The 70808-nt window shown below is 36.5% G+C and overlaps 1 protein-coding gene and 1 long non-coding RNA gene across 2 annotated transcripts; one reads left to right on the top strand and one right to left on the bottom strand.

The window, feature by feature from the left end:
• Positions 1-11554: 11554 nt before the first annotated feature.
• On the bottom strand, positions 11555-14148 carry LOC114479805 (uncharacterized). Its single transcript, XR_003676023.1, has 3 exons — positions 14123-14148; positions 13794-14040; positions 11555-11841 (listed from the first exon to the last, which is right to left on the bottom strand). It is a non-coding gene; the product is annotated as an uncharacterized LOC114479805 (long non-coding RNA).
• A 32-nt stretch (positions 14149-14180) lies between these two features.
• Positions 14181-70598, top strand: insra (insulin receptor a). The gene is made up of 21 exons (XM_028473686.1): positions 14181-15078; positions 29817-30365; positions 41171-41507; positions 46865-47004; positions 47836-47980; positions 48151-48365; positions 50736-50862; positions 52918-53171; positions 56223-56390; positions 58850-59048; positions 60138-60424; positions 61923-62062; positions 63318-63477; positions 63642-63741; positions 63840-63907; positions 64089-64318; positions 65030-65140; positions 66469-66628; positions 66749-66878; positions 67733-67867; positions 69114-70598. Exons 1-21 carry the CDS (start codon positions 14985-14987, stop codon positions 69466-69468), a joined length of 4104 nt encoding a protein of 1367 aa, XP_028329487.1. The 5' UTR covers positions 14181-14984; the 3' UTR covers positions 69469-70598.
• The last annotated feature ends 210 nt before the right edge of the window (positions 70599-70808 follow it).

The following is a 70808-nucleotide window of genomic DNA, read 5'->3' as shown; positions in this document are numbered from 1 at the left end:
GTGTAATAGTCTGATGTGTTTAGGTGGTTGTCTTGTGTTTTGAGTCTTTTTTAGTCTATTTTTGGAAACTTTTATGTGTTTTTGTTGTTGCTTTGTGCATTTTTGTTGACACTGTGCATTTTTGTTGTCATTTTGTGTGTTTTCAGAGTTCTTTTGTGTATTATGTTGGGCTTCATTTTACGTCCAATTTCTTGAATTGTAATTTTTGGTGGATGTGTCCTGGAGGCCACACAGAACTAGACCCGCCAGTTGTCTATGTCTATCATAAAGTATTACACTGGTGTTAAACTCAACTCCCGTAATATGGAGAAAAACGTTTGTTTGTTTTCCGTCTTCTAACATTTCATTTATTGTTTTTAGAAACCAAAAAATAACAATCAATTGTTTTAAAAAGTTTTCTTTATTCCTTCTTGACCCTTATGAAGAAAAATGCCTTGAGTTTCAATCTAAATTTTTGAATTTTAACATGAAGAAAATCAAATAACCTCTACTTTATTAATTTTTTTAGTCGTATATTTTGTTTTAATGAAAAAGAAAATGACCAAAATATATACTGGTGGTGCGTTTGTTGTTCATGCAAAAAGTTTAATTCAAGGAATATGGCGAGAATCCATCTTTGCTTCTTGATAAACTCTGAAATTCTACAAAAAATTATATATATATATATATATATATTATTATTATTATTTTTTTTCCTGCTTGAACAATCTTAGACTGGGCCATGAAACAGCACGACATTGTTCAAAGTGTCATGGTTTTAGCTAGGATTGATGAACAAAGACACTGCCAATGCAAAGATGAGTGGAATATTTTTTGTGCTGCCCAGGAACACTTGCTCTCCAGGATAGATGTGTGCGTGTCACGCGGTGACATCAAACCAAACATCAATAGAAAGAACGAGATGTTTGAGAACACGAGGTCAATGGACGGTCTCAGCGAATGGACTGGTGACCCCCTTTATGGTGTCACAGATCACCATGACTTACAGTAAGTTGATGTAACGGTCATTCATAATAGACATAAAACACTATGTAGTGCATACAGTAGTATAATATGTTCATACTTTATTTAATATTTAACCAGGCTTGGTTTAAAAAGCAAATGACCAGTTGGCATTAGATGTAGTTTAAGGTCGCATTTATTCAGGGAATTAGCTTTAATCTACTGACATTTTTTGACTGCCGACTGTCAGTCTTTGTCACAGTCAGGAGATTAAAGTCAATTTCCTGAAAAAAAAGTTGTCTGAATAAATGAATATATTTTAAAATATTTAAAAAAAAATAAGTCAAAACAAACTTACTGGAATTATTAAATTTAGTCGTCTGGTAATCTTTCAGTTAAATTAATTTAATGGCCTAAAGTTGTACAACTTAAGTATTAATGAGTACACGTGTAAAATAAATAAATAATAAGGGTTTCCTAAGTAATGTTGTCTTGTATTTTTCACATGCATTGCAGTCTCTGCTGCCCTCAGCTTCAGAATCTATACGTTATAGCTCTTAAAGCGTACACTGCCTGTATTACTGAGGTTCCAATGATCAACATTTATGTATTTAGAATAATGACCAATCTGTAAAAAAAAATAAAATCATTTTCAAATGTCTTTATAGTGGTTTTGTAGATATTTTTCACTCATTTTGTGTCTTCCGATTTTATGTGTTTTTGAAATCATTTACAGGTAGTTTATTTTTTGTTATTTTGTGTATTTGGAATTGTGTGTTTTTGTTTGTCACTTTGTGCGTTTTTGGAGTCATTTTGTGTGTTTGCTTTTTGGGGTCGTATGTGACCCCCATGTCTGCTCTATAGGCTTCATATAGATTTAACCCTTGTGCACAAGCATTGGTTCTCATCTGTGAATTATAAACAATGTTAGTGTTTTGGTGTCGTGTACCTTCCAATACATAGATTACATCTGATTGGCTCATTTAACGTCATGTCCCACCCCTTTACACAATTGATTGATTGAAAAAATGTAGGTATTATTTATTTTTGTTTAATATTCATAATATTTTAAGTAAAGTAAAGTCAATAAAAAATATTTATTTCTTTTAAATCAAATGAAACAGTGATGTTGGCTACATTACATTTGAATGCAGTTTTTCTTGTTAGTTCAAGCTCACACACACAAGCAAAAACCATCCATCAAATTCTGACTCATCTTCTTAAGAATTGTGTTTTGCGGCAAATGGCAACCGGAAGACATTTTTCTTCAGCGCCCTCTACTTCAACCACGGAGCAAGGCAATGGGAAAAGGAAGCAAGGCCCATTGGGTGGATGTTCCACCTTGGTCCAGACACACCGGGACCGGGGATGTGTCGCACGCTGGCGTCTCGGAAGAGCCTGGGAATGAATCATGTGTGAACTTCATTGTTTCTCAAGTCAAAGCAGTCTAACCTCTGTCACAACCACCTTGCTTTCCCATGTTCTATAAGCAGACCACCGACGCACACTCACATGACTTCCCGGTACTCAAGGTTGGTGATTACATCATGGATACCAGTTGGTCTCTGATCGCAGGCTATTTCCTATCACGCACTTAGCAATTAATAAACAGTAACTAAAAACAGTCACCTTGTGTTTACATAAGCCAGGTGATCTCAACCTTGGGGTCTCTAGACACTGGGAGGGGGTTACCAGATGCCTTCAAGAAACTCAGAATATTTTTTTGAGCCCATTTTTGCTTATTTTTACCCTTTTTATGCAACTACACCAAACTTGCCATATTTTAACCTATTTTCATCACTTTTTCTTATTATTCTTCCTTTTAATGCATTTTTGCTACATTTTTCCCACTTTTAAGATATTTTTGGCACTTATAAACTCTTTCCACCACTTTTCCCACCTAATGTCACATGATGACCCACATTGTCACTTTTAATCTCTTTCCACTTAATTAGGCCCGAGCGCCACGAGCTGGTGAAGGGCCTCTTGCTCTGGTAGTGGCCACACTATGAGGGAAGGGGCGGAGCCTATGCGAACGCAACGTGCCCGTCAGTGACCTGGGACCCTTGTCATGTCGTAGGCGCACTACCGCGCTTTCCGAAAATGTATAGTTCATGGTACTCAAAAAGGGGGAAACATTGGAAACTTTCTTTCTTTCTTTCTTTCTTTCTTTCCCGGTGTCGGAACCAACCCACCTACTTTTCACCCACTGAACCATTATGAAGAGTCTGAAAAGTTCTAACAAAATTAAATCAGAATCAGAATCAGAATCAGAATCATCTTTATTCGCCAAGTGTATGTTGTATACACGAGGAATTTGACTCGGTCAACTGTGCTCTCTCCAATAGTGAAAACAAAAATTTTTCAACAATAAACAATCAGCTAGAAAAGATGAAAATAAGTATAAACATAAGTATAAATATAAACAGTAGTTAGACTAGAATGTGCAAATAACAAGATGATAATAATAATAATAATAATAATAGTATAAAAAAATAATTAAATAGATACAAAATAAAAATAAAAAATAAGATAAAAGAAGGAAAATAATAGAAAAGAAAGATAATAATAAAATATAATAATAATAAAAGGAAATAGTGCAGTAGAGCATTGATAAGTAGTGCAGTAGAACATTTAAATTAAAGGTATGTACATGAACATTCTCAGTGTCAGATTGATCCAGGGTTGTTATGTTTGGTTCCAGGGTTTTTTCACAGAAACAGGACTGACACTCTTTGACTGTTTAGTGTTGATCAGAGTGACAGCCTGGGGGAAGAAACTGTTTTTATGGCGGGTTGTTTTTGTGTACAGTGATCTGTAGCGTCTGCCAGAGGGGAGGAGTTTAAACAGATTGTGTGCAGGGTGTGAGGGGTCTGCAGTGATGCTACCTGCCCGTTTCCTGACCCTGGACAGGTATAAGTCTTGGATGGAGGGCAGATCAACACCAATGATCTTTTCTGCAGTCCTGACTATCCTTTGTAGTCTGTGTCTGTCTAGTTTGGTTGAAGATCCAAACCAGACAGTGATGGAGGTGCACAGAACAGATTGAATGATGGAGGTGTAGAACATGATCAGCAGCTCCTAGGGCAGGTTGAACTTCCTCAGCTGACGCAGGAAGTACATCCTCTGCTGTGCCTTTTTCCTGGTTGAGTCTATGTGGGAGGTCCACTTCAGGTCCTGTGAGATTGTGGATCCCAAGAATCTGAAGGAGTCCACGGTAGCCAATTCCCTATTTAAAATGGTAAGGGGGGGGAGTGGGGGGGGATTTCTTCTGAAGTCCACTGTCATCTCCACGGTCTTGAACGGGTTCAGTTCCAGATGGTTCTGACTGCACCAAAGAGCCAGCTGTTCCACCTCCCGTCTGAAGGCAGACTCGTCCCCGTCCCGGATGAGACCGATGACGGTGGTGTCATCTGCAAACTTCAGGAGTTTCACAGAGGGGTCCCCTGAGGTGCAGTCATTGGTGTAGAGGGAGAATAGCAGTGGGGAGAGAACACACCCCTGGGGGGCGCCAGTGCTGAGTGACCGGGTGCCAGATGTGATGCTTCCCAGCCTTACTTGCTGCTTCCTGTCAGTCAGGAAGTTGGTGATCCACTGACAGGTGGAGGCCGGCACTGTGAGCTGGGTGAGTTTCTGGTGAAGGATGTCCGGGATGATTGCACGCTTCTCTAATTTCTGGCTATTTCCAATTTCAAAAATGCAAAAATGTGACGCGCCAGCACCCCCACGTACAGCAAAAATGCATTACGAGATAGGAATTGCCAAAAAAAATTTAATTAATCGTAGAATCATGAAAATTGATACAGATGTAGACCATGACAAGACAAGTAAAAAATATTATTAAGACCATGCCAAAAAATACATAGGAAGTCCAGAATCTTGAATTTAAAATTGAGTATTGCAAAATTGCTAGTTTCGCTCACGTTGTATTTTAACGCACTTCTCGTAGGGCGTTGCACTGACGGGGTTCAAAATCACTGGAGATCATCTCGAGAAGTGGGACCCTGAAACTGATCCATGGAGTTTTGATAACTTTTGCGATGTTTGCAGGGCGGAGCTGTGAATTTTGGCCTAAAATGACAAAATATGAAATTTTTGGAAAGTGCTCCCATTTGCACATACAAACTCCGATTTGCGTCAAATGTGGATCAGTTGTTAAACTCCCGGCCCTAAACCAGCTCAATGTGGTAAAACGGACATTGACACGTTAGCGCCGCCTACAGAGTGAAAAGATTTTAATATGGGGAAAACATCGTATTTTAACGCACTCCTCCTCGGGCGTTTCACTGACGAGCTCAAAATCGCTGGAGATCATCTTGAGAAGTGGGACACCAAAAGTTAGCTAGAGATTTTTGATGACTTGCATTTTGGCCAAAAAGCTTTGATTTGCGTGAAATGTAAATCAGTGCGTTAGCGCCCCCTACGGAGTGACGACAATTTAATGTGAGGAAAAAAAAAATCAAAAATGTTTGTTATTTTTCACGAACTTCTGTTTTGGCCTCTTGATCAAAAAAGTCAATCAGATGCATGCTTTATTTTTTATTGTGTTATTTTGTATCGAGATACTCTCCATTTTGTGTTAATGGCAGCGCGGCGAAGGCGATGCGGCGAAGGCGATGCGGCGAAGGCGATGCGGCGAAGGCGAGGGCCGTTTATTGCCGCTTGTGGCTATATTATCATGGGCTGAAAATGATGAGAATCACACTGTTTTTTCCTTATCTTTGTGGTTCATTCTTTCATCTCTCTCCACTGTTCACTCTAAACAGGCTTGTTTCATTATTAAAACGGATGCACCTGCACTCTGCGTAGCAACCTCAAGAAGCAAATCATTTAGCTTTGTTAACTGTGAGGCTTTTAACCATGAATTGCTTCTACGATGCATTAGCTATGTTCTACTTTTTGCGGCACATCACCAAACAACTCTAATCAACTAAAACATGCCCATGAACTCACTTCCAGCGTTAAAAGCATCAATAATAATCATTTTATACATTCAGAATAAGGAACGCTTGAAAAACATTGAACAAGTAATTGGGTTAATGGTTGGTGTTAGTATTCTACTCTATGATTTACCACTATATATAATATGGAAGAGCACCAAATGAGTTTCACAGCAACCTGTAAATGATGGCTTTACTTTTTCTCTTGCACAAACAAATATAAATATTTTTTTTGATTAAAATTTTTGACAAAAAAAAAAAAACAATTTTTTTTTTCTGAAGTTAAATGAACTTCATCAGCCAAGTGAGACCCTCTGGCCATGGAACAATTGTAGTGGGTGGACAGTGATGCGTAATCTGATTGACCTGAGAGACTAATGAGTTCCACCATACACACACACAACTTCATCCACACAATTAATAATGAACCACTGCATGACTAAACCACAAGTCACAAACACATTCCTTTTATGTAAAATCACCACTTTTGTTCCTTCGTTTGGATTGTAGCGTCTTTAAAAAAATAAAAAAAAGCTTTAAACTACACATATATTGTTGCACACTGTGTTAATGCCCTTTACAATAAACTCTTAATTTCATAGTTAATTCTAAAAGAACAACAAAACAAAAAAAATACAAGATTAACTAAGGACTAAGACACTGGTCAGTGGACGTCATCGCTAAAGGATAAAGTAGCTAAAAAAAAACCCAAGAGAGGAAAATCCTCTTCTCATTATTATCCAAGAAAAACACTTGAACACAAACACAATCTTTGGCTGACTCAGCTTCTTTTATTCATGAAATAAACTAGTGTTTCATTGTGCAATTTGTGTCTTACATGAAAAATTATTGGTATAATTCAAATGTGCCATTGTATGTATTTTTGTTGCGCTCATGGGAAATATAAATATTGGTTGGTGTTTGCAGCTTCTCCCCAAATACATTCACAGGTTTTCTCTCGGACAGTGTTTCTCAAATGGGGGTACGTGTACCTCTAGGAGTACATGATGACGCTACAAGGGGTACCTGGGAGAGAGATAGAGGAAAATTAACAAAAGAAAGCATTAAAAATAGAGGGTTTTATATCATTTATTTTTAGTTAAAAAAAGATAATCATTATAATGATCTTATAGAAGAAAAATTAGTAGAGATTGTTTTATTTATTTATTTATTCAGTTTATTTCCGACATGGTTACATTCACTTTTTTTTTTTTTTTTTTTGTACATGCCGAAAAAGGAGACGAGAGAAGCAGTTTGCTTATCTGGGTCCCGTCCCCTGTTTTACCATCGCAAATTTACATGGGTTTACATTGTGCAAATGTATTGACATGTTTTCACTAGTTTCTGTATATTTGTAGCATCTGGCAACGTGCTGTAATTGCATTGTATGGGTATTAATCAATAAAGACAAAGAACATCGATACAATCCAAAATATAATGATTGTTGAAATAAGCAGTGACCTCTCAGCGTGCACATTTTCTATACTCTTCATCAAAGTCAGTATCCTTAGCACTTCTTTGATGTTGGTGCCAAACACAAACTTTTGTCCAGGACATCCATGGTTTATCTTTGCCCTCCGGTTCTGAATTCCCAGCAGTGCATGTAGTATGTGAGTGGATGTGTAAATGTCGGATGTTTCCTTGACGGTTTCCACAAATGAAGACTTCCTGCATCAAGTAGGGTCAGGGCACGACTCGACTCTACTGGAAGACACAGGACGGCCAGTGGTTACCAGCGCAACCAGTAAATACAAACTCCCACGGCTGCCTCACAGTCAGAAGGTTGCGAGTTCAAAGCCCAATGGTTACCACCAGGGTTGGGGTCAATTACATTTTTTAATTACAATTATGACTTAAATTATCCATGTTTGATTACAACTAGATTACAATGACCAGCAGTTTTTCCAATTACATTATTATTTTGCCCCTGATAGTCAATTACATGTATGTTCTCAATGACTAAAGTTGCTTTTATCTCCAGCAGACTGGACTATTGTCATGTTCTTCATCAAACAAATACAGCTGCTTTAGAACACAGCAGTTCCAGTCTGAACAAAAGAGGTCAGAGATACATAAGTCCAGTTTGAAAGTCTTTACACCGGCTCCCAGTCAGCCTCAGAATAGACTTTAAAGTTCTGCTGCTGGTGTATAAGTGTGAGAATGGGTTTGGTCCAGAATACATCAGTGAGATGTGTTAGGTTTGAACCCAGCAGGTCTCACTAAGGTCGCCCTGGAGTGCAAAGCACCAATGCAAAAGAGAAAACACACACACAAAAAAAAGAAAACACAAATAAAAAAGACAAAACACAAATGCAAACAAGAAAATACACAGAAAAAAATGAAACCGTGGAGGGAAGTATGGGGGGAGGGGAATAGGGGTGACATGAGACATAGCAGCAGCTACGTTTGGTTCACCGGCGGCAACATTCATGTTTGAAAAAGTCGAATGGCGCCGTTGTCCAATTTCTTCCAGTTCAAAAGCAGAACGACAGCTGCCTCGTCCAATCAGTGATGTCTCATGTCCCAGTTTCTTTTTTCTGTGTTTTCTTTCTTGTGTTCCTTTTTTGTCATTTGTGTTTGTGTTTTCACTTTTGCGTGTGTTCTCTCTTTTTTGCATTCGTGCTTTGCACTTCAGGGCCACTGTATCCATGGACACAGGTCAGATAGTGGAACCCAGAGCTCACAGCAAACATGGTGGCATTGTTTTTAGTTGTTATGCTGCAAAGAAGTGGAGCAAACAGTCAGCATCACATGTGAACATTTTGAAATCGTAAAAGGCTGAAACTTTTCTTTTCTTTTTCTCTACTGCCTATGTGACTGAAAGGGACATTTATAATATATGTATTGTTGATTTAATGCTTTTTTTATTGTCCATTTTAAACTTTGATGAAAGTTTTATTGTTTTTCTTTTTTCTTTTGCACAATCATGTAAAGCACATCAAATTACCTTGTGTAGGAAATGCCCTATAGACAAAAAATGCCCTGTGATGAACTAGTACAATGTCCAGGATGTACCCCTATGACCCTGAACAGAAATAAGCAGGTCAGAAAATAAATAATTTAAACATTTATCTGTTGAAATTAGAAGCCTGGAAAAACAAAATTTTCACCTTCAAAACACACACACAAAAAAAAAAAAAACTACTTGAAATGACCTTTGAGTGTTAACATCTATTTGAAGGTATCAATGTTCACCATAGAGAAGGGTATTATCCACTAAGAAAACAACAGACCCAAATACATACATTGCTACAGTTACATTATGTATATGCAGCTCCACTCCCAGCAGTGTGACCTGAACCCAGAGGTCGGGATTAGGAGGAATAGTCAGAACCGTCACTGCTCAATAACATCCACCATTAGTCCCCCAGCAACAGGCAGTTCATGTGTTTATGAGTCACTTGTTTTTCCTGTTCATCTCCGCTTCAGCCACACATCAATAGTTCTGAACCATAATGACCTAAATGTTTACCAAAACAGCAAAAGCTGGACTTTTTCTGTGCAAATGTTACAGAAATAAAGCCTTCCTCTGTCAGAAAAATGAATTTGTTTTAAAAAGTAGATGCAGTGTAACTGTGTAAATAAACATAATAGAGGTTAAAAAAATAAATAAAAATTATATATATTTTCTAATGCGAAAACCTTTCCAATTCATGTTACACTTTTTTCATGGAACTGGACAGGAATGGGTTCAAAAGTGCTAAACAAACACAGTGGCTGAGCAGTGTATATACAGTACATTTATATATATATATATCCCACAAGTTAATCTTAAAGCTAACACATGTTGTTTGCACTTCTGTCCACCTTCTCTCTTTGCAGGAGATTATGGCTCTTCACGTTCTGGCCAAACGTCTCTTGTTTGACCTAATGTGTGCCGTCTTTTCAGTCCAGTCTATTCTACTTCAAGGAATCATTGTTGGTGCTGATTCATTACAATAGAAAACTACACAGTAAAAAAAAAAGAGTGGGCTCTCAGTGGTAGCCCTTTAGTAGAAATTAATAACATGACAAATACAGTGCACAAAAACCTGCTTTTTGTATTGGGATGGACTGGGACACAATGTAGAAGCCATTATTAGGTCAGTGATGCTCAACATGTGGCTCTTTATGTCGTCATCTTAATTATTATTCCCCAACCTTAAAATGGGGAAGTTTATAACTCCTTTTTACCTGTATTCTTTGGTCATTTTTAAATCTCCTGTGTTCCATTTTCCAAAACTTCTGATACTTTTTTCAGATTTCAGCTACCTTTTGCCAAAAAATATTCCTTTTTTCCAATTTTTGTCCTTTTTTTCATTTGTTTTGTCACTTTTCATCTAAATGCGCTATAAATGCCACTTGTTTCCCTTTTGCCTGTTTTTATTCCACATTTTTGCCCTTTTTCACAATTGTTTGCCACATTTTGCCCATTTAAGTTAGCCATTACATACCCCCTGGTTCCTCTATATTTGCACATTTTTGGTCACTCTTGACTGATTCAATTAACATTTAATGTGCTATAATTACGACAATCTAATCTAAATTTAAATTAGCCTTTAAAGAATAAATATAAAATTATTATATCATGCAATCCCATTAAACATTACTATATTTTTTCAAAATCTTTATGTATCTATATATGTATTGAAAAAGCATTTAAATTTCACTGTTTATTTAGTGTTTTCTTAGTTAATTATAATTTTTAAAATGTGTTTATTTAAAAAAAAAAAAAAAATATTTTAAGATTAAAAAATAAACCTATAGGAACCTATTGTCATATTTATTTACTTTAGATTTATATTGATTGTGGTTAGGGTCTTAATATTCTGGATGTTTGACAACCATTAGTCACTCAATGTACTGATGGTAGAAGAGATGCCACAGAAACATATTCACACTAGTGGAACTAAAAACAACTCTTAAACACAGTATAATGCACTGTTTCTGTGCTTTTTTTTTTAGTGTATCCACAAAGTGCTAAGTTGTTTTAGTTTTTATCTTAGATATTGATGGAATATCATTTGAATGTCAGAGATTAGACAAGAAATTTGCTGTAATCACTACAATTTAACTTAAATGATCACTTATTATTTCTAAATCTAAATTAGACTTTTAAAAATAATAAATATAAAATATTGTTATGATTGTGTTTTTTTAAACAAATCTATATTAGGAACGTATTTGTCATTTACATTAGAATAGATTTATATTGATTGTGGTTAGGTTCTTACATTTCTTTTACATTTTGCTTTTCAATTCAATTCAAATTAATTTTATTTACATGGCACAAATTACAACAATACAGATCTCGAAGTGCTATCACTTTGGCCCATTTTAGTCACTTTACACTTTTTTCTTGCCATGTTTTTGCCAATTTTTGACCATTTTTGGCCAACTGTTACCATGTCTGCCTCCACTCGTTCATCAAAAAAAGCAAACTTGTGGACCGGACCGGCCCATTTCGGGTCAACGGCCCACCAGGATGATGCCCGGCATGCCAGATGCCCAGTCCACCCCTGTTGGGATGGATAAGAAAATCAAGACGATCAACTTCAAGATATCGCGTCAAGGCAAACCTACGCCGCAGTGCCTGATGGTCCGACTATTTTGGTAATAGAAACACAAAAGCATCCTTTTTTTTTTTTTATTAAGCTGAACACATGAACATTAATAATTCCTCCCTAATGGCAACAGATCATTTAGGTAGTCATATGACTGACTCATGACAGACAAAGAGAATAAGTGACAAGGATGAGCTATCAGAGAAAGGCTCAGTGATCTATCCTGGTAACAGAAAAGAAACAGGAAATTGTCTTTTTTGTTGTTGTTGCTCCAAACACGCTCATAGAGGATGTACACAGATTGTGAATTAGCGGCAGAGATGAGAATGTCTTTGTAGCACAAGGACGACATAAAGCACAATGGCAGAGCCTTTGGGAACTCTGGAGCTCGTGAGCACGGCGTCCCATTAGTCCATCTGAGTGTGAGAACATAAGAACATCAAAAGGAGATTCCAGTTCTGATTTTAAACAATAGACAATCTTCACATGGATTTTCCCTTCCTTGTAATTCATCCCTGAAATAGCCTTAATCCTCAACCAGTTGCCTCAGGAGAGAAATCTAGCTTGTAGATTACAGATTGTAAAATGAATGGAAATAACTGATCCAAACTGGGATATTTCATGCATGGTTGATTGACAACAACACCCTCGGAATCAAACCCACAACCTTGTTTCCCATAAAACAAAGTGTTAACAACTAATTCAGTATAAATATATGTGAGAGGAATGTGTGATAAAAAATATCATATTTTTTAAATGTGTAGCAGGTGTTAGTGTGTGAAATTAATTTAATCTTAGTTTTCTTTTTGATGAGAGGGATTTTTTTTTTTACCTCAAAATGAATAATGAATGAAATTACATTTTTTATTCATTAAATTTGTCAGACTTTTGAATTTGTTTTTCCACAAATTAGTCCTTTTTTTTTTTTTAAATAAATACAAGCAGAGGTGAAAGCAATGGATTAGAAGTACTCATATTACTGAAATGAATTTCTTTTACAGGTACTTGTACCTTTTTTGTATTTTTACTTATTGTTTATCCCTGTAAAGCGTCTTTGAGCACTGTAAAAGCGCTATACAAATCAAATGTATTATAATTATTATTATTATATTTTGGAATCAGTCATTTTACTTGTACTTAAGTATGTTTTAAAAGAAGTAAAGTAATTCATTAAATTTCTACTGAGTAATTTATTATTTTTTTGTGATTATTTTTTTTAATTTACATTTCATACATTGAACATAATCCATATGTTCTTAGTTGTGCTATTTCAGATCAACACCCAGCCACTTTCTTTGGTCCAGCTTGGGGTTTCTACTAATGTTGTTGCACACATGGCACGGCACTGTTTTAGAGTTCACACATTTTGCTATGTTTAGAGCCTGAGAATTTTCTTTATTTGTAATTGAATTTATTGGTGTTATTTTTTTTTTTTTTTTTTTTTTTTTAAAAAAGAATTGTATATTTTGACATTTCCCTATGTGGAAAATAAATGAAGTTCCAATTGTGCAAGATTTGGTCTCTTCCTTTTTAAGTTTATACATGAGATGTTCGCTGTATGCAAAAAAAAAAAAAACCGTGGCAACATTTATTACCAAAAATAAACGTGGGGGTGCAATGCAATAATTTTGGTGGTGATTTTACTTCCCAATTGGAGAAATAGTTAATATTTGACAACACTTTACTTGAATTTTTATACAAACGGCTGACATTACGTAGTCATTATCTGTCATTAGCATGAATAAGGTGTCATGAAGGCTGTCATTAAGTGGTGTTTGCTAAATGATGATACCTCTCGCTAAATTATGACACCTTTGGAGCTATGTTGGCATTTTTTGGGGTTAGGTGGAGGGATCTATTGGGGTTTGGGTAACGGAGGGTTACGACACTGAATGACAGCCTTCATGACACCTTATTCATGCTAATGACAGGTGTCATGTCATAATAATGACAGCGTAATGTCAGGGGGAAATTACTTGTGTCACAGAGGCATCAGAAATATTACAAATAAAAAAATAAACACTAAAGAAAGAAAGAAAGAAAAAAAAAGCATACATAATTATGTCAAATTAAATAAGGATTGAATACAAGTGCACGCATTACAGTAAAAATAAAAAATAATAATAATAATAATAGTGTAAAAATATAATACAGATATATACAAGAATCAAAGTTGTCAGGTTAGAGATAAAAATTCTAATTAAATGTTACCTAATGTTTTAAATGATTGAAAATGTTTTATTTTACTAATTCATTTGGACAAACTTAAATTTTAAATGTGTAAATCGATGATAAATCAATTTAGTCGTTGCCTTTGGGCTTTTGTTTGAGCTACTTCTGTATCTCTAGGGGAACATAAAAGACTTACAGCCAGGCCTTCATTTTATTAGTGAGCCCTGGTCCCTGGGTGATCGATACTATTACTTGAAGGAATCGGTTTGATTCTCTTCCCAGCGTCTCCCAGTTGGATCGTTTTTGTGGTGGGAATCCAGTCACGGATCCAGTCCGTGTTTCCTATGGAGCTTGTCTGGATCTCTGGCAGGGTTTGTTTACTGGCGGAGAGGCTGAAGAAGAAGAGGGGCACCCTGGTGGACCTGGGACATCTGAATCTACCTCTGTCAGTGGAGAAAGAAGACGCACCGTTATTCACACAGCCGTGGACTTTCTATTCCTAGGCCTTCCTTTATAAGAGCTGACCTCAGAGCACTTTGTTTGTGGCTGGGTTTTTTTTTTTTTTTTGGGGGGGGGAGAGTTGTATTTTTAATCCAAGAGGGGGAAAGTATGTCGAGCTGTCAGCGGCTTGAAGAGCAGAGGTCTGCCTGAAATCAGTGCACTGAAGCGGGGTCTGAGAGGAGGACAACCTTGTATCGACACAAACTGGGAACTCGGTCCATGTGGTGGATTATTAGGAGCTTGTCCAGTCCCTGTGCAGCCTGTCAGGACCTACAACAACACCCGCTGCGCCACGCATGCCTCAACCACCGCCTCATTTACACCATAAAGTCGCTTTTATGACGTTCCCACGCCTGTTATCTCGCTCCTGTGCAGTGACGGGATCTCCAACTGCGTGTTTTTTTCTCCTGGAAAGACGTTTAATTGGAGAAAAGTAGCGGAGTGCAAACTTCACTTGTGGCCTGGAAGGAAGGGGGGCTAGGCTCATAGCAAAGGCTAGCTTAAGTGTTTAAAACGCACGTTCCACTCGGTTACCAAGTGAAGTTTATTCTTCCCCTGTTTCACCAATACAAGCTAATACAACAGTTTAGCGCTAGTTTCGGTGTTTAACCCCAGCACGGTTCGTCTGTAGCTCCGTGCTGCTTTCTCCAGATGAGGAGGCTAACTTTAGCCGCAGCGCTAGCTTGTGTTTGACTGTGAACACGTTGGACTCGATCCTCCGCCCATCTTCCGGGATGTCTTTTGTTTGTTTTTGTTTATTTGTTGGTCCACGCCGCAAAACAAAAGCAGCTCCCTGAGCCGCGTTTCTCGTCACTCGGACCTCAACTGCTCAGCCAGGATTTAAAACCCGCTCCTTTTGACCCCAGGAGAGGTGGTGGATTTGTGAATGGTGTCAACTATGAGGTCCCGGACTTTGTGTCGGTGTTTGTTTGTGACCGCACTCTGGTTTGTGATGAGCTGTCTGCCAGCGAGTGGAGAAAGTAAGTAACTGTCACATTTAAAAGGCACTGTTGTGATTTAATGCATGTGAGTGTTTAATATGTTGTTATTTTTGCATCGTTTGTTCCCTTTCTCAGCATAATAATACATTTTCAGATTCAGAATGTTTTGTTGTTGAATGTGCTTTGGCTTACAGGTGCTTAAAAAAGGTGCAATAGCAACAATAGAATAGAATAGATTAAATTAATTTAAAATAAAATAAGGCATGCAATAATACGTTCTTGATAATAATATATATACTAAATAAATATAATTTAATAAGAAATATAATAAACATGTAGATTTTTAAGTAAATAAATGATAAACTAAATAAATAAAAACAAAAATCTAAATCTAAATTAGCCTTTAAAAAATACATAGAAAATTATTGTATTATGCAATACCATTAAACACGAATATATTTTTCAAGATCTGTATGTATGTAAATATATATTGAAAATGCATTTAAATTTATTTATTTTGTGTTTTCTTAGTTAATTATACTTTTTAAAATTTGTTTATTTAAAAAAAAAATATTTTAAGATTAAAAATAAACCTATAGGAACCTATTGTCACATTTATTTACTTTAGATTTATATTGATTGTGGTTAGGGTCTTAATATTCTGGACCTATGTTTGACAACCATTAGTTACGCAATGTACTGATGGTAGAAGAGATGCCACAGAAACATATTCACACTAGTGGAACTAAAAACAACTCTTAAACACAGTATAATGCACTGTTTCTGTGCTTTTTGTGTGTGTGCATACACAAAGTGCTAAGTTGTTTTAGTTTTTATCTTAGATATTAATGGAATATCATTTGAATGCCAGAGATTAGACAAGAAATTTGCTGTAATCACTACAATTTAACTTAAATGATCACTTATTATTTCTAAATCTAAATTAGCATTTTAAAATAATAAATATAAAATATTGTTGTGGTTTTTTTTAAACAAATCTATATTAGGAACGTATTGTCATATTTATTTACATTAGAATAGATTTATGTTGATTGTGGTTAGGTTCTTACATTTCTGGACCTATGTTTGCTCCATGTTTGACAACCATTAGTTATGCAATGTACTGATGTCAGGAGAGATGCCTCAGAAACATATTCACACTAGTGGAAGGAACTAAAAACAACTCTTAAACACAGTATTATGCAGTGTTTATGTGCTTTTTTTTGTGTATGCACAAAGTGCTAAGTTGTTTTAGTTGTTGTTCATTAAATTGGAAAGTCAATAATCGCAGAGTGGGAAAGACCAGTATCACCGAAGACCTTTAGATATTTTTTCTATTATTTTGTACAAATATAAATACATTTAAACAACGCCAAGATGGATGCATGCGTCACCTATAGTTTTTTTGTTTTTTCCCAGAACACATGATTATGAAGAGCCCCTTTTCAAAGGTTACACTGTGAGATTTTGCCATCATTTTCTTTTATGCAAAGTTTTCCACAAATTATTGTTTGTTATTATAATAAAATGAATGGAGAAAGAAGAATGCCAACACATGCAGTATTGTAAAGCAGAGATTCTCAACTGGTGGGTCGGGACCCAAAAGTGGGTCGCGGACTTGTACTGGGTGGGTCGCGGACAGCTGGTCAAAAATAAATAAATACTTAATGTCTGTTTCTCATGTTGGACTTGCCTTTTATTTTTGAAAGAAACTTTTCTTTTGACAGGCATGCTGTGAAAAGCATGTTGCACAGGAAAATATATAGATTTATGTTTTTTTTTTTTTTTTAATAAAAAAAAAAGATTGTGTGTGAGTGTTTTCAACAACTACTTTTGAAAAAAGTGGGTCTCGATTTAATGACCGTGGCAAAATGTGGGTCCCAGGGTGAGAACCCCTGTTGTAAATGATGCCACTTTCATTGAACACATGTTCTTTGGAGTGAAGGGTTAAACCTCTGTCTGGTGATCTGATGGACGAGTCATCTGACTGCACCTTGCAGTGTTTCATGTACAGACAACCAGGAGTCATGGTTCAAATCTGAGTTTCAGTTCAATGGTCTGGCCCATTAACTCCAGGTATAAACAATCTGCAGGCCTCAGGATGTTAAGGCGTTTTGAATATTGTTTTTGCTCTCAACTTTGTGATAAAGTGTTTTTTTTTTATGTCTGGACTGAAAAGACAGAAGAAACATGGTTTAAAGTCTTCATCAGAGTCCATAGTATAGCTGCAATGGGTGGGCCAAGTCTAAATGAAACCCTGCAGATAAAAAATTGGATGTACTACATTTTTTTCTTTTTTTGTGTGGTAATAAAATGGTAAACACAAATATAATGGACAATACACACATTGACCATCCTCTTTTTAATTTTACAGAAAAATTAATCCATAAGGTTCTGAAACGAGAGTCAAACAACAAGAATAGTGGAACAGTGTCTCTGACAGATCATAAACGGCAAATAGTAACAATAGAAAAGAGTAAACATAGTAATAACAATGTATATACATACATACACACATATGCATATACATACACAGATACATAAGAAACATTATATATATAAATAAATTAGAAATACATTTACCCAAATTAAGTCTCAAGTACAAGTAACTGTGATCTCTAGTAGATTGAGTTAAATGAATGTGGTAAAGAGACAACAGTGGCATTTGTAATGATAACATGAACAAATAAATAGTACTAATAAAACAATAATAATAACAGTAGAAAAAAAAATGTATGCAAGGACAAGAATCCAAAACTTTAAAGTGTATTATGCAACACATTTTTACTAATGATACTTTCTGTTTATAAATACCCTGTTGCAGTGCTGGCATCCAGAATGTTGCATGTTTTGTTAGTGATGTGTGATTGATAAAAGCCACGCAGGCAGCAGCAGCAGTAGCAATGTAGACGCTCACCGCATTGAAGGGACAAAGGTTAGCACTTATCGGCTGTATGAGTCTGCAGGGACTGCAAACAAAAATGTTTTGTCACCATTAAAGTAAAGTGGCTTGAGAAACTCAAGAGATTTAATCGGTTGTTATTGTAGATGCAAAGCCTCGGCTGTTTGCTGCGGTCTGATGAGGAATGTAACAATAAGCCCACATTACAGCTTCATGACGATCCCTTTATGTTCACCATGACCAGGCGATAAGAATGAATGAATGTAATGACAAAGAACAAGGGACAATTTTCATTTCTCAAACAGCACAGTGGGCCACACACACACACGGTATACACTACAGTATGTCCATCCGTCAAGCAAATATTGACTGTACTTATAACAGAATGTACTCTCGTGAGCTGACGTACGGTATGAATGTGACAGAAGGGTGACTGACACCAACAGAAAAGCAGCTTGATTGATGAATGTGACACAGGTTGCCACACACAGCACGGAAACGCAGTGTTGTTTTTTTTTTGTTTTTTTATCAGTGCAGATGACTCTCATCAGATTATCGGCAGTCGTAGGTGAGATGGTGATAACTTTAGTTGTCCGCAAACAGCTCATCATGTGATTTCCCTGCTGTCCAGCCAGCATTACTCATTGAAATAGTGCTTGGCTTTGCTTTGTTGGAACAGTATGTATCGGTGTGCTGACTATCTGTCATTTATTCCTATGGCCTGAATTATGACCTAAATTCTGATTAAAACCATGTTTTTCATACTATTGGACTAAACTGAAACAGATTACTTAAGAAAACTATGCTTTAAAAACAAAACAAAAAAAGCTACACCATATACAGTAAGGGCCTTGCCTTGCCATTGAACATTTAAATATATTTTTAAAAAGTACTGCGATTCAATTTTCAGAATATCGATGTGAACCGTGATACCTATAAATCGATTTTTAACTGCCTTACGATTAATCGTTACATCCCTACTTTCCATATTAAGTCTCAACCTAACATACAAATTTTTATTATTATTATGAAACACCATTAAACATGACTATTTTTTCAAAACCTTTATCTAAATATATATTTAAAATACATTTAAATTCAATTTGGTGTTTTCTTGGTTAACTTTTAATTTTTTTTGAAAAAATGTTTTACATTGAAGATCTATTGACAGTCTCAGAAATGTAAAGAGTACGGATATATACTACACAAGTAGAAGTATGGTTACTTGATTGAGATTGTAATAAAGTACAAGTACAGTAAGTCAGACATGAAATACTCAACTACAAGTAAAAAGTACCTCAATAAATAATACTCAAAGTAAAAGTTACTAGTTACTTTCACCCCGGTAATAAATCTTGCCGCGGTTCCCTTGCAAACAGTTAGCATCTCATATATAAACTTATAAAGGAAGAGACAAAATCTTGCACATTTGGAATTTAAGTTATTTTCCACAAAGGCATCTGTATAAAATAAAAGGTTTGTCAAAATGTACTTTTTAAAAATAAAATAACACCAATGAATTAAATTCAAAATAACTGCATTAAATGCTGTTTTGGCACAGTGCATTACGTTAAATCTGGTTGGTCGGCTATGATGTGATGCATTTGATTGTCTGGTCATTTCATTTTTAATTTTTTGTAGTTTTACAGTGTCCGTTTATCATTTTAAAACCCCAAAAAACTATTTACTCAGTACCGGTTGAGTGTAGAAATGAAACAAATTACTTTACTTCTTTTAAAATGTACTTAAGTACAAGTAAAATGACTGATTTAGAATGAGTGCCCATAAAAGCAACTGAATTACAGTAACGTGAGTCCTTGTAATCTTTTACTTTCACCTCTGATATTCATGCAAGAGTAGAGTACATGGTGGTGTTGTAGAGCCCAGCAAAGCAGAAAAACATAGGCTTGTTCATCTTTCATCAGATGTTTGGCGAGGGGCAAACGGAGCGATGTCATTGAACCAGTTTGACCGAGAATGTTAAGACATAAATCAAAAGCAAGTTGTGTAATTGCATTGCGGCCCCTTCCTTCCCTCCTCTCACTTCTGACAGAGGCAAGAGCAAAACACGGATGGAGAGAGCGGGTGACGCCTGGACCTCACATTGGAAGATTTCATAAGCCACGCTGACTGTTGTAAAAGTCAGGACATTTTCTGGGCTACTTGTTGGGAACCGTACAGCTCAGCTTGATTGGAAAATGTTACTTAATAATGGGAGCTTATGTTTGGTGGCCTGTGCAAAAGTGATTTAATGCACTCAGCATCAAGTGTTCACAAAGAAAATATTCTGTCCAGTTCATTCATTAGGCCAATAATGTTTCTGTTTTGATTTTCTTCTTCTTTAATATTCTATTGGGAAAAACATGTCATTTAAAAACATCTGCAGGCCTTGAAACCTGACTAAAATAATGCCAGTGACACACAAGGTCTTCTTGTAAAATCCTTGATTAATGTGTGCTTCTTTTTTTTTTTTTTGGCTTTTTTGTCATTGCAGAAATAATGTAACATGGACTTAAGCCATAATTTCAATGTTTTGTTTAGTTTGAAATAGAGATTTAAAACTTTCACTGATGTGGCACAGATCAGTGCATTGGGCCTGGTTTTGTAAGTAGTTGTGGACGATCATTAAATTCAGTGCATGGTTGATTTAAAATTAAAATTTTGGACTTGATCATAATCCTTAGCTTTTTCTATTAAGCAGTATCTTAATATTCATTAGCATCTTACATTTCTTCCACTTGTATCTGGCAGCTTTCTCACTGGTCCTAATCGTGTATTTAACCTTTATTTGGGGTAGAATTTTGTTTCCTTTGTGTCTTTGTTTTGCAGTGGTTCGATTGGTTGAAATCTGTTTATAAAGATGATTCACATAATTAATCAGCGTGGGCTTAAAAGCATCAGAAAATGATCGAAATTGTCTTTGGATTTCACATGTATTAGAAAATTCTCAGCTCGGTGCACAGTGTTGCGTCTGAGACGGCGTCCTGCTTGGTTAACTTTCAAAGCCACAGGTGGTCAGACTGTATGGTGGTGATGTGATATTGCATACATTTCAGTTTCATAAGAAGAAGCCAGCCACCAACTTCCTGCTTGCAAACTGCCGCTCAGAAGTAATGTGGCTTCTTTGATTTACAACTCTTGACACGAAAAGCAATTGTGAAGCAATGAAGCTGTCACAGCAGAGCCCACGTGTATACACACACGTGCGTACAACTCCTTGCCAAAACACAACACAACCTGGCTTTATTGTTGAAAGTGCAGCTGACATGGTTACAATAGCACGGTTTCTGAACCTGTTGCTCTCGACAATGACTGCCTAATCCAACTTGATGACAAGTGCACTGTGGCACACCTCTATCATATTGTCTGCACACGCGTCTAACAAGGAGCCCCTGTTGTGTAATGACCTTACTCTTGACATCCTGCCACGGTTAAAAAGGAACATGTTGTGATCGTCGCACACACTTCAGCTGTAATTGTTACCTCTTAAGTGGTTTAAGTTGAAAGGTTTTCCAATAGCTGTTTACAGACTTCATCCAGTTGTGATCTTGTATGTAAAGTAGCAAAACAAGTTGAGGTTTGTGTTTTATTTATCCTTTTTATAACAGCAGAGAGAACAAATACTCAGTTCTGCTGGTTACCAGTTCAATCACTGAACCAACTTTGGTCTAAAACCGAAATTCACCTCATCAGAGTCCCAAAACAGGACAAAAATATAGAAAAATAACTGTATAGGTATAGAAAATATAAAAAATGCACAAAAATGACCTACAACAGAAATTGACTCCAAAACCACATAAAATGAGAGAAAATCATACAAAACCACAACTAAATGCATAAAATGACTCCAACAATACAAATGACAGCAAAAATACACAAATTGACTCCATAAATACACAACACAACAACAAAAACACAAACCAATAACAAAGAAATGCAAAACAACAAAAATACACAAAATGACCACAAAAACACACAAACCCTTTGTTTTTTTTTTTCTTGTATTAATGATCAGATTGGTCATTATTCTAAATGCTAACATGAACGTTCATTACTTGGCCCCTCGGATTTGACAATCACATTTTTGTGGCCCCGCTGTGATAAAACTTGCCCATCTCTGGCCGACAGCAAAGAGAAAGTGAAGGCGAAAGTTTCTCTGACTTGTAATCCTTGTCATATGAATACATTTTAAATGAAGAAAAATAAAGGAAATGTTAACTGCAAGGGGCTTTTCAATGAAAATATGAAAATCCAGTGCTAAACTTTCATTACTTGAGAGCAAAAGACAATATAGTTACTGTTACTTTGAAGGAACATAATATGTTATGCATATGTTGGTTTCTTTGATCAAAGAAGAAGCTAAAGCTGTGCTAAATGGATATTGCCCACCTTCAGATGAGTTTCAGAAATTACATTTTAAGAAAGAGAGTTGCTATCATTTCATTTTGTGGACCTCTACCTCTAGCTGACAGGGTGAAAATATACCAGATCTGAGAGGGATAGACGGCAGTGTCAGGAGTATATCAGTAATTATTATATGTAACTTTGTGTAACAAAACTTGTATAAAGTTGTAGGAATTGGTTTCTAACTTTTACAGCACACATTAAAATATATGATTAAGTCTTTACAGTGTCTTTCATTGGTATATTAGAAAATGGATTCTGATGACCTTAACTGTTTGTGAACCTTCAGTTTGTTTTTTCAGGCTCAGCCAGGAAAACAACATCAGCAAAACCTTGAAAAGGGAAGTGTTGCAATCATTGTTGGTTTGTGTTTCTGTGCACTCATTAAGGCCTCCGCTCTCTGCTGTGGCCATCATCAATACACATCACTGAATCTGCTGTTATACCTCCTCCTTTGTTCACTTCCTCCTGAAGATAGGAAGACACTGGTACCGCCGGTTGGGTGTCCCTATCCGATATTGATATTGGACATCGGTCCGATATCAGCCAGAAAACGAATATCGGATTTTATCGGACTACATCTAAAACCGCTGATATAATATATATTGTTTTTTGGATTTATTTTTCCAATATCTTCTATTTTATGTTTTAATTTATTACTGGCTACTATATACTATTAGTGTGATAGGGATGATGACCGTTCCAACTAAAGTATTCTTTGAAGTTTCCCAAGACACATTTAAAACCTACAATGACAAAAACTTGAAGCACACTGAGGCTAAATATTTCTGTTGATTTGATACCTTTGAAAGTTCTGAAAGCATTATAAGCGAGAAAGTGATCAAGTAGAATATCAACATGTGGTCATTTGAGCCGTAAAACTTGCGGGCACACATTTCATGCGGACATTTTGGAGATTTTCGGAGACCCGCCATTGTGCTACTGATAAAACTTCCGGTTAACTTCAAAACAAGAGCCCTATTTACAAAAGCGTTAAACAAGAAGAAAAACAAGAAGAGATGCTTTTGTTTTGAAAAGGGGATGTTTGATTTTTAAGCCTAAAGCCGAGCCCAGGACGATTTTACGTTCTGCTCACAATGCATCATGGGGCAGTTGAGTATCACGAGTGTGCCCCTCGTGCACACTTTAAAAATGGCCCAATATAGTATACATCTGAGTATTTCTCACATACTCAATCTTTCTATACTATCTAATGTGAACGCACTACTTAATACTCATTTTGATGTCAGACTTAGTATGAGTAGTACGTTAGTATGACATTTCGAACACAGCCAGAGTATATGAGCTCAGTTGTAAAACTCCTTTGTTCAGGATTTGTTTTTAAATGTATTTTATGGCTATGATGATCACATAATGTTTGTGGACTTGAAGGTGAGGACAGTGAAGTGTTTCTGGTTTGGTATGTGTTCTGGTTTTCTGCATGTCATTGTTATTGTATACACCAATGTGACGATGGAAAGAGCGTAAATAAAGGACATTGTCCTGTGTCAAAACTCGTGAGTCAATCTTCTCCTTCCGTGTTGATCAAGCTTTTGGTAAATTACTTTACGGTTTATTGGAATTGATTTGATCTGGACTATTTTGAACCATAAAACCTCGAATATGAATCATGGGTTGTGCATGCTGTAGTGGGTGGCAATTCATTGAGTGATTGGTTATGGAGATCATGTTCAGAAATTCAATCTTCTACAATTTATATCCTGATTTTTTATTTATATAAAACTGTTCATGACATACACTCTCCCTCTACACTTTGAGCAACACATTTTTATAATTTGAAGGCCCTGAATGGAAAAAACTCCTGCAATTTTTTTGTAACTGTTTTGGTTTTTGAGTCAAAAGTTTCTAGTTATTAATTTAACAGTTTGTTGTTAAATGCGTTTAAAGACTTCTGCAGCGAAAGGTATTTGGCTCAACAAAAAGTTTTCAAACTTTGGACTGAAATCGCTCCTCAAACAAACGCTAAAACCAGCAAATATTAGTATTCAGTCTTTGTTGTTCACCGCTGTAACGATCTATTATCGAACTTTTTTATAGTTGATTTGCTCTCAATTTTGAAAAATAATTTGTTAATTAGCTTTATCACATCACATTCCTAAAGAAGCTTGAAAAAGTTTAAACTGTGTTCATTTTATTGAATAATGCTAAATGTCGATATTTAATTCCAAAAATTGTCTTTTTTGTTACATTTTCCATTTGATTTTTTGAAAGCATTGGATTTATAAAGTCAATACAGTCCTATTTAAAATGTACTATATCGACAACACAGTGTAAAGTATGGTTATGAATGTTTTAAAAAAAGTAAAAAAATAATACAGTTCTTATTGAATAGAGAAGCAGAAAAATCTAATGGCAAACTAAACAAGAAGAGTTGGTCTTTCTTCTGTATATCAACAAGTAAATGTCCCAGGCTTTTAGGATGGTTTTTCTATGCTGATGTTAAAGCAGCCACTGTTGTAGCATTTTTTTCTCCTCTAATGTTACTGCTGCAGTTTGTTTTGTCTGTTTTGTTCCTTTTGCTCAGATTTGACATTTCAGGGCTAAATAATGTGAGTCCAGGACAAAGGCGAAGGTCATATGTAAAAACAAAAGCCATGCGAGGACAATTTTTCAAATCTTATTGACTTTTACCAACTGGTTGTTAGGACCCATTAATTGGTGTCATGTTCAACACTTTTCACAACAAATTTCTGTGCTAAGTACTGTAGGGTTGGGCACGAGAACTAGTTCCAAATAGGAACCGATTCCTAACGTCCGGTTCCAGAACCGTTACAAAGATGTTTGCATTTTGATTCTTTTTTTCGATTACTAAATGCCCGCACTTGTTTGTTTCCGTGGCTTGCTCCGTTTGTTTACGCTGGGTTTGTATAGGGTGCGTTCAGAACGCGACTGTAGCAACTGCTGTGCGTGTGCGTGTGTGTCTGGCTATGTTTTCAGTTTGGACCGCGGAGCGGAAGGGAGATAGGAGCTAATCACCAGTAAAAAGCCCAGTAAAACTTCGGAAAACAATCACCAAGAATAAATAGTTGCTCCCTGGTAAAGGTAGTATCTCTAACAACTGGTAAAATGATAAACTGGTGATATTACAGCCTGTGAATGCAGTACAGGGACGCATTTACTCCGCCTCCGGGTCCTAATGCCTGCCGTCCAGTGAAGCCTGTTCCGTTTACCTGTCTGCATGTTTATGCTTCCATTCATCTCCTCTTTTCATTATATCCATGTCTTTTAAGGCTCTTATTAAATATTCTCCGCTGGAGTTTGGGCCTCCGCCATCTTGGATTATGTCGTCACCAGCGCGTCATCGCAAGTGCAAAACAATCCGAATTACCTGTAAAAAGGTCTTATTTTAGACTATTTTCTTTTTGAAGTGGTGCAATTTTTGTGGCTTTAGACTCCAATTACATTTATGTATATAATAACGTCCCTAGAATATAAACAGGTTCAAATTATAACTATTTTTTATAGTTTCTGTTTCCACTGTATCCAGAATAATAGTTTGAGTTTGTTTTATTTTATTTCACATCTACCTGGGCTGCAGCTCTTTTTTTTTAGACTGCTATCAACTTGTTTGTAGTGTTATTTCAGCAAATTTCACTTTTACAGTTACGGTTGGTGACCTTTGTAATTGAATGCCCTAATTACAGTACAGCAACCAAATTAAACTGTATCAACTAATTGAATTAATAAAAATGGCCTGTGTAAAGGCTTTTTCAAATGAAAAATTATCCTGTGAAATCTGTGACTTGTTTATCTGCACAACTCAAAGAATCAGAATCGAGAAACGTTTAGAACACGAATCAGAATTGAGAATCGGAATCAGAATCGTTAAAATCCAAACGATGCCCAACCCGAGTGCTAAGGTTGTCTCCTTTTTGTGCATAAATGTTTGCTCCCATTCTGAATATAATTAAACAATGTGGTTTGTGGCTACATCGTGAAAATGTCCTGGTGCAACAATGACCTGCTCGCGGTCTAGACATGTGACCCAATGAAAACAGTTGTTTTACTGTGAAAGTACATGAGCAAAGGGAAGTCCTGAATCAAGTGGTGGCTAACGCTTGGTGCAAAACCAGAATAAGACTTAAGGTGCAGTAAAAAAAAAAGCTCAGTCCTCACATACAGTTCCAGTCAGTGTAAGTGTTGACACGTGATGAAGACGACTAGTACTGTCCTTTCTCTGCTTCTCCAAAATTCCTCACTTACACACCAAGGCTGCTATGTTCCAGTTTCTAATGCGAGCCAATATCAGAGTGGCTGGAGTGTATTAGATTCTTTGTCGGGAATGTGCTGCTAAAAATAATGGGCTCGCTTGAAAGTGTACACTGGTGGGAGGAGTGGACTCATTGCTCTGCTATGACTGGCGTTCTGCACTCAACTGGGGTCACTTGGTACTCTCTCTACGGTGTCTGCAGAACCACTGTCCTCACTTATTGTCCATGCCAGCTGTGTTTGCTTTGTTAATGGTGGAGTGGGACAGATTGCAGGGCCCAGTACAGAACCAAGAGGGGCGTCTCATTGGTGATTCACAGCTGGCTGAAAATGTTTCCTCTGATTAGAAATGTTGAAGTTTGAAGCTAAAAGGTGTTGTCGAGGATGGCAGACTGACAGCTTTACATACTTTAGAGGTCAGCAGTGCCCACAAGGAAAGCTGAAGGTCTGCGTGTAGAAAGTAAATAGGCCGCAGATGAAAGCTAAGGTAGCTTTTAGCAAGTGTAAGAAATCCAACAAGTTAATTTTTCCTTCTTTTTTAATTATCTTAAGGTTTTGTTTTTTCAGACAAACTTTTTTCAGCAGCTGTTTTGACCTGACGTGTTTCGACTGACGTCTGCAGTCGTCCTCAGAGGCATCAACTGATCGCTTTGACATGTCCTTATGACAGCTGCTAAGAAAAGTTTGTCTGAAAAAAATCAAACCTTAATTTTTAGGCAGCGGTTTTATCCCAGCTGGTTAAAGGGATTTGTAGTGGAAATGTATATAACAAAAAAAATGTGTTGACTGTATTACCAGTAACAAAATATGTGCAAATCTTTATAAAAAACAAAAACATTTAAAGTACTTTTTAAAAATGTTATACTTGAAATATACAGTTCATGTATGTGGACACGAAGTCAATGATTCAGGTGCAGTGTTTGAAGTTATTCAAAGTTGATAAACCAACAAGATGTATAAAATTTCAGTCCCTATATTCCCAACTAGGGATGTAACGATTAATTGTAAGTCAGTTAAAAATTGATTCATAGGTATCACGATTGACATCGATACTTTGAAAATTGAATCGCAGTACTTTTTTTTTAAACAGCAGGGCGCTATATATTTATCCCTTCTCTTGTCCAGCAGTGTATGCGGCTGGCGGAATCTGCTACTACTTTCTTTCTGGCCGTTTTCTACTCTTAAACATGTTTATAAATGATTTCTTACGCCTTTAGCACCGAAAGAATATCTGTAATATTACGTGAATATCTGTAAAAGTCACGTTTTTCTATTAACTCTGTCTGCTAGCATAGCATCTCTTCTTCACTGCAAGATATCTGCATGCCAACCGACCACTGGGTTACCAGCACCCTCTGCTGGTCCAAACAAATATCTGACGTAAATCAGTGCAATGACTGTTTTTTTTTTTCTTTTTTAAAAGTCCAATTGTTAAGGCACAATATACATTTTCAGTTGCACTTTTAAAAAGAAAAAGAACTATTACGCACTTTTGCATTGTTTACTATAGAACCAGAATTTAAATTAATAGGCTTCTTCTTCAGTTGTATTATTCCTTTATTTATTTCATTCAAGATTTATTTTCAGTTAAATTGCATTGTTTTGAATAGTTTATCAAGGGATTTTTTTTGACAATGAAAAATAAAAGGAAAATAATACAGTATTTTCTAGTTTTTTCCCCCAAAAAAATAAAGAAATATTTTTCAGTCATCATTTGACTACAGTCCCATTTTGTAAAATAAATCGTGTGAGAATTGTATCGTGAACCCAGTAAAGTGAATCGAATCGTATCGGGAGTTGAGTGAATAGTTACATCCCTATTCCCAACCCTATATTTGGCCCTCTGTGAAAAGAGTTTGGACACCCCGACCTAAGGTGCATTTTAATTTATTGATTTTAATTCATCAAAATACACCTTATTTGTTTTTTTGATAAAACAAATGTATTCTTTTGAGCTTTATTTCTTATCTTTGAATTGTGTTGTATGTTTGTCCTCTATTGATTTAAATGCAATCTACACATTTTTAGTAAGTTAAATCCTCCACCATAAATAGGTAGAGAACACCACTTACCCTTGTTCTGGCTCTTTCCTGCTTGGTGGACCAGTTGACCCGATGCTCCTGGATCTACAGTAAACAAGCAGGCCACGTGCCTGCGGTGGCACCACTAACTTGTGAACCAACGACTTGTGAAATTATTACATGAGCAATAAACCGCAGTTCTATTACTGATGTTATGTCAGACTGAACAATTGTCTAGGAGTTTGACTGATGCCCAGAGGAGAGAGTGAGCAAAATCTCACAGTAGGATAGTTTTACATATGAAGTGTTTTCAGGAAGAGTCACGTTTCAGGAAGGAACCACATTAACCTGGTTACAGAGGCATTGGTATTGATCTTAGGTTGTTAAATCAATTCAAGAACTTTTGCTTAAATGTCATGAGTTCCTCTGATGTCTTAATTTTTAAAATAAATATGTCAATACTTATATACAGTAATTTACAGTGTGCAGCGCCCCTCGCTTTTACGAGATGGAGTCACACACACGTGTGGCCCTGAAAACTACAACACATCAGCTCCCAATCATGAGCCAATATCTTAGGTGTTCAAATATGCATTACAATACTTGATTTAGTGTGCAATGCTTATTTTGTTGGCACACCCCTGCTTAAATTATTAAGTAAGTATTTTAAGCTTTGTAAACCATGTGGCCCAAATATTTTTCCACTTCCATGGTCATTATTTTGTGACAGTACTCATCAAACTTTTGTACATGGGCCCACCGTCTCATTTACTTTAAATGAGGTGTGTTGAAACTTTTGCCTGGTAGTGTATAACAAATAATATATAATAAGGTTAAGAAATTGTTACAACCAGCCCTTTCTGAAGACAAAAAAATTTTACTTAGTAAAGTCCCAAAAGAATGAGCATAAAACCTGTTTTCTGTAGATTTGAGTGGTCTGAGATAAAAGGTACAGATTATTAACAATATTACATTTGGGATTTTAAACTTTTTAGTTCTTCAAAAGTGGCCTTACATTGAAGATGCCTCTTTATATAAATGGCAGGTTATCATTAGATGCTTTTTTTTTTTTAAAACGAGAGAGCTGCATTTTAAATGGTGGAGAGAGAACTGAATTAACATGAGACCTCTACTGTTGTACCAAACATTTTCTACACAAAATCAAAAAGATGTTCAGTTTCTAAAGAACCTGCTTTTGTCTTTTTTGTCTGTCTCCTCAGTTTGTCCTAGCAAGGACATCCGCAACAATGTGACCAACCTGCAGTCGCTTGAGAACTGTACTGTGATCGAAGGTCACCTAAAGATCTTACTCATATTCAAGACGAAGCCTGAGGATTTCCGCGGCCTCAGTTACCCCAAGCTAACAGTGATCACCGACTACCTCTTGCTCTTCAGAGTTTATGGCTTGGAGAGCATCGGCAATCTATTCCCCAACCTGACTGTCATCAGAGGAACAAACCTGTTCTTTAACTACGCCCTGGTCATATTTGAGATGCTCCATCTGCGAGAGCTCGGCCTCCATAGCTTGATGAATATCACCAGAGGAGCGGTGAGAATCGAGAAAAACCATGACCTCTGCTATCTCTCCACTCTGGACTGGTCCAAGATCCTCGACTCGGTGGAAGACAATTTCATTGTGGCTAACAAGAACGATAGAGAGTGCGGTGACGTGTGCCCCGGAGTTGCTCTCGGGAAGACCACTTGCCAGACGACCACAATCAATGGCCACTTCAGCGAGCGCTGCTGGACGCAGAACCACTGCCAGAGAAGTAAGCATACTTAATAGTTTTATTAGAGTTTGTCATTGTTCTGTTTTAATTTAATTGTGCTTCATTTTGTCAAATGCATTCTCAGAATGGAGCCTCTGGTTTTCCATTTCAAGATTTCTCGTGTTTCAGAATTTATCCATTTCTGTCTCTCTTCCACATCAGTTTAACAATTTCTGTTTCGGTTCATCATCTTACCTTAGTCAGATGTTGTTACTGCCTATTAAACCTTCTAAAATTACGCCAAACATGTTTGTTCAGGGGCCAAATACGTAGCAGTTTGATCTCTAGTGGGCCACAGGTTTTATGTTGGAAAATGAGTTATTTCACATTATTTTGCCCTAGTTTGCACTTCTAGTATACATAAAATACAAAGTTTGTAAGAAACAGACAATATCTAAGCAAAATATGATAAATATTAGTCCCTACAGGATCTTCACATTAAATTTCCTAGATTTTTTTTACCAATTTCTATTTAATGAAGGGAATTTGTATGTCATAATTTGAGTTTTTTCAACTGTTTAACATTAAAAATGACTGCAATCATGCAATATAAGCACCAGGAAAACTGTGAGCCCCTGCAAATATTCATTTACACAATGATTTATGTCTTCCCTGTCATTTTTACTTTCTCCTGCCGGCCAAGTTAGATGGCATGTGAGTTTGACACATATGTTTTATACGGTTAATTGACTACACTATTGTTATTCATTTCATATTTCTCTGCTGTAAAGGTGCACCAAAATCACACAAGGTTATATTGCTACACTTGACATTAGTCCGCACAACTGCGTAGTTAGCTCCCAATTTCAGTTTTTAATATACACCAAAAAACGTGACGTTTCAGGCTGACCGCCCTTCATCAGACATGAACTTTTGATCCAGCACACTGCCTCAAGTAAAAGGGAAGTGCATGTTTTTTTTTTTATTGTGCTACACTTGACATTAGGCCACCCATTTCATGGTGAAAAATATTCCGTAAATGTGAGATATTTTCCTGAAAAATATAAATGAGGGTTTAGTCCATGTTATATAGCTTTTTCCACTTTCTGAGGTGAGATCTCATAACGTGAGATTTTGTAGCAACATTTTGCGCAAGATTTGAAATTTCCATCTCTTTGCCCACTCATTTTATGGTGAATAAAAATGTGTATCAATGCATTATTATATTATCTCAAAAATGTATGTGATGGTATATTCTCTGTCATATTGCAATTTTTTCTCAATTAACATTAATTAAAAATTAAATAATAATATTGCTGTTTTCATTTCAGGAAGTGAAGACCCTTGTAGAAGAATTGATCTCAATTGTCTTTAATTTAAATTTTGTCATTTTGTAGATTTTGGAACAAGGATTAATCAACACACGTAGATCTCTCACTTTATTACTGTGAGTGTTAAAGCTGAAAAGCTCTCCATATCCAAAACATTTCATTTGAACTTTGAAATGAATTGCTCCATTACCCACACATTTATTTTCCATTGACACAGTATTTTGTAACTCCTCTGCCTCATCCAACTTGACTATGGGGCAACCTTTGACTTCTGCCCTGGTCACACAAAAAGCTCAGTCAATTAAATTGCAGAACTCAACCTGTTTATGTGAGCTCAACGTCAACTGTCAGGCTCATACTAAAGTTTTTTTTATTAGTATTTGCTGTTTGTTTCACTTGCAGCTTGCCCCAATCAGAAGTTTCATTTTGCCATTTAGGTTATAGCTGATGACCCAATCAAAATGTTTCTGTCTAATGTAAATCAAAAAAGGGGCGTTAGAAATTTTCTAATTCGTGGCAAGTAATCAACACAAATTTTGGAAAATAATTTAGTTGCAATTTTTTTCCTCAATATTGCGATTGCGATTTAATATGCAATTATTTTTTCAAGGGCCTCTTGTCATGTATTTTCCAATGAACACAAGCAGTGCATCAATCTGTTTCATAATAAAAAAATTCAGATTTATTTAAACTTTAAATAAATATGAAATGTAAATTTTAAAGCACAGATTACAACAATAAAGCAAATAAATCAGTGGCTTTACCTCTTCAACATATCTAACTAACTTCACGTTTCATAAAACATGTGGACTGCACTTCTTAAACACTCTGAACTTAACAGGACAGTACAAGACAGGACAAGAAAAATAAAGAAAGAAAAAATCGCAGCCTTTGCGATGAAAAAATTTGTTCATTTTGTGTATTTGATGTCTTTCCTGCCCTGACTTAAACCCACATTCCCCAAAAATAATCCAAAACCTTCCTGAGCCACAGATTTTTTTATGTCACCCCACTCCCATCAAACTATAGATCTGTTGCTAAAAAAGTACTGACCACATCACTTTATGTATTACTTTAATATTCTTGAAAATAAATCTGACACCACCAACTTGCAACCCAAAGAAAACATTGCCACAGTTTGAGAGACATTGCTGTAAATGAGCTAAAGTGAGGTCAAACAAGGACCCACTGCAGTTTCCGATCAGTCCAAATTTACTCTTGGCTCATGTCAGAAATATCTGGCAACCTGTCCAGTTTTTTTTTTTCTTTTTTTTTTAGGGTCAATGATCCCTGTGGGTGCGTGAAGTTAGGACCCTAAATATAGTAAATAATCCTCACACGAGGCCTTGGTGTGTGTTCTTGCCGTGGATGGCTATTGTTTATCAGTGCTGCTAGGAAGTGTAATAGTAAATAGTAATGTTGTGCGTTAATTGTAGATATAAACACATTAGTCATTTACTCCGGCCTAATGGGAAGGAAGAACAAGTTCCCGGTCCATTCTTTGGCCAAGGTTGCAGGCCATTACATCAGCAATGACCTGAGATCCTCTCCTTGCCAACCTTGGCGCTGTCAACACCGGCGCCTAAATGCATTTCCACTACAAACAATGCTAGTTGTAGAAATTCCCAGTGTTCCTTCCGATCGTTTCCTGACTTTTCCAGACTTCCTCTCAAAGGTTATAAATTGACATGACACCCACACAGGTGCTTTTATAGGACCAAAATAATAATAATTGCTGACCCGTGAAGGACAGAGAGGTGAGAAGATAGACCAATTTGGTTATGTTTTCCCGGCATTTATCTGTTTATAAATTTTAATATATTTTTATCAAATACGAATTAACTGATTTGGATGAACTAATTACATTTTGGGAACTATCTGCATTGTTATACTGATTATTTTACTTGTTTATTTGCCTGTCTGTGAACAGTTTAACCTCAAATCCAATTTTGATCACATTTTCAGGAAATATCCAAAATGGGAATAAGAGACAAGTGGTTAGATTTTAAGGATGATCCGGATCAATAAACTGATTCTGGATCAGTTTGAAAATTCCGAAAATCCCTATGTTTAGCTCTTTAACTCACTCAGTGCCATTGACGAGATAATTCGTCATTTCAAATCCAAATGCTCAGTGCCATTGACGAGAAAAAATTGCGTTTTATCACTAGAATACACCCTGGCGGAGGTCCCTCATCAATATCTAAGCTGTAGTGTGATGTAGTGACCAACTGGTGCCCTGAAGGTGGCAGAAGTTGCGAGATTCGCCACGGATGCTACCATTAGCCAAGGAGGGAGACGCAGGAACGAGTGAGATTATGGCGCTATGAAGTGATATTGTGAAGTATCCAGCAGCTCACAGCACCATATACTAACACAGAATATGTGTGGACCTGAGTGAATTATCGATAATGTTGCGAATGTGAGATAAAACCATCAACTAACCAAGCCAAATGGGTCATCTCTGCGTGTCAGGAGGAAGAGGATGTTACGTCTGTGTGATTGACAGGAGGAGGAGATACAAAATACATTAAACAAGACATTCAACTGTGAGCCAGATAGCAAAATAATATTCATTTTGCCATCAAAAGCCTTGTCTCATTGTTGTTATTTTTTTTTAGAAGGAAACCAATTTAGTTCTAGTTTTCAATAAGGCAAAAAAAAAAAAATGCTTCAAAGTGACAGACAGATTTGTTTTAGAAAAAGCCTGTTTTCTCAGCTTTTTGCTCTGAAACTGGTGATTTGTGTAAAACTTGCTCTATTGAACTGCTGATTATGGAAGAACTAAACAAGCTACAAACAAAACAAGAGACTTTAATCTTTCAGAATCTGGTGACAGATTTCAGATTGTCATAGTACAAAATATTCTGTGGGTCTTTAAAATTCAGTCAAAATGCTCTAAAACAGCTGGCATTGACAGGGGTAGAAATTCTGAAAATGGCTGGCACTGAATGAGTTAAGCTGGTTCTACAATACCTCCTATTGGTGGTTTTGCACGTGACATGCTCCAGTCATTTCTTCCAAGCCTTTAAAGTTTGAATTATCATGGTACAATGATCAGGATCACTGTAGATAACTGTCAATATCTGATAAAGAGGATATTTGGCGCTTGGCGTAGGTTTGTTGATTTCTGGGAGTTTAGCTTCATCATTAATTTTTGGGAGAGGATAGATGAAAGGTGAACTTTGCATGTTCTCTCTGAGCATGGATTTTCTCTGGGTACATACTGCGGTACTTTAGCAAAGAAAAACCCAAAAATATGTAAATGATTGTAAAATGTAAATGTTGTCAATGGAAAAGTTAGTCTTTCTGTTGTTTACTTACCTCGGTAATTACTTGAATTATCCTAATTGTACTTTCTGCAGTGTAAGTTGAAACAGTTATGATTGTAAAGTTCATAAAAGCCACCTCCTGGGTCTTTGCACAAATGGCTTTTCCCTGTAATGAACATAACTGTGTACCACCAGCTGAAACAAACCTAATTTACTGTTTTCTTTCCAGAGAAAAAAACAGATTAGCTGCCATGACTCCTCAACACAGGCTTCAGTTATTTCATTACAGGCTTGCAAACATCAATGTCACACAGGCCCCAGATAATCCAAACATGCGCTGTATTTACTGTACATGAACATATGGTCAGTGGGTTTATTATGAGCTAACTAATTTAAAGATTTTAATTTTTCTGTTTAGGAGAGGGAACGTCTTCATTTGTTTCTACTGAGTTTCTGACCTATAATTTACTCATCTGTGATTAATATAGGGATAAAATGTTACCTTTGCTGTTAAATACAATTAAGAAGCATTTCAATGTTTTACTTCATCCAGAAAACTTTGAGTGCCTCAGAGCAAGGGCAGTATATCAGAATTTGATTTAAAAATAAAAAAGAATAACATTGATTAAATGGCTTTGATCTAAGATTTTAAAAACACGCCTTTATAGTAACGTGTAGCAGTTGTTGATTGGCCATGGTGGAACTTTTATCACCTTCCAGTTACCATTACCAACTAGTTGTTGAATAATGAAAGAGACCACAGATCTTTAAGAGGCATGCTTTAACATTACATTTACTCATTTTCAATTGCATTACAGACGCACACACACACACACACACACACACACACGCACACACACACACACACACACACACACCAAGAATTTTATTTTTTAGCTGATTTCACTGCTCTGGCACTCAGCCATGCACAGCTGCACCCAGCGAACTTTTGCCGTTGAGTTAGTCGAGCCATTCCCATGGAATCCCAGACATTTCAGGCATTTATTAAAGCTTGGCCGACAGGCGTTTCTTCACCACCATACACACTCGCCCTCGCCTAACTCTTTGTCTTGAAGCTGTTTTGTGGCCTGTTTTAAGTCCTCCGTTTAGCCTACTGTCAGATGTTACACGTCAACTTTTGATCCATATTTTCTTCTTGGGTTTTTCTGATTTTATCGAATGAGTTGCATGACTTTGCCTAACTGTGAAGATGTTGCATTTAATTCTTTTCTACCTGTTCCACATTTTCCTTTTTAATATTTTGGTCCCACTAGGGTTTTTTAATAAGAATATATTATATTGATTATCTGCATTTCTGATTCACAGTTTAATAGTCTGTTGTGCTAAAATATCTATAACCTGTGTGTATTTTACTCTTTGAAATGAAAAGAAAATACTGCCATTAGGATTTTTAAACTTACAAACTGTTAGAGACCTAAAGAGATAACAGTGAAAAAAGAGAAACTACAACACAATGCTGTGTGAAATGTACTTTTAAATTAGGTTTGTAATTCAGAAACACTGATGAAATTGCAACTGTGCTGCTGTGTTTTCACTTTTACAAATACAAAAGGTGAAGGTTGGTCTGGACAAAAGGTGCTGTTATCAGAGATGTAGCCAAAGTCATCCAGAGATAACTTATTATTTCCCCCTGACAGGAGTGCTGGAAGGAAATGAAGATTCAGGGCTGTACTGTGCGTCATTTGCCTCTCAAACAGGCAACGTAATTGCCCATCAATGGAAAAAACAGTGTTTATCATTTCTATTCCTGTTAAAGATGAGCTAGATATCCTGCCTTTAGATGACATTAAAAACAAAAAGTGCATTTCCGTGTTGTTTATGTGTTTTCGTCCTATTAGAGGTGGCAGAGGCCAACTAATGAAATTGTTTACGGCGTCTGTCCCTCCCTGAATCCTTTCAACCCTGAGCCCTTTCTCCTGCCGCTGCTGACTCAGACTAGCTCTTGGTGGTTAGCTGGAAAATAAACGAGACGAATACATTACACTAATCAGCCGCTGCTTTATGGAAAGTCACGTTTTTAGCACTGGTTGTTATTAGCAACACTATTTCAATTATTAGGGATTCTTTTACATGTTTTTATATATATTTTCCATTGGTCATTTTACTTGCATTCTCTTATTTGTATTGTGTAAATTTCACATTTAAAACTTGAGACCTCAATTATTTAAAGCATTGCCACTATTTCATAACAAATAATGTACCCTTGTCATTGAAGTGGAATTTTAATTACCAAACCTGTGCTCCACTACATTCTTGTTTCTGAGACCAAAATGATCTCAAGGAAAAACAACGCAATGTAGTGTTTTTACATCGATATAAAAAAAACACTGTAAAAACACTACATTGCGTTGTTTTTCCTTCACTGCCATAAAAGGATTGTGAAAACCTCACCAAGAATAACAAGAACAGCATTTCCTAAATTTAGAGTGAAGTCCTGCATTTTATGCTGTGGCTCTTTGGCTGTAATTACTACTTAGTGTGTTGGTCAGATAAAGGTGGCCATGTTCTGGCAGATGAACTCGTTTACAAAAGCTACTTTTTCAGTATTTTTTTGTTTCAAATGATTTGAGAAAAGCTCACTTGCTGTGCATGTGAATTGCAGGATTGAAATTTGACCACAAACTTGTAACTATCTGCTATGAGTAAAGTTTTAAGTTTATGTGGTTTGTGAAATAATAACAGAAACCGGTCATTAAGAGCTTGAGCCAGCGTTGTGAGCCAACTTTTCCCCTTACACTATCATCTTCTTCATAGCTCCTCACTAGCTGGCAAGCGGAGAAGGCCCCTGTTCTCATCTGTCATTTCAAGGTTGGCACTATCATGTCAGGGTGCATTTAATTCTGTTACACACGGCCCCTGCAGATCTACTGATTTAAGGTAGTGGTCTGATTTATTTTTTACCTCCCGCTTTGTGTGTGTCAATGTCAAACTCTGCTCACACTTTCAATGAAAAAGTGCAGGAGATCGAGCACCGACAGTGTTCTTGTTTCCTAATTTGTTGGTTGCTCATATGCCAGGTCCCCACAAGGTCACTAGTGCCAAGCTTGATTGATGTCCTCCCTTTCTTTCTGTCTTGCTTTCTTTCTTTCTTTCTTTCAAAAAGCCAGAAGTCGATGACACATGCAACATCATTGGTCATTAATGAAAGAAAAAATATAAAATTAAAATATATTGCAAATAATAATAAATAGATAATGAAATCTGAACATACACAGTTGGAGAAGGGACAGAAAGAAGCAAAAGCTTATTTATTCCTGCACCCTTTTGTTTATTTTATTTTATTTTTTATTTTGCCAGGTTGGTCAATAAGAACCAGTTTTCATTTACAGTAACGACCTGGTCTCCTTACTTTCAGTTAGAGCCGGGAAATATAGCAATCGAGTTTTGCATTTTGGCTATATAGAAAATTACAATGTCGCCTGAATCGATATTTATAATTTTATAGCTTATTTTTTTATCAAAATACCTGTTTTAGGAGTCGATGCTTTCTCTACTTCACAAAATGGCAAGAAAAGCACAGTTAGATGAATTGCTGATTGTGTTCCTCTCCACCCAGATCTACCACTAAACAAGCCACACTACATAATTCACTCACACGTGCTGTCCCTTAGAGGAGAAAAAGCCAAAAGTCACACAAATTATGCAGATGTTTGTTAATAAATGTGACTGTGCGGCATATTCGGTTCAGACTTCCTTTGAAATAAAATTATCGAGATTTATATTGTATATCGCCATTTTGAGAAAAAATATGGAGATATGAATTTTGGTCCATATCGCCTAGCCCTACTTTCAGTGTCTAATTCTTAAGCTGATATGTTTTCTTCATTGGCTATCCCGTTAAAATGAATAACAATAAGTAGCTGTTATAAATTAAATTATAAAGATGAACGAAAAATATTTTGTTTTTAAAGCTTGGATTAAGGAAGTCCTATTTGAGACCTTTTTTCCAGGAGGTCTCAAAGAAAATGTGTTAAATACAATTCACTTGATGTTATAGGGCTACAATCTGAAGAAGTTGCTCTAGTAGTCTTCAAGGAGCAAATTAAATTGGCAAAGAAACTTGATGGATTCATCACAAAGTGTGTTCCTATTTGCACCAAATTGAATCTAAAGTCCTGAAAATGGTCCTTCACGAGGTTAACCCAGACATTTTAATTAAAGCAAGCTGCTGTTGAAAGAAGAGACATCAGATTTTTGGTCTAAATGAGAACACAAGTAGAGCTGATGAAATCTGTAAGAAGTCCTAATGAGTTGTAAACATGAAGCAGCATGTTCAATCACCCGTGGCTTGGAGTTGCTCCACACAGTGCAAAACAACAGGCGCACTCGCTGTTGCCCTAGCATGACTCTATCGCTGTGCTATGCATTGCTTTTAACTGGAATCACTTCTCAAGGATTGTACACAATGTACTGACATCCTCGATAGGTGCAGTTTCTAATGAGAGATACATAATGAGTGGAAAAAAAAAGGTTTCTTGCTTGCTTGGATTCTGCTAAAGTCTGTATCTCTGTTTCACTTTTCTTTTTAACAATTTTCTTTCTTCTGCTCTGAACTCTTATTGTTGCTGCCATGTGGCCTTCTGACAAAAGGGGAAAGGCATTCATAGGGTTAAACTGAGCGCCTCTCTCCTGGAGATGGGAGAGGCCAGTTGAATGGATAGCTTCTACAGCTACTCAACACATTGGTTAAAGCTGAGGGTGGATCTAGTGCTGGGCCTGTGCATTGGAGTGGAGCCTCGCTAGGATCAGGAGTCAGAACACACAGACCGCAGTGCTTTTGTAAAGAATATGCGTGAATGTGACTACGTGCATTTGAGCACAAACCAAAGGGAAAGCACTGTGAACTATACACCAACAATGAAGTGTTGGACAATCTCAGACGTGAATTACAGATTGGTGAGATTAGTTTTGTGGAGTAGACCGACAAGCAGCTGGAGATTTAAAAAAAAAAAAGTGGTTATGTCATTTGTTTTTCTAGCGCTGTGCCCCCCCTTAGCTTCCCTCTCACTCTGCTATTCTCACATATCCTCTACCCTCTGCAAACACACTCTCCTTACACTACAAGAACACACTCCATTGATTGTAAAAGGGCAAGGATCCATCTTGTTTTGTTCGGCCTCTTGACAATAACAATGGGAACCCTTTTTGGACTCATCCTCTTGTACAACCTTAACACAAACTGTTATGGATGTTCAATCTATGGTTTTCTTTTTGTGTGTCTGAAGGAAAAACGCAAACCTTCCCAGTGTTGACCTGCAACCCTCGACTAACCTCATTATCTCCCCTGCTGTTGAAGAGATTTAATTAGGCTGTCGTTGACAAGCAGCTAATCTCAGCATGGCGCTCAGGCCACCTTTCTCCACCTGGAGTAATCCTTCATCTGTACTTTATTCTCACTGTTTACATACCAAAAAAAATAATTACAGACAAACACAAACGCAGGTGCCCCCTCACACCTGCTAGTCCACGCATTGGAATATTACATAAGAAAGCGAGTTACAGGCATGAACGAAAACACGTAAACTGACAACCTGTAGGTTGATCAATCCTCAGTTGAGCAAAGTTTTCGTCGCAAACCGTTTTTTTTTTTTTTTTTTTTTTAATGAGCCTGCTTGTCTACTTTACTTGCAGGAGGCTCATCATTTATATAAATATATAAAATCAATACTCATTTCAACTCAATAAAATATATTTTGTCAAATATAGAACAGTCATCTCTTGGCCCGCAACATACAACAATAGTTTATATATTTGAAGGAAATTATCAACATTTCCAACATGTGCAAACATAGGCAACAATAGAAAGGATAAACTGCTTCGACATATCGATATGAATCTTGATATATTGCCCAGGCCTACAGTACAATTAGTTGTGGAGTTCCACAGGGATCTGTTTTACGACCTACTACTTGCATAATACATACCTTTTTTTGGATTATAAAGAGACTTTTTTGAAAACATTCACTGCTGCACAAGTTGTATGTTAATCCAAAATCCAGTTTTGTCAATACAAGTTGTGTTTTTGTGAGATATTTCAGTACAATGTTTTTTTTTTTAGGATATTAAAGTAGGATCCATATGTAACAAAGGAAGAGAGACTCTGGATGGTAGTAAGCATCTTCTTCGTGTGTAGCCCTCCATGCAGGCATTATCCCATAGGTATCCTGTCTACCTTCATTTTAGCTTTTCCCTTCTTTCATACTGACCCCATCACTTTTTTTTATTCTACTCCCATCTACAGTGTGTCCTGTCCAGTGTAAAAACCGAGCCTGTACAAAAGATAACCAGTGCTGCCATGACCAGTGCCTCGGCGGCTGTCGGCAGCCTCACTCGGCCAATCACTGCATAGCCTGTCGAGGCCTGCAGCATGAAGGTGACTGCGTGGAGCGCTGCCCGAAAAACCACTTCATTTTCAAGGGCTGGCGCTGTGTCTCGTTCAGCTTCTGCCAGGATCTGCACAACAGATGTAAGCGGGAGAAAGAGCGCAGCAAATACTCTGACTGCCACGAGTACGTCATCCACAACGGGGCCTGCATTCCTGAGTGCCCATCTGGCTACACCACGGTCAACTCCTCCTCGTAAGTAGCCACAACAGTGAAAAACTCAAACTGTTATCTGAAAGCATCCCCGGCTTCTTACTCAGCTGTAGTGAGGAGGTGGTTAAAAACAAGGTGAGCGATTATGATTGGCTAAGGCGGCGTCATGTGTCATGGTAGCCAATCAGAGCCAGTGTTTTTACACATGTGCCAGCACACGCGACACACACACACACACACACACACACACGCACACACACACACACACACACACTACAGATTTGATGAAGCAGCAGTGATGGCGAGCGTGGAGCAGTCCGATGAAAAGTTGGCATTTTTAAGATGGCAATACAAACACTACTTTAAATTAATTGTGGTCAAAGGCAAGAACGTGCATGCGAAGTGTACATTATATCCAGGAGTGAAGACTTTGTCGACATCCGTTGTAAGCAACTCAAATTTAATGAAGCACCTCACAACACACACATCTAAAAAATCTGAATTATTCAACATATAGCAACTTTTTTTTTTTTAACAGTAATGCAAATAGTTACTTTCCTTGATAATGAGTTACTTTTATTATCGGGTAATTCAATTACTAACTCAGTTACTTTTTGGAACAAGTAGTGAGTAACTGTAACTAATTACTTTTTTAAAGTAACGTTCCCAACACTGGTAACATTCCCAACTACTATATTTTTGTCAATCATCTCATATTTTTCCTTAGTTTTAACCAAGCCTCCCCCTTTTCAATGCTGCTCTATCTAATTTCTGTTTTACACACTGCTATTCACAAAAATTAGTTAGGGTGACCATTCGTCCGGATTTACCCGGACTAATCCTCTTTTCAATTCTTGTCCACATTTTACAAACTCATTAAAATGTCCGTTTTCCCCAGAGACCCTGAACACAGCTTCAGGAACACGTTGATTTAAATGACCAAAACTTTGCTAATATTTGCTCTATCGGAGAAATTCCAGTGGTTTCTGAAAGCTAGGGAGTTGCTTTTTATCATGTATTTACAGTAATTTCACACACAAGTGCCGGAATCTTTAAAGATACCGCTTTGCTTTGACAAAATCATAACACATGAGGAAAAATAAAGCGAGATTAAAGATTTTTAATCCATATGGACAATAACTTATTTATCTACTACGGTGTATTGTATTTTGCCGTTACAAGCAAGATTCAAGAAAACGTAGAGTAGCCTACTTTGAGTATGCCGAGGTCGGCCCAAGTATACATTTTTTTGAAAGTCAAAACATGGTCGACCTAGGTTAGTCAAAGTGATATATAATATAGCTGAACTAGCAGATATTGCAGTACCTCTAATAGTTCACTCATCATCAGGGAGCCGGGTAGCTTCTAACGGCCTCACGTTCATTGTGTACGATTTTAGTTGCTAAAGATGACACTGCTTTTTTTTCCTTAAAGTAAAGTAGGTCATTCCAAGCCTGAAAGAATCATAAAAACTTGAAGTGGGATTACTGCGTCTATTGGGCCCTTGTCATAATGTTTGGATTACTGAATGAGAAAGGAGCAAAGTCCTGCTAAGCCCCCGAGTCAAACATCTTTATGTGTGTTTTTGTCAGAGAATATAACGGTCAGGTATAACATTGTAATTTACAATGAAAATATTTTTTGTGGAGCTGCTGATTGAAGCATTAGCATTAGTTTCTCTGCCAACATCTTTGCTGATGTTGACAGGTTTGTTGATATGCACTAGGGATGCACCAAATTTGGTGGCCGAATATATTCAAATAATGCAAAAAAAAGCCACTTTCGGCTTTCCGTTTAGTGAGTTAAAAGCAAGGCCGAATAGTAGCTGGAACATTTAAAAAAATGTCAGAATATTCAATAAACATTTACTTTCTTTAAAAAACATGTCTAAAAATGTATTCTAGGCTATTTATGCATTATTAAAAAAAATAGTGCAAAACTTAACAACCTCGTTCGATATTTGGTAATCGGCCAAGCTTTTATATTTTATTTGGCTTCGGCCACAAATTTTCATTTCGGTACATCCCTAATATGCACATCAGGCGACTATGATAAGCCTGCATGGGTTTCAGATAGATTTTTAAGAATCATCGTTACCACACCATCAATTATACTTAATCCGCCATCAGCGACACAGGTAGAGGAGCCAAGGCATCAATGTCTGTTGCTGACAGCGGTGATGACAAGTGCAAATGGTTGCGGCTTTTGTGGCGTCTTGTGTGTATGTAACCCCGATTAACCTGCAGAGGATTTTTCAAAGTACATAATCTCCATGGGAACAACATGCAGCTCTTCGTTTGAGTTAAACGCTGTATTATCTCACCTGCCAGATCAGTGTTAAGAATGAGGTTTTTTGTTTTCTTTTAAAAAAAAAAAAAAAAGAAGCAATTATTTTTCCTTTTACTTCTTTTCTTTTCACTATTACGTATTTAACAGTAACTGTTACTCCTTCCGAGTTCAATCAAGGCTCAACATCGTTCTTGGGTTTTAACAGCCATTTATTAACATGTCTTTATGTCCAATGCTGTCAGAACTAAGAAAATAACATACAAAACTTAAATTAACTCACGAAAACACACTAAATAAATTATCTCATTGCCCGCAGCAACTCCAAGGGAATAAAGCTGAAGTCTTCTTAAATAACAACTTTAGATATTCTTTTATCAACTTCTCTCAGATACTTCAGGCAGACCACCCATCATCTTGTGTTGCTTTAGAGTACCACACCTAAAGTACTTATTACCCACAGCAATGCAATAAAACGGAACAAAAATAAGCCCCCCCCCCCTTTTTTCTCTGTAATGTGAACCAAATAAGTTAATTATACTGTATCTACATCAGTTATTGAATTACTTTTTTTTATTAAACATCTATGTGAAACATGAATTTGTATTTATGAAATATATTCTTCTTTTTAACTGAATATGCAAACTATGAATTGCATTTACGAGAGAATCTCTGACAGCGGCTACAGCTTTTAATTTCTTTCTTTTTTATGCTCATATATGGCCAGTAGAATATTACACAATAAATACACAATTGTTAAATGGTTTGTTTAGAATAACATTAATATTTCGGAGAGATAATTTGATGATGAAAAAGTGGCATATTTGTTTTTTTACCATATTGACTCAAACAACAGCACATATAGATTTTTTCCAATATCGGAGAAAAGTATTTTCCTTAAATAAAGTTACCCTCCTTAGGGCGGGGCTGGCGGTGGTTTAGTTTTGTAGTTTTTGTAAGAAAGATTGCACTACATTTAGTGTCAAAATGCAGACAACGAACGCAGACACATGATGATAAGATTCAACACCTGTTTGAGTCCGTAAGCACTTGACCTGCGATGAACCTGTTTGCGTGCCCAGCTCAGCCTTTTCACTGTGACCCCTCTTCTGTTCCTTATTTTACATCCCCACTGTTCTTTGGCATCCCTGTCTCACCCCTCCCTAGCTCCCAGATAAGCTGTGGAAATGAAAGTTCTTTGAGCATAAGTGCGAGGCGTTATGGATGCCTGAGTGCTGAAAGTAGCACGTGAAGGATGAAAAGGTCAAAGTGGTTCATGGTAGATATCAACATATTTAGGTATTTACTGTATGTAAATAAAAAAATAGTAAAGCATGACTACAGAACAATGTGCTCGTCGATATTAGCCAACTATTCATGTCAATTGATATTGTCACAAATTGGCTAAAGGATCGTAAATAAGATGCCTCTTATTGCTAAACAAAGCAAATCTATTGAATACTATTCTCTCCTCCAGGCTGTTGGCTCACTAAGCCAGAGGAAGCGTTGAGGTTATGTCCTACATCTGCCAGGTTATGAATGTGCATATTGTTTGGGAAAATATCCAGAATACACCTCAATAAAGTGCTTCATCCTTTGATCTGTTATGGTATAAGGTGGTTGTTGTTGTTTAAAGTAATAGAAACAAGCATAAGGCACAGTTATTGGACACTGTGTTCAACAAAGGTGAGTGGTTTCAGGTCACGTCATTTACAGTTAAAACAAAAGATAAAAGGCCACATATTAAAGAGCAAGGTTTTAGGATGTGAGCTTTTCCCCTTCTAAAAATCTTCTTTTAAAGCCATTTAAAACTGCACTTTTGCAGTTAAAGAATATTAAAATTGCACATTATTGTCCTTTTCTTCATTATAAGATTTAAAATGTATATTGGTTTTAGTGGATCCACTCAACTAATGTACTGTATTTAGGTATTCTGCACAAACATGATTAAATGATTCCCCAGGGCCTATGTTCAGGTCAACTTAGTTTTACCTATGGTTAAGAAGACTATTTGGTTATTTCAGGACCAAAACATCTTTACAAGTGTAAAAGATCAATTTAGCAAATAAGTTTTTAAAATAATTAAACTACTCCAGGTCCTGTGTTTAACCCTCACCAACCAAATAACAGTTAACATTACAGTTTTTATATTTTGTAGTTGGTATTTATTTTTTGTTTCTTACCATCTGCTCTTTTTTAATCTTGTTGCTACAACAATTGAATTTCCCCTCTGGGGATCAATAAAGACATATTGTATTCTATTCTAAGAGCAAGTCAGTGAGTCAATAAAGTTAGAAATGCGGTGGCACAATTGGGTCCTTTCTGTGCTTATGTGGGTTTTCTTCACGCACTCCGTCTTCCTCCCACAATCCAAAAACATGACTGTTAGGTTTATTGTAGTCTCTAGATTGCCAGTCCTTGACTTTGTGTATGTTATCCTAACTAGCGCCCTGTCCAGGGTGGGCTCCACACCAGCAGACCCCCGTGACCCGGAAGAAAACCAAGCGGGTCGTAAAATGGATTTAGAAATTTTTTTATGTTGTTCACACACGATGATGCTGGCACTGACTTGATCTGTGTATTGTTGAGTTTGTAGCCACTACTTTTACCAGGTTATGGATGCAACTACTGTATGTTAATAATTAACTAGTCATTGATTATTGATTAGTCGACTATTTGGTTGATTATTCGTACAATTATTTGCTCTTTGTTGCGCCATTCTCTTAAATTTCGCTTGGGATGCGTTTACTCAAAAATATGTCTTTAAATACCATTTTTAATATTTTTAAACCATCCCCTTTGAACCAAAGCACTTATAGTGCAATAGTTTTGGGAACTGTAAACAAGAAAATATTTTAAAAATAGCTTTTCCTTAGCAATAAAAAAATAAAAACTTTTCCTTCCCAATAGAAAGTAACGGTAGGATTTAAGTAACTGTACTTACATCGTAATTGTGTTGGTCCATAGTTCAAACTGAAAATTGTTGTGGTTATTGAGAACTTTGACACAAAGCAGTTACTGTAAATTGTTTATGACCTATCTTTTTTTTTTTTTTTGTGTATGTGTTTTTGTGCATAAGACTCTGTTCTAACCTTACTTTGATATTCTTTTAGGCTCAACTGCAGTCCTTGTGCTGGACTTTGTCCTAAAGTGTGCATGGGTTTGAAAACGGTGGACTCTGTGACTGCTGCACAGGATCTGAGAAGATGCACAGTTCTCAATGGGAGCCTTGTCATCAATCTTCGTGGAGGAAGTGAGTGTTTTCACTGTTGTTTGATTTGTGATGTTAAAATAATATTTCAGATTTGATTTGATTTATTATTTTAAAGCTGCTAGACACAATATTTTTTTAATCATAGTATTGGTCTCATAGATCAAAGTTTGTCTTAAAATATTACCTGTATCACTTATATATATGTATCCTTTATCCTTAATATTTATCATTATTATTTTCTGTTTTTGGTTGTTTTGTTTTTTTGTTCTTTTTCTGTTCTTTGCACCAATTACCAAGTCAAATTCCTTATACTGTTTTTAAACTGTACTTGGTGAATAAAAACCTTTCTGATTCTAATAAAAAAACCTGATTCCGATTAATCTACAAAATAAACACTAGGTTTATTTGTGCATTGTGGGATGTCCTGTAAACAGATGCATAGAAGCCTGATTCTCCACCTTGATTTCTTGTGTTTTTTTGTCAGACAAGGAAGACAGTGATTCAACAGTTTTGTTCTAGTTTGTAATAACAATTCCATTCATCCGTCTTCGCGACGCCACATTGCAATGCATGAAACATTTTCGACAACATCAATAAACAAACATTCAAGAGGCAATACATCTTTTTTTTTTCGAGCTTATAATCTTTGATTTATTGATCTATGAGGCCTAAACTATGTCTTTATCTGATAAGTGTCCAGCAGCTTTAAACTATGACGTGCTGGGATTATAAATAAATGCACTCTAAGAATAAAAAGAACTGCTGATAAATGGTTGTAACTGAAAAAAATCCAAAACTGGCACTTGTTTGCTTTTTTCTTCAACCTGCGGAGTCATCACTCTGATAATGTGATCCTTTGGTTTTCCGTAGACAACATTGCAGCTGAACTGGAGGCGAGTTTAGGCCAGTTGGAGGAGATCACTGGCTACCTGACAGTCCGACGTTCCTACGCCCTTGTGTCCCTCTCGTTTTTCCGCAAGCTACGCGTTATCCGGGGGGAGGAACAGGAAATCGGGTAAGACATGTTTATAAGCCCACCTCATTCCTCTCAGCGTCTTCTCCCATAATGACTAGTTGTAATATGAGAGACTGCCCTTTGCAAAAACATCTATCTGTGGTGACAGTTTTTGAACAAGTCTCTAAATATTACACAAGACTTGGTTCATGCTTGTTTTTTTCCTTCAGGAACTACTCCTTCTACGCTTTGGACAACCAGAACTTACGGCAGCTCTGGGATTGGTCCAAACACAAGCTAACCATCCTGCAGGGACGCATGTTTTTCCATTACAACTCCAAACTCTGCATGTCAGAGATACGCAAGATGGAAGAGGTGACGGGAACCAAGGAGCGGCAGGCCAAGAATTACATCGCTTCAAAGACCAACGGAGACCAAGCCTCATGTAAGAACAATCCTAGTCCACTGACATGTTACCGTGGCAACAGGAACGCAGAGCCTGGGCTTGTATAGGCGCAAACCTGGTGATAGTGATTGTTGTTATGACACAATTTCCTGTCTGTGTCTGCAAAGGTAATTTGAACCTAAAACAACCATAAGAGTACAACAATATGCAATAATTAGATATAGTGTTTTTTTTTCATTTAATTTAATTTCATTACTCAAAATTAATAAATAAATAAAATATTAAACCAATTTAATACAAACAAAAAAGCTTTCAGAGTATGTGTACATACATTGTTCCATTTTTAGCATACATGGCTAATATACATACAGTATATGTATTAACATAAATGCTGTAGATAAACATAAATACACTGCTCGAAAGGGAGTGGGATGAAGTAGTTTTAGAAACATATGTTCTGACATTTTCATCATTACGTACATTATTAATATTAGGGATGTCCCGATATAACTTTTTCACTTCCGATATGATACCGATATTGCAGCCTTGCGTAACGACCGATATTGATATTGATCCAATACGATATCAGCACAAGTCATACATACTTTTATTACTTATTTTGTATAGAGATTCACCAAAATCAAAATTTGTGGCCAAAGCCGAACAAAATATAAACGCTTGGCCGAATATTGGCCTAGAATAGATTTTTAGACATGTTTTTTAAAGTAAGTAAATGTTTATTGAATATTCTGACATTTTTAAATATTCCAGTAGCCTTTGCTTTTCAAAAAAGCACAACAAAGTTTTTAATTTATATTAGCCCTTCAAATAAAAACGAAACATGTATTCCAAAAAAAAAACTAAAGTGCATTAAAGGGGAGGTATGATGAAAAAAATCACTTTATAATGGTTTTGCTACAGTGATATACGTTCTTTTAGCCTCATTCAGAGGGCCAAAGTTGAAAAAGTTCTGTTTCCTCCCTCCCTTGTTACTCCACATTTTGTAAAAAGTCAGCTCCAAACGGGACAGTTGGATTTTGCCCACGTTGGCAGCTGACGTCACCTAACACGCCTCCTAGAATGTGTGCTCCTCCCTCCCCAACTATCTTACAGCTAAAACAAACACTGTGGTTTAATATAGAATATACTGTATATTATACTTTATTGTCATATGTAAATGCAAACTGCACTTTGTGCTAATGCTACACTAGCCTATGCAGCGAGACCCGGTGTAGTGTAAGGAGGAAATGCGATGTTTACAGATTCGTGGCTCACAGCGCTAACAATGGACTCGATGACGGAGAGTGGTAAGCGGAAAGGAGAGAGTCTGGCTGTGTTTGTGTGCGGAAAGGAGGAGCTGTTGTTGCTGCTCCTGCTTCTCTGATTCTGCAGCAACACGCAGACTCCAAATCACAGCACAAATGTGGCTTTTTTTGCAATATTTGGTGCATTCCTAATTTTGTAGCGTGGAATGTTAGAAAAGGCTTGATCCAGTGATGTTACTCAAACAGAGAACAATAGTCAGCAACAGTAAGTATGAGAAAAACTATTATTAACCAATTGGTTCCATAAATTTACAAGTATTCTGCAATTGAATAAAATAAATAAAAAATAAATTATAAGACCACCACCAACATTAAGGTGCATTACCACCACCTACTTTGTTGGAATATGAACCACAGTCACCTATGGATAGAAGTGCTGGAGCAGAAATTTTTTATCGGAGCGCTTATATCGGTGATTTTAGATGCAGTCCAATAAAATCCTTCGATATTCAGTTTATGGCTGATATCGGAACAATATTGGATCGGGACAACCCTAATTAATATTATATACATACACAAGGCTAATATACATGCATACTTCCACAAAATATTTGATGACAATAAACCATGTTAGATCTATTCCTCAGCTCTATACTTTGAGAACATTTTTTGTTTATACATTGATTTAAATATATGAAAACTTTTCCATTGCTTATGTTAAATATAATGTTATCATTTCTCATGTCAGGATTGTAGGACACCAAGAATGGCTAACCATATTTTCTTTTCTGAGACTTGAGGTGCTGTTTATTATTCTTGAAGTGTGTGATAAACATGTGAGAGAACAGCTGCAGAGGCTTGACTCTTGATGACTAGAAAAATGCTCCTAAAGAGTTTATCTAAATACTGTTGTGTGTTCAACTCACAATAGAGATTATTTATTTTACCATGACACATAAAATGCATTACAAAATGTTAACAGTGGAAATGTAACAGTTTTTAGGTTTGTGTAGGTGTTCAGAGAATCCAGAATATAGACAATGACCTTGTGCTTCCTTAAGGTTTTTATTCATTAGCTTTATTTGACAGTAATGGCACATTCTGTTTAAAAACTTAAACAATGTTGTCTCTGTTCTCCTGTTAGGCGAGAACCGCTTGTTGAAGTTCACTCAGATTCGAACAATGAGTGATAAAATAATGGTCAAGTGGGAACCTTTCTGGCCTCCAGACTTCAGAGATCTGCTGGGCTTCATGGTGCTCTACAAGGAAGCGTAAGTCCTGTCATCAGCACCAATCCATACGTTCATTTATTCATCCATCACAGACAAGCATTCAGATGTTAAATACTCAAACTACAAGTCATGACAATAATTAACCAACATGTTGCCCATATACTGTAGGTATATTTGCAGCTTTAATCATGATTATGAATCTCACTTTATATTTACTGTGTAATTGGGCAATCTGCAATATAATTACGCACCTAACACTTTAACACTCTGCACTTTAATCAGCTCTTCGATATCTAATTTTAGCATTTAACACTAGTGAAATATGTATGGTTCCCTGACCCTTGGCCTACATGGTTCACGATCCACTATACTGTTTCATTGTTCTTGCTTTCTTTTTTATTTTCTGTCCTATTGTGTTTTCAAGGACACATTTTCTTTCTCTGTAATTACTCCTCCTGCCCATACTGGCTACGAAGTAGGGATGGGAATCGAAAACCGGTTCTTTCTGAGAACTGGTTCCCAGTAATCCAATTCCTAGGAATCGTTTGTTTGCTTGCCTGTCAATTCCGCTCATCGGTTCCTCTTACGTCGCAAATACGTAACAATAAATTCCTCCAGGTCCTGTATATCCTCCTGTCATGTCGTCCGTGCTGTGTTTGTAGCGTCTCTGTTGCTACGCTACTCAACGCAAAAGTTGCTTCTTGCATGGACTTTTCTTCTGAAAACAACAAACTTCCGCAAGAACACACACCTTGGTGCCAGTTTCTGTCCTCATAACAAGTAATCAGACACTGGAGGCGGACTGGTACTGATCGTTGTCTTTAGTTTGCTCTTTCACACGTTCACACACACGGCTGATGACGTCACATGTAACAACGGGGACGGCGTCTCTGAAGGTCCATTTATAGAAATGTAAACAAAGGCTAAACTAAAGCTTCATCGTTTAAATACATAATAAGTGCAGCTGTACTTTTAGGTAATATGTTATTTTTTTACAGAATAATTATTTGTTTTATGTCTGAATTAGTTTCGGATAAAGTTGTTCAAGTTCAAAAGGAGCACTGTAAATATTCTCAAATGTTTGTAGCCAAAATGTGTCATATGTTGTAATGATAATGATAATTCATTTTGATATAGCACTTTTGTATATAGTATTATTCAGTGAAAACGATTTATACCTGGTGGATTAAAAGAGAGCTGATATTCCTGCAGGAAATTAAAGAGACAAAGAGCAAAAATATCCATTTGTATTATTTAATTCACTCACCCAATGAGAATCGATAAGAGAATCTGTAAGGAATTGAATTGCTAAGCAGTATCGATAATGGAATCGGAATTGCTAAATTCTTATCAATTCCCATCCCTACTATGAAGGCAAACTGTTTTAATTGTTGTTACTGTTGTTTTATTGATTTTATTATTTTATTTTGTTGAAGTCAACCTGCCGAAGGGACTAAAGATTGAAATTAGCCGTTGGCTATAATCTTGCATATTTACATGTATATGTTCATTAATATGTATTGTCCCTGTTTTAAATCAAATAAACTCAAACTCAATTAGTTTCTCATCTCTTGGTTACCTTGTTAGGCTTCCTTATCCATAAAAATATTGGTATTATTATTTTTGGTGTGGACGTCTGAGCCTTTTTTTCTGTCAGTATACCCCTCGATTTCATTTTTATTTTGAAATGATAAAAGGATCCTGAAGAAATCTGACAGGTAGTTGGAAAACTTGATATGAAACATATTTTAATGATGAACTATATATGTGTAAGCCATAGAGTTAACATGGTTCCACCATCTTGCATTTGATTGAATTGTAATTGACAGTTTTTTATACAATTTCCATCCAAATTACAGTAAGTCACTTATGTGAACTAAATTACAATTCAGTTATGATTACAACAGCAAAGGATTTCTTACTTTCCAATGACAGTTATAATTGTCATAATTCTAATTAATTATCAATTAGGTAATTACAATTATAATTGACCCCAACCCTGCTTGCTACAGAGTCTTATGTTAAATATGTTTATGGGAAATTTAATCATGCAACATTGTTAATTGATTAATTTTCACTTTTTCTCTCCCAAAGACCTTTTCAGAATGTGACAGAGTTTGACGGCCAGGATGCCTGTGGCTCCAACAGCTGGGTAATCGCTGACGTGGACCCTCCACGTCGAGCAACAGAAGGGGAAGGAGTGCAGTTGGAACCCGGTCACCTCATCATTCCTCTCAAGCCCTGGACGCAGTACGCCATCATGGTGAAAACCCAGCTTTCAGCCTCTGATGAACACCAGGTCAACGGAGCAAAGAGCGAGATCATCTACGTTCGCACCAACGCCACCAGTAAGCCTGACTCTCAATGTTTGCTCTGCTGCACAGCTACAGTAATGTTCATATTATACCTTTTGTTTGGTAGATTTGGCGACCACAACAAAGACCTCATGGTTTCAGAAATGAACTTGTTTATTTTTTTTATCTATGTTAATCTTTCTTATCCAAAGTCTTTTTTAGAGCTTACCACCAGTAACATTTATTTTACCCTTCTGGATTTTAAACAGTGAAATCAAACACTGGTAGTTTTAACAAAAGACCCATTTAAAAACATTGTTTTGCAGTCAGGTTGACTTTGTGTTATCTGCAGGAAGTTGGAAAAACTGCATTTTAAGATCAGTTGTTTAGTTGAGCTTTTCTTTACAAAATCTCAGAAAAAGGTTTGGGTCTCCGTGGTGTATTTTTCAGTTGTTTTGTGTATATTTGGAGTCATTATAAATATTTATGTTGACATTTTGTACATGTCTGTTGTTTTGTGTATTTCTCTGGTATGTGTATTTCTGGTGTTGTGCGTGTTCTTGTCATTTTGTGTTTGTTTCCTTATGTATTTTTTTACCAGTTTTGTGTATATTTTGGGTCACATTATGTATTTTTGTGTGTTGTTTAGTGTGTTTTTGTAGTAATTTTGTAAATTTTATTTTGTTGTTTTGTGTTTTTGTTGGCTTGTGTATTTTCCCACTGGTTTTGTGTACTTTGGGAATCATTTGAAGTATTTAAATTGTCAATTTTTGTGTTTTTCATTCATTTTGTATTTTTTGTTGTTTTGTGTGTTTTTTTTAGTAATTTTATTTTTTTTTATTTTTTTTGAGCCATTATGTAGTTCTGAGTGTTTTAGTTGTTTTGTGTATTTTGATTTGGGGAACAATTACTTTTATGGACAAAAAAATAGGAAAAAGGTAAGAAGATGACACTATTTATCTGATGTATCATGGCGTAACATTCACATTTAAATCTACTCTTCTACATCTGTGATATTATATGCAAATTCGGTGCTTGTCAAGCTGACTGCCCTTTAGACAGCTGGTTATTTCTATCTGGAGGATTGCATTCAGGATGTTTTTTTCAGGCTCAAAAGAAGCACGTCAGTTTATCACGGCAGAGGTGTTTTTGACCTGCCTGGTTGCCACTCTGGATTCCTGGTTAGTGTTGTATGTAGCCAGCGTATTTAATCAAAGGGGCAGTGCTGTTGTTTCAGATAAGATGTTATGGGTGAAACTCAGTCTGACAATGAAGTCAAACCGGTGTGTTGCATCACAAACGAGATGCAAAAACAACTTAAGTGCACTGTGATGACCAAGTTCAGGTTCCTCTTGCAGCCCTCGACTTGCATAAATGCACAGCTGCCTTTCCATAAAACCAACTTATTTTTTTTTTTTCATGTATTTATGATAGGGACAGTGCATATCAATGTACATTTCTGTAAATGCCATAATTCACCAAAGGGCTACGTTTCATCCGTAGTCCCTGGACAGTTGTGGAGACTGTTTTCTCCACTTAAAATATAAGGTTGACAAGCCCTGCATTATTAATATTGTCAAACGTGCAATATGTGAAGTGTTGCGCACGGATCTGCTTTTTGCTGCACAGATAATGCCGCTCTTTTAATCTCTGTGTTGAGTTGATAAACGCAAAAACTATTGCTATTCCTTATAAGACGTAGTGTTGAAAACAATACGATTTAATACATAAATTATATCAGTAATATAATTTTATTTTATTACCCTTTATTAGGCACCACATGTGATGTGTCTGATGTATTGTGTCTTTTATGGGACTTGGGGGGGGGGTTTGCTATATTTTGATTGTTTATGAAGGGTTTTATTACATGGAGGTGTTACAGCATTATTTTGTCATCCCTTTGTGAGACAGGCACTTTTCTAAAAGTAGGATTTTATGGTATGCTTAGTTTTTTTTTTTTTTTTTTTTTTTTAACTGTGAAGCCCATTGGTTAATTAATATAATTAATGATAAAGAATTGATTAATTGACTGGGTAATTAACTACAAAGTGAAAACTTTTGTTTTGCATGGACATGCACACTACTGTGCCTAAACCGTCTTTACATAATTTGTTAACTGATAACTACACTAGATTATCAAACAGATGACGAGGTGTACAGTTTTCTTGTATTCAAAACAGCCATGTCATAAAGAAATACAGAAAGAATGGTTAGTAATACATAATTACATAATGCAATCATAGATACTATACTGTAGTGGTGTCCCGATCTAATGTTTTCACTTTTGATACGATACCGATATTGGGGCCTTGACTATTAGCCGAAACCGATATTGAGCTGATCCAATATCGGCGCAAATCATTCATACATTTATTGCTTTTTTTGTCATGTGGAATGTTAGAAAAGTCTTGATCAAGTGATGTTTCTCAAACAGAGAACAATAGACAACAGTAGGTATGAGAAAAACTGACCCATTTATTATTAACCAATGGGTTACATGCATTTTAACCTTAAACAGAAGAATATTCTACAATTAAATACAATGAATAAAAATAAATTAGAAGACCCTGAACAATAACATCAATAAATCCAATACCAAAAATATATATATATTTTTAAAGTGCTATAAGTTTAACTTGTACAAAATAATATTCTAAAATAGAAGAGAATACATAAATAGATAGATAGATAAATAAATAAATAAATAAAAATTAGAAGACCCTGAAAAATAACCTGAAAGCCAATCTTTTTAAAGTGCAGTCAGTGTAACTGTCAACTGTTGGATAGAAGTGCTGGAGCAGAGTTTTAGTTGCAGGCCGATTATATCGATCCGTTTTTTTCTGCTGATATCAAACTGATTTCCTATATCAATATTGAATCGGGACGCCCTACTATACTGTAAAGCACAAAGTGTTACAACTATATATGAAAGGTCCCAAATAAATTAGACTATGGCTGTATTTTTATCAATCAGACACTCAGAACTGACAGAATATTTACCATTTTCAAGGTGTATTGTTTGCCACACATTGATGCTTCCTTTGCCTATTGTTGAATATATAGCTTTCTTGTTGAATTTTTTTTTTTTTTGCTGTACCTCCTTAGAACCGTCTGTCCCACTGGAGCCCCTCTCTTCCTCCAACTCATCTGCTCAGATCATCCTGAAGTGGAAACCTCCCACTGATCCCAACGGTAACATCACTCACTACCTGGTCTTCTGCCAGCGCCAGCCCGAGGCCAGTGAGCTCTACAAGTTCGACTACTGCCAGAAAGGTGAGTCACTTCATTTGTGTTGACTACGTTCTGCATATAGGCTGCTCACGTACTGGAAGGGAAAGAGGAAAGACGAGATTTTTTCCATCACTCAAAAACGTGTTACGGTTGACTCTGTTTTAATGCTCTTTGTGCATTGCACCTGAGTCCAATTATAGGCTGTGTAACTTTAATTATACAGAAAATTAGATAGTTATAATCCTCTTGACACACCTCTAAAGGAAAAATAAGGGAAGCATAAACAATTTGTTCTTTGTCTGGATTTTTTTAGATTCTTTCAAACTTGTCACATTCTGTCAGTAAATAGAAAGGTGAGTTGCTCAATATTATAACACAGTTGTGATAATAATAAACACCCATTTATGAACTGTTTTCAGGTTGTGGTGCAATTTGAATGTTTCTGAAATATGACACAAAGGGCAGGTCTGTCAGTCACAGCTTTATTTATACTGTGTATATATATATATATATATACATATATATATATGAACTGCATTGGATTAAGGCCTCATGAGAAAGGAAATTTTAAATGTTCTCCAATCTGTATGTTTTTTAATGGGGTGTAAATCACCAGTTTCATGACAATACAATATGATATTGATTCTTTGGACAGTGATACAATATTTGCTGATATCAAAAAGTTTTGCGATTCAAATTTGATTTGATTCAGGGGCCGATTTAAGACAATGTTATATAACATTTAACACAAAAAGTTACATTTCACCAAAAGCAAGAAAAAAATGCCAGCCAAGCAATTTTAATGTTTTGACAATTTTATTATTGAATTGCTTCAGAAGATTAAATGAAAAAAGTTTCACTGACAATGTTGATCAAGTGTTTGAGTCGATTTGGTCATTACTTAACCAATCAATCAACATCATGGTGCATGCTGATGCTCTTTGTTCACACGTGCATTCCAACCGTGCGATGACAAGCCAGCTTGGTCCCATTCTTTTAGATGCCATAGAAAATAATTAAATATGCAGAAACGTCTTTTCAGTGGTTACAATGCTTTCAATGTGTTGCAATGGTTACTTGATGGCAGTGTGTAATGCCTGCAGTATTTATGTATGCACAGGCATTTTATTGTCATAAAATCTGTTCAGATCAGTGTTTAAACTGACACAATAGGATTTTTTTTTTTATTATTATTTTACAGTTGTTACTGTGCCGTCATTATGTTGTCATGGTTACTTTGAGACTTCTACACAGTAGTTTCAGTGAAAAGAAACTTGTTGCACTTTATTTTATGATGGCAGTGTGTAACACTGAATTTTCTTTTTTTCAGTGAAAATGTGCAAAAATGCTAATAATAAATAATAAATAGGATGTTTTGAAGGAAATTGTTTTGACTCAATTTGTCCTCTGATCCATATCTTCTGATGAACATATACAGCAACTTGATTTTTCATCTCTACGTTTAATTTTGATATTAACTGGGTAGAATATTGCGATACACATCGTATTGCAACATCCTTGCCAATACTCACCCCGATCAACGGCGGGTATAAAATCCTTTATTCAATACAGGAACGTCATGTCGACGCGCTTCAACTCAGAGTCTTCATCAGGACATGACTGAAACAAGTAAAAACAAGTTCTTATTTGCTGTGCAAGAGAGAGCATGTGACAATCATGTGACCAAAAAGCATAAAAAAAAAAAAATACATAGACAGGCAAGCATTGAAAATAGATGTTGATTAGAGCTATTTTTAAGATTGATATATTTCATAATACTAATATATTATATTTTTCATTATAAAAAGATGATATACATTGTAAACCAAGAGCCCATCAAGTAGTTCATATTAATGTATTATATTTATCATTATAACATTTTTATATATATCATTGTAGATTAAGTAGCTCATCAAATAGTTTCTATTAATGTATTATGTTTCTCATTATAAAAAAGATTATACATACCATTGTAGATTTAATAGCTGATATATTATATTTATCATTGTTCCTAGTATATTTTTTCATCTGAAAACAGGCGTGATGTCTGCTCTGTATGCACAAGCTTTCACAGGATCCTTTGTTTCTGCAGCTAAATCTCTCTAAATCCTTAAAGTGAAGTCGTTAACACATCCTTCTCTCTGCAACAAGTTCAGATAAAGTTCAGATGTTTATCTTGGTTTAATTATTACACTTACTGTCTGGCCTACATCAGTTCCCCGCTGTTTTTCCTGCATCTTTATGTGAAATCTAAACTTAACTCTTTTGAAGTCCTTAAACTCCCGCACATACAGACAGATGGAGTCCACGATGAGGTCACGTCGCTCTTAATTATTCACTATTAAAAACAGCTAGGGTCTGGGGATGACATTGAGAGATGCGTGTGTGTGTGTGGGGGAGAGGCCCACATTAATATTTCTGTGGTATGCATCTGTGTTTAGTCCACCTGTCATCCCAAGTCCGTATGCCTAAACTTATCTTTCTTTTTTCCCGTCGCTAAGGCATGAAGTTACCATCACGAGTGCCCACCCAGGTGGACAGTGACGAGGAACAGAAGTGGAACAAGACGGAGGAGCAGGGCCATGGGCAGCGATGCTGCGCCTGCCCAAAGACCGAAAAAGAACTCAAGAAGGAGAAAGAGGACTTGGAATACCGCAAAACCTTTGAAAACTACCTCCACAATGAAGTCTTTGAGATTAGGTAAGACCCCCTGACATCAAGACTGGGTTAAAATCATGTCAAGTGGCCTCGAGGGAATAACCATTTGATTTGTATATGCATAAAATACACCTGGAAAAGGCGAAAACCACGAACACCACACCCTCTGATCAGATTAGCAGAGCTCAGTGAAAAAGTTTAAGCCCAATTTGATTTAAAGTGAGCAAGATTACAAGTAAGAAACCATAAATTACAACAAATTGCCCCTCGTGTGCTAAGTGCAAGTTAAACAAGTTGCTTTTAAACAAGAGATTCAATGTCCTACTAATTCACAAACCTTTCATATTGAAGACGATATCACAAAAACTAATCAAAAGTTTCATGTACTGTAGTTAATAATCAGTGCGGATGAAAAAAGACTCAATAATATGTGAGTTTTTTGGCAGATGAGGAAATATCTTTATCACAGAAAAGGGCATTTTGTTATTTTTGACTAAACCTTGTTTGCACATAGACACACACATGTACGCATACATGAAACATGCGTAAATATTTCAATAAGTGCAGCTTTTGATTTTTCTAAAAGAGAAAAAGCCACAACTAGGGCTGGGTGACATGAATCAAAACTCGTATCTCGATATTTTTTCTCAAAATGTCGATATACGACATAAATCTCAATATTTTGAACTCAAAGTTTTACCAGAAAAACAATTCTGGGTTAAATTTTCTGTTGCAAAATGCCACACAGGCACATTTATGAACAAACAGCTGCACAATATGTGCCACTTTAGTCTTTTTATCCTATAAGGGACAGCACGTGTGAGTGAGTTCTGTAGTGTGGCTTGTTTAGGGGAAGGTCTGGGTTAGGATGCAATCAGAAATTCATCTAATTGTGCTTTTCATGCTTTTCTGAGAAGTAGCAAACGCAGAGACTCCTAAAACAAGTATTTTGATACAAAATAAGCTATAAAACATGTAAATCAAAATAGGCGATATTGTATGTCTCTATATCGGCAAAATAGAAAACTCGATATCTTGAATCTCGATATATTGACGATTGACTGTTTTTTCATATTTGTCTTGAATGTAATACTTTTTTAATGCTACTTTAAACTCGCCTCCTTTCTCTAGACGCTCAAGACAGCGGCGGGCAGTCGTGGGCATCGCCAACCGGACACACCCTTTCCTCACCACCGCCCCCAGTCCTCCTGTGGGCACGAGCGCCCCCGACGAGGAGGACGAGGAAACGTTCGAGAGCCTCAAAACTGTGGTCACGGTCCACGCCAAGGAGTCCACAGTCATCTCAAACTTGCGTCACTTCACCAAGTACCAGATCGAGATCCACGCCTGCAACCACCCGACAGACCCGGCGCGTTGCAGCATGGCAGCTTACGTCAGTGCACGCACAATGCCTGAAGGTAGGAATGAGCTTTGAATGTGAAAGTATTTAATACTAGAATCAACAAGAATCGTTTCACCACACGATTATCATATTCATCCAAAAAATGTCCAAATCAATTTTTTAATCATGTTTTTAATAAAGAATTCAATTGTGCTAACATATGCATAGCATGTAAATGCCCGGTCACTTAGGTGTCAGTGAATCACATAAGACAGACATGAAATAAATGCACAAAATTTGTTTAAAAAAAAAAAAAAAAAAAAAAACAACAACATATAAAACTAGAAAAGCACTTAGAGAGCACAGATCTCCGCCAAGCAACTCAAGCCCTATCACGGTAACATGGCAAAACTCAGGATTACCATGACTACCTGTGCACATTGAGCTGTTGACTCTGAGAGAACCCATGACATCATCACAAGTTCCACAGTGTGGATGGGAAAATGAATGGGATATATATATATACAGTATATATATGTTTTGTTTTTTCCTTTAGGTTGCAACAATATCACAAAATTTGTATCACCTGTTTCTTGTCCCATTTATCAATTTTCCTGAAAATTTCATTGAAATCCTTTTATAAATTTTCAAGTTATCTTGCTAACTGACAGATAAAAGGAGGGTAAAACATAACCTTACCGCTCTTCACTTCTGCGCTTCACTCTTGGCAGAGGTATTTACAGACATAAACACTAGACAACATAAATACACAAAATGACTCCAAAGACACACAACGGCAACAACAACAACAACAAACAAAAAAAAACCAAATGAAAGAAAAATTATAAAATTACGAAACAAAAACACAGAAAAAAAATACACAAAAAATATCTACAGAATCTCAAAATGACAACAAAAATACACTAAATGACTTCAAAAACACATAAAATGACAGTAAAAACAGGCAAGACAACAACAGAAAGCTCAAAATGAGGAAAAAAATTACACAAAATGACCACAAAAAACTAAACAAAACAATAAATTACACCAAAAACACATGAAATAACCACACAAACTTAATGTTGTTCCCTGTATTAATGCTCAGATTGATCATTATTCTAAATGCTGTCATGAATATTGATAATGTGACCCTCAGTCAGAAGATCACTTTTTTATGGCCCTCCTGTGATTAAAGTTGCCCACCTCTGATGTAAGACCTTTGTTAAACCACCTCACTCCTCAATGCATTGGCTGCAATGATGTATGTGGTTCCTTTTTTTTGTTTTTTGTTTTTTTAAGAATTAAATAACTTAACAGAATCAGAATCTGTTGTAGAAGCAAAAGTTAACTTTTTGAAAAATGCATTTTGATAGTTTGATAAACATATCACTTGTTTTTGATATTGGTTCTTGAATTACAGTTAGTTACCATTTACATGTTCTCCAAAATATCGTATTGTTTAGTATCGGGATGCATCGTGACATGCAAATGGGGACTCATATGGTCAGATTCATGGCAATGCACACCCCGAATGTTAACTATGTAATAAAAGAGTTTTGTTTCAATCTGTGCAGCCAAAGCCGATGACATCCTGGGTCCCATCAATCACACAGTTAAAGAGAAAACAGTCCACATCACCTGGCAGGAACCTGCTGCCCCCAATGGCATGATCATCTTGTATGAGGTTAACTACAAGAGAGTGGGAGACACTGAGGTGTGGACACACACTCACACTCATGCACACACACATCTGTCCTGGTCTTATTGTTTCAGCGTTCACTGTAAATGTAAATCTTAAGTTGCAGAGTTCAGTGCGAGTTCGGCTCGTTACAAATTCAGTCAAAAACTCCGTAATTCTTCTGTTTCACCAGACACAGCGTCTCAGGCTGTAATGAAAGTGAATGATCAGAAATTTAATTTGTCGAGTTTTATTTCAAACAGACCAAGCAGCACAGAAAGATAAGAGAAGAAAAGCATCATTTTGCTCCTCATCTCTAGAAGCTTAGTGCAACTTCACAGTTTCAGTTGATCAGGGACTGTATAAAAAAGAAACATATTCCTATTACTAGTGTTGTAAACCAAGTTAAGTATGAGACGAGACCAAAGCCAGAAAGATCAATTCTAAAAACTATGACAAGGTTATATCTGTATTTGTATTATTTTTATTTTTTATTCTGTAATGTACTTGTATTTAATCCTTATTTAAATAAAAGTATTTTACTTAATTATGTATGTTTTCTTTTATCTTTTCTTTCATTCTTTGTTTAGTGTAAGTAATTTCCCCCTGGGATAAATAAAGTATTTCTGACTCTGATTCTGAACAGTTACCAAGCATTGTCTTTTTTATTTTAGTTTTCTTTTAAATACATTTGACTGACAAAATCAAGGTGTCTGCAATTCTTTCAAAGCACAATATGAAGAAAAAAAATCTTTCCAAATGTGTTAACTAAATCCTTGTATGTATTTAATAAGCAACTGATAAGTTTATATTTTAAACATCTAAAAATAAGATGTTTGTCTGTCTGACATATAAGGCCCTCAAAAAGGCTGAACAATCAGTGAGCTAACGCTAAATGTTTGAAGTGAAATTACAACATGAATTAATCAGGAACAGTTCCAGGTGCTTCTCCTTGTTATCAAATTAATAAAGTTGAAGATGATCTTGACTTTTCTTGACGAAAAATCCTGAGTCCAAGACAAGACCTTAAAAATTTGTCTCGTCTCTCAAGTACTACAAAACTAACCACTACTAAATTGATTTATATTTAAATAAATTCATTTAGGTCCTGATCATTAGAGTAACTTGTAGTTTGTCTTGAATATGTTTGATACATGTCTCCTTCAAGAGGCTTCTTCACTTCTCCCCAAATCATTTTGATCAGTTTTAAATCCTCCAACTTCTTTCAAATGCATAGGAAATAGCAAATTAAAGCCCATCGATCACTGCCTAATCTTGCTTTTCTCTGCAGGAGTTGCATTACTGCGTGCCGAGGAACATGTTTAGGAAAACCAGAGGCTGCAAGCTGAAAGTCATGCAGCCTGGAAACTACACGGTGAGGATCCGAGCCACTTCGCTGGCAGGAAACGGATCATGGACGGAGCCTTCCTATTTCCAAGTGGAAGAACCCAGTAAGTGCACGAAGACATAGCATGACTTCTTTAGCTCTGATGAGACTTTCAACAAGAACCAGACAGTTTAGATATGTAGCTTTTGAAGGTTGCTGATTGGATGTGTGTAATCTATTTATTTTACTTGTATGGCTGATTGTCGTTGTTGTTCTTTGTCCCTAAAGTAGACCCACTTCATACTTTCAAGATCGTCATCGGGCCAGTCATCTGCCTAGTTCTGCTGCTGTGTATGGCTGTGGCCGGATTCGTTATCTTCAAGAAGAAGTATATTTCTATCACAACCTGTAAACTCACTTTTTGTTCTGTGTCATTCTTTCCTTTTTGACATCCAATTCTTGTTTTGTCATTTTTTTGTAATGCAGTCAAACCCAAGGTCCCAGTGGTCCCATCTACGCTTCTTCCAACCCAGAGTATCTCAGTGCTAATGATGGTAAGCTTCCATTAAGTTTTTCAGACTCCATTTTTCTTCCCAACCCAGTGTTTCTCAAACTGGTTTGCTGGGAAATAGTTAATCTTCTGATCACAAAAAGCTTGAGAACCACTTACCTGATGAGTCCTAATGTGTGTAAGAGTTGATTTTGCACAGTAGCTGATGGCAGTGTCTTCCACAGTGTACGAAGAGGACGAGTGGGAGGTGGCCAGGGAGAAAATCAAAATTTTGAGGGAACTTGGCCAGGGCTCGTTCGGCATGGTTTACGAGGGCATCGCCAAGGATATCATCAAAGGCGAGGGGGAGGCGCACGTGGCAGTGAAGACGGTGAACGAGTCGGCCAGCCTGAGGGAGAGAATTGAGTTCCTGAACGAGGCGTCGGTGATGAAGGCCTTCAGCTGCCACCATGTGGTAAAGAGCAACTCATGGCCACTTGTTGTTTTTCACGATCTCAGGTTTAAATCCCATGGAATTTGAGCCAGAACTGTTATTTTTGCTTCCATCTGTAGTTATTTAGAATGAAAACTACTCAATGTTTTTATTCCTTAGAGATTGTGATGATAAATTGAGGCTACATTCCAAAGGTAAACATCCTTTATCACAGGGGTGTCGAACTCAATTTAGTTCAGGGGCCAAATACGGAGGAGCTTGATCTCCAGTGGGCCACAGATTTTATGCGGGAACATTTTTAATTTCAACATTTTTGTGCCCTAGTTTGCACTTCTACGTATACATAAAACACAAAATTTGTAAGAAACTAACAATATTTGAGCAGTAAGTGATAGATATCAGTCCCAACAGGGTCTTTACTTTAAATGTTCTTGATTTTGTGACAAATGTCTATTTAATTAGGGAAAATGTTATGTGATAATTTGAGGAAAATTGAAGGATTTTGTAAGGATTTAGATTTTTTTTCAACAATTTAACATTAAAAATGTTTGCCATGGTGCGACATAAGTACTGGGAAAACTGTGAGCCCCTGCATATATAGTTGAGTTTTAATTCACACAATGATTCATGTTTTCTCTGACATTTTTACCAATTTGGGTGTGCCAAAGGGCCAGATTTGGGCCCCGGGCCTTGAGTTTGACACATGTACTTCATCACATCCTTGCCTTCCAGGTGCGCCTGCTGGGTGTTGTGTCCAAAGGCCAGCCCACCCTGGTGGTGATGGAGCTGATGACCCACGGGGACCTGAAGAGCTTTCTGCGTTCCCTACGACCCGACGCTGAGGTAACTCCTGCTTACGAGTTGACATGATGTTTTTCTTCTTTTCTTGTAAATAAACAGCAGACCAGAGTGCATGAAGCTTATTCAATGTATTTTAGTTTATCTTTTGACAGAGAAAACAATTTATTAGTGGGAGGTGAATGAAAATATGATGACAGAAGCTCATGGATAAAGAGCTGAGAGGATTTTATTTGGATTAAACAATGCCAATATTTGATCTTTCAATATGTTGTTGAGTTTTTTGTGCCCAAGGTGTCAAACTCGCTTTTGTTCAGAGGCTACATTTACTTTTAACTTCGACTTAGTATGAAGGGTGTAAGAAAATATTGATTCGGCAATATATTGCGATATTCTACAACACAATTATTGTATCGATCCAAAAAAAATGTCAAAATCGATTTTTTAAATATTGTTTTTTATAAAGAAAAAAACATTTAATTGCGCTAACATAAGCATAGCACGTAAACGCCTGGTCACTATGTGTCAGTGAACCACATCTGACCTTGTTAAGCTACTTCACCCCTCAATGCATTTTAACTTGGAAGTTGCACTTTATTTTCTTAAAACGTACTAAACACTTTGATGATTGTTGTATGTGGTTACTTTTTAAAAAAAAATAATTTTAGAATCTGTTGTAGAAGCTAAAGTAAAAAAAAATATATATATACAGTATATATAATTTTACAGTTTGATAAACATACCACTTGCTTTTTATATTGGTCTTTGAATTAAAGTTAGTTACCATTTACTTGTTCTCATAAGTTTAACAAAAGGAAATTAATTGCATTTCATACCATTTTGTACTCGTAAAGGTGAAATTTGTAATTAATGAATTTGCGATGTATATCGTATTGCTTAGTATTGGGATATATATCGTATCGTGACGTGGAAATCGTGAATTGTATTGTATCATTAGATTCATGGTTAATTTGATATGGGTTAATCAAAGTCACTTAATATGATCCGGTTCATTTGAGTCATTTATCTCCGTCTCTAACCCGGATCTAGTTTGGAAACCTGATGGTTTCCAGGCAGTGTAACGAGTCTGCACTGTTTGAGGTGGTTAATGGTGTTTCTGTTAATGGATCAATTAAGTTGGATTAATTCCGTCATTAAACTCAATCCTTGAAGCCTGTTGTTGATAAGGTGAGTTTTGTCCTTGGTGTAGTTGGCTCATAGACTCTCAGAGGACTCATGGGATCTGGGTTAATGGAGATACGGGATCCGTGAGTCATGATTCAGGACAAAGAATTGACTCTTTTACTCAGATCATTTATCAACCGATGTGCGAACATGCCCTAAACGTAAAGGTCTATGTCTCGTCTCTTTAGAATAATCCTGGACGTCAACCTCCCACTCTGAAGGAGATGATCCAGATGGCTGCGGAGATTGCAGACGGCATGGCTTACCTGAACGCCAAGAAGTTTGTCCACAGAGACCTGGCAGCCAGAAACTGCATGGTCGCTCACGATCTGACCGTTAAGATCGGAGGTAAGTGTTCATTGCTCAACAGTCTTAGATCTTAGAGCTCAGTTCTTCTCGATCCAGCTGTAAAACACTCCACTGTTTGTTATACTTGGAGACTTTTTAAGGATCCTCTTTGTTTCCCAGACTTTGGTATGACCAGAGACATCTACGAGACGGACTACTACAGGAAGGGAGGGAAGGGTCTGCTGCCCGTCAGGTGGATGGCCCCCGAGTCTCTGAAGGACGGTGTCTTCACCGCACATTCAGACTGCTGGTCAGTACACATCACTGATGTATATTAAATATTAAAATATAGCCCACATAGTTTTGGTTTGTCATAACCTGCTGCTGTTTATTTTGATATATTAGAGCAGAGATGGGCAACTTTTATCACAGTGGGCACCACAAAAATGTGTTATTCTGATCCCTGATTCCTGATCTACAAACATTCATGTCAGCATTTAGAGTAATGACCAATCTGAGCATTAATACAGGAAATAATAAGGGTTTCTGTGTTTTTGTTGTCATTTTTTATATTTATCTCTCATTTTGTGCGTTGTTTTGTCATTTTGTGTATTTTTGTCATTCTTTTTTTAATTTTTCTCTCATTTAGCGCATTGTTGTAGTTGCCCTTTGTGTTGTGCGAGTGATGTCATGCATTTTGTTGTCATAATCTGCTTTTGGAGTCCTTTTTGTGTGTTTTTGTTGTCATTTTGTATAATTTTTTTTCGTTTTGTGCATTTTTGATGTGGTTTTTTGTGTTTTTGGAGTCATTTTTTGTATTTTTGTTATGTGTATTTTTCTCTTATTTAACGTATTTTTGTAGTCTTTTTTGTGTGTTTTTTGTAATTTAGTATATTTTTATGTCATTTTCAGAATTTTTGTTGTCATAATCTGGGGTTTGTGTATTTTTTCTGTTGTTTTGTGTTTTCTTTCACTTAGTGCGTTTTTGATGTCATTTTTACCTAAACGGTTTGCACAAAATTATAACAAGGGCCACATATGGCTCCCTGGCCGCCAGGTGCCCATATTTGTATTAGAGCATGTACAGGCAGATGTTCTATCTTAAGTATCTAAGGCGTGTCTCGTCCCACCCAGAACTCTCTTTTTTCCACTTTTCTTGATCAGGTCATTCGGCGTCGTGCTGTGGGAGATCAGCACTCTGGCCGAGCAGCCATACCAGGGTTTGTCCAACGAGCAGGTGCTCAAGTTTGTCATGGACGGACACATCCTGGACCGACCAGACAACTGCGCAGACAGGCTGTGAGTGCAGACGCACGAGGAGCAAAATACTGTGAAAACAAAACACATGTAACCAAAAGATCAGATTATTCACTAAAACTTCAGGAAGTTACCAAAGAAAGAGTTTTTATGTTTTTATTTATTTTACTTTAAGACATGCATAATAAGAAAAATAATTGAAATAAGTAGATGGTGTCTCTGCACAGGAGACGTCAGGTAGACTTGACATAAAAGTACAGAGAGGAAAATCCCCATTATGTATAATTTATTATTATTATTCCAGCATAATTATGTCAAAAGGTATTTGATGATAATGTTTTATTTATTTATTATTAAATAAGATGTGTATAATTGTCAGTTTGCTGTAAAATATTTATATTTTTGCTGCATCTAAAGAAATAGTTTGGAAATTGGAATCGACAACTTCTTTAACCACTGTGTGTTTGAGTAGCCAAAAAAAACCTATGACTCAGACCAGAGTACGGGTCAATTATAATTGTAATTGATGGATAATTACAGTTATGATGTAATTATAATGTAATTGTTATTAGACAAAATTGTTGCTGTTGTAATCATAATTGAGTCCAGATAAGTGACTTTGTAATTGTAATTTGTGGGTCAGAAAATGGATGGATTTAATTGTAATTGGCATAGACTCTCTGTAAAAACTGTCATTTACAATGTAATTAAACTCAAAACTGGGGAACCATGTTACAGTTCTATGGCTTACACATATGTTGTTAACAATTATTAAAATGTGTTCCATATCAAGTTTACCCACTACCTGTCAGTTCTCTTGAGAATCATTTTACCATTTTTTATAAAAAATATAAATCAGGGAGTATATTGACACAAAACAGCCTCAGATGCCCACACCAAAAATATGAATACCAATATTTTCATGCATTAGTAAGCCTAACAAGGTAACCAAGAGATGAGAAACAAATTAGATGATAGATAATATTCTTTACTGTATTTTACAGCTGATTTAAGACATGGGTCAAAACTGACCCGTTATCATAAGAGATGCTAACAGAAAGCTAACACAAGAGGAAGGATAAGTTCTATGGGTTTATTTATTTAACACTCAATGATTGTTATTATTATTTAACTTTAATGATTGAGAACTTAATTGTAATTGACTTTCAGGGGGAAAATGGTAATTGTAATTAAAAAAAAATGCCGGTCACCGTAATATTAATGGAGTTGTAATTGAACATGGATAGTTGAAAACTGTGAACACTAACCTGACGTTCTCCTCTTGCAGACACAACCTGATGCAGATGTGCTGGCAGTACAACCCCAAGATGCGGCCCACCTTCCAGGAGATTATCGAGATGCTTCGCGAGGACCTGCATCCGTCCTTCCAGGAGTTGTCCTTCTTCTTCAGCGAGGAGAACAAGCCGCCGGAGACCGAGGACTTTGACCTGGACATGGAGAACATGGAGAGCATCCCGCTGGACCCTTCGTCCTACTCCCAGAGGGAGCAGTGTTCGGACAGGGACGAGGCCTCCTTAGGCCTGAGGGGCAGCTACGAGGAGCACCACATCCCCTTCACACACATGAATGGGGGCAAAAGCAACGGACGAATACTGGGCCTGCCACGCTCCAGCCCCTCCTAACAGACTGTACACACAGCCCATGTGATAAAATTAGATATTTTTGTTGTCATTTTATATACAGATTCCATTCTTTACTACTTTGATCAGTTTATAACTCAGGACTTTATTTTTTTTTTCCCCACCTCACAAGCACTACAGCACGGATGCCGGAAGACGCTTTTTTGGAATTTGAATCTCCTGCGTCGAGTTTTATTGTACTTTCTATGTACTGAGAATGAACTGCTGCCAAGCTCGTGGCAGAGCGGGTGGATATGATAACGGAGCTAACTGTGAAACAAACTCTTGACAAAGAAGAAGGCTGCTAAGCCCCCCTCCCGTCACTGTCCCTCCATTAGACTGTCCCACGTTCCTCCCCCAGGTGGTTTCAATAAAGTGCCCTTCTCTGTTGTCTGTGTTCTTGCGTCAGTCATCACAGACGAACTCACTTGGTGGCTGACAAACTAAAAAAAAAAAAAAAAAAAAACTGCCAAGGGAACTTTCCTGTTTGTCCTTGAACAAACTGAAATCCACTGGAGAAGCAAATGGAAGTAGCTCACCTCCTCACACTCTGCAGTATTGTGAAATGGCACAAAAAAACACAAATGTTGTTGGATTTTATTTTATTTTATTTTTTTGGGGAGTTTCTTTATAAATTGCTCTTCCTTTGGTCTGCTTTGTCTTTTTTTGAATTTTCACACTTACAGATGAAGGATATTTAAAACAAAAACAAGTTGGCAGACGAGTTCCTCAGATTGACCAATAGCTGCTTCGTTGGTATATTTTAGTGGGTTTAGAAAAATTGAAGAAAAAATCTAAATATATATAAATATTATATTGATGTTTTGTACATAGTTGATCTGTCGTCATTTCTGAGGTATTTCTGGAGCGTAGAAAATGTTTTTACATGTTTAGTCTAGTATGTATTTTTTTCTAATCCAGAAAATCATACTAATTAGCGCTTTGTTGGGTTTTGTTTGGGGGGGGGGGGGGGGGGGGGGGGGACTTATGATCAACCAACAGCACTTGGTCTTCATACTACACAATGCCCGGGAGGAGGAAAAGGAGTGTTTTTCTTCAGTTTAAAATGTCTGCCCGTCATATCAAGATCAAATAAAATAGTGCTGTAAATAATGCAGCAAGGTGCAATCATACCGTGGCTCTACGTGTCTTTATTTGTTGTTTGAACTGAACCCTTGATTTGAGCAAGTGATCTAATGTCTTAACAAAACAAAATATTTTGCTTTATATGTTTTTCATGAGGGGATTCATTTTTCTGGATGTCCAAAAAAAAAAAAGAAGGAAAAAAAAACTGCTCGAAATAAAAAAATAAAAATAAAAAATGTAAAGTAAACTTTACTATG

Source organism: Gouania willdenowi, chromosome 17, assembly GCF_900634775.1.
Source record: "Gouania willdenowi chromosome 17, fGouWil2.1, whole genome shotgun sequence".
Taxonomy (NCBI): domain Eukaryota; kingdom Metazoa; phylum Chordata; class Actinopteri; order Blenniiformes; family Gobiesocidae; genus Gouania; species Gouania willdenowi.
The sequence above is the reverse complement of the archived record's forward strand: the minus strand, read 5'-3'. Positions and strand labels throughout refer to the sequence as shown.

Bases quoted from the DNA above. Each gene is read 5' to 3' on its own strand.
- insra (XM_028473686.1), top strand. From the start codon at position 14,985: ATGGTGTCAACTATGAGGTCCCGGACTTTGTGTCGGTGTTTGTTTGTG. The intron at 30,366-41,170 runs GTAAGCATACTT...TCCCATCTACAG, and splicing joins GCAGAACCACTGCCAGAGAA to TGTGTCCTGTCCAGTGTAAA. The intron at 66,629-66,748 runs GTAAGTGTTCAT...TTTGTTTCCCAG, and splicing joins TCTGACCGTTAAGATCGGAG to ACTTTGGTATGACCAGAGAC.